Source organism: Chelmon rostratus, chromosome 12 (assembly GCF_017976325.1).
Source record: "Chelmon rostratus isolate fCheRos1 chromosome 12, fCheRos1.pri, whole genome shotgun sequence".
Lineage (NCBI taxonomy): Eukaryota > Metazoa > Chordata > Actinopteri > Chaetodontiformes > Chaetodontidae > Chelmon > Chelmon rostratus.
This window is the reverse complement of record NC_055669.1, coordinates 13,857,073-13,918,020: the sequence shown is the minus strand read 5'-3', so window position 1 is coordinate 13,918,020 and position 60,948 is coordinate 13,857,073. Positions and strand designations below refer to the sequence as shown.

The window sequence follows — 60,948 nt, the reverse complement described above, 5'->3', positions numbered from 1 at the left end:
GTCTTAGCTGTGTGGGGAGGCTACCAGGCCCTGTCCTCAATATTCAATTATCATAACAACAGCAGACAGCAGATGGATGATTCAGATGATCAAAAAACAACACAAAACACAACACAACTGCTTACATTGGCATTAAATCCCTCTCTTCGTTCACCTGTGCAGGTTCCAGGTGTGTGTCAGCGCCACACAGATCTTCAGCTCTTCTGCACCCACCGGCAACATGGCGGGGGCTTCGGTGAAGGTGGCGGTGAGGGTCCGACCCTTCAACTCCAGAGAGATGGGGAAGGAGAGCAAGTGCATCATTCAGATGTCAGGAAACACCACAAGTGAGTAAATCCAGTCAGTTTTTTTCAAGTGTATTTGGAGTTGAGCTGCAGAACTGCGAGAGATGATGCAGCTGTAAAAGTTAACTCTCATTTATGTAGATTTAAATGTTGAAAATGTGCTAACTTGGAGCCGACACTGCACACTATAACCAACACACGTTTGTTTGAACTGTAATGGCAGCAAAACAAGTGCCCTTCAGTCTTTTGGATGATGACTTTCCTCAATGAAATTTCAGTTATTATATTTTTAGATTTCTCCTATTTCAGTTCAAGCCGCCATTAAACCCCCAGTGGTGTTTTAAAGGTGCCCCCTCTGCTCAGAAATGTGTTTTATTCATAGTTACTTTAGTTGGATGTTTGAGCTTGCAGAATGATGTGTGTGCAGGGTTTGACAGTCAAACACACCCATCACACCCATCTGCTGCAGAGGGAAAGTTTCTCTGTGCTCACCTTAAATGTGAGTTTAACACCTGCAATGTATGCTATGTTATTTTCTCAACTAGTTCATTAAACATTTGTTCTTACAATGTCAGAAAACAGTGTAAAATCGCTGCTGTAATTTCCTGGAGCCCAAGGTGACATCTCCAGATTGCTGATTGTATCTGACCAACAGTTCGCCAAAGAAAAGCAGCAAATCCTCACATTTAAGAAGCTGGAACCAACAATATATTTGATATTTTTGCTTGAATATTAATTATCATTATAGTTGCCCCTGAATCCACTGTCAATCCACTCATTGCTTAATTGACTGTCTGGTTTTAGCTGTAAAGACGTGGACGCATGAGCACAGTTTTGTGGACTTTGCGGTGAAGTAGGAGACATGTTGTGTGCAGCAATGAAACTTTTAAAACGTTTGCATATGTGTGTTATCAATGAGGGAGAAGGAGTGTGTGAGTGATTTTAAGAATTTCTGACTAAGTCCTTTAACTTTTTTGTGGTAAAGCTTTGTCAAACATAAATAATTATTCAAAGCGGAGAGTATTTATAGGTCTTAAAGCATATCTGAAGGACATCTTTGAAAGCTGACATTTGTCTCAGGGATCAGTGCACTGCAAGCCACACATAAACACCGATTTGGATTTTCTGTTTTCATGCAAACAAGAACTTATGCTGTCAGATATAAAATGCACATCTGGATGAATGCATCAGGAAATATAGTATCATGTTCATGCAATACACTGTGCATACTGTGTATAATCTGTAAAATACTGCAATGAGCCCTTCCTTTTTTTTTGGAAACATTCTAGCAACTTTTTTCTTTGATTTTCTGTGTTTTTACACTGAATACTGTTTGTTAGATGACAGAGAGCTTACAAAGAAAACATGCACAGTTAATTATCCTTTGCCCATGTGCGTTGTAAATAGGCCACTGGGAACAGGCTACATCTTTCTGCTGTCAAGTCTCAAACCTACAGTAAATAGATCTTAAATAGATATCAGACTGATAAGTATTGACAAATTCTTGAAAGGTTCCTGGTCAGGTGATTTTCCAGTCTGCTAAAATGGATCACAACCTGTTCTTATGAATAATTGAGACAGTCTGATACGACAGTTGTAAGGTCACGTATCTTTTAATGTCCGACTCGTGGCCAGAAATGCAGTGACGATCATGCTGTTTTAAATTTTATCCCTGTGACCTACATGGAGCAAGCTTTAGCTTTTCACCTCAAGTTATTTGTTTTGTAGGCAGCTTTGCCCTCCAGCAACAAGAGAGTGGGCAGGGAGGCATCCTGGCAGCTAGAGAAGGAGACAAAAGCTTCAGTCAGGCCTGAACCCTGTCTGTGTGTGTATGTGTATGTGTGTGTGTGTGTGTAGGACGTAGCAACCGCAGCAGCGCTCCTCTCTCATCATACGAGCTGCAGGAACCAAAAAGACCTCCTTGTTCTGGTTGAGCCCAGACGCGGGGTCAGCTGATGCAAGTGTGTGTATGTGTGTGTGTGTGTGTGTGAAAGAGAAAGAGGGACTATGTCAGCCTGTTGTGCCTGTCTGTGTTTTTAATGACCTCATTAGAGCCAAACTTGCATTATTTCAACTCATTAACTTCTCCGGCTCTGAATGTGAGCGCTCACAGTTTCCAGCAGTTATATTTTTATATTTTTCTGCTTCATGATCATGCTGCTCCCCACGACCCGCTTTAGAATAAGCAGGTGAAGATAATAGATGGAAGGCTGCTCATACTGTGTTGTTTCTGGCTGAGTGCACGTTGCTATACTGAACTTGTCCACAGGGGGCGATGCAGTGGATTCTGCTTACAGCCAGGAGAGCATCTGCTCCTGCTCAGTCCTGGTCTCATATTCTACATGCGCTACACCCCTCCCCTCTTTAAAAAGGATCAATGGTGCATTTAAAGCTACTCTGAAATTATTTCAAAGCGTCTGTCTGTTAATGAGGTTTTTTCACTTGACATGCTTGTAAATTTGCTTTAACCGTGGTAATTCACAATCATAATGTAGGGGGTGGTACTGCGTTACAGTGATTATCAATGGTATTGCAGTACTGATTATATATATAAATACTGAACCAGGGATGTTGTGATCACAGTCTAGCCAGATAATATGCATCTTAACCACTAGTCCAGCAGGGCGGTCCCTCAATTTTTATGGTTTGGTTTGTTAATTAAATTATTTCCTTTAGAATTAAGCACATAAAATGGCAACACATGGCTTTTCTCCATTGACTTCACATGCAATCACTGAACGCTCAATGATTTCTGGTTCTTTTCACACAACAGTCACGTTGAAAACATTTTATCACAATTATAGACACTGAATTCAGAGTTCAAATGAGAGCCGTCTTCTCACATTATTCTCAGTGTATCTCACATGTGGTTTTGACAGCGGTATTATGTATTTTGGAAAACCTTCTGTTTGGCAAATGGAAGCAGTTTTAGTTTGTGTCACTTTTTTCTGGAAACTGCTCTTCCTGTTTCTAACAAGTGCATCAGAAACAGTCAGAAAAAGCTGTATATAATGCAGGTGACAAGACACAACTGGATTGAATTAAACGTGATGATGAATGAGGACATGATAAAGGCTTGGTATAAGTGCAAAGAGACCAGTGGCACGAGAGAGATTTTTCATTGTAAAGATGTAGATGTATAATATGTATGAATGTAAATATTGCCAGTTTGCATCCTGCAGCTTTTGTTAAACTGACTGAGATGACGGAATATGCAGGTTATTAGAGTGACTCAGTTTCTGATGCCTCTGACTGATCTGATTTGCTCCGTTTCAGCGATCCTGAACCCCAAGCAACCGAAAGAAAACAAGAGTTTCAACTTTGACTATTCTTACTGGTCACACACCACGGTGAGTCTCACAGCATCAGTAGTCAGACAAGAAAATGAATGATTTGCTCTTAAACAAATTAACAATTGCTGAAAAAAGCCAGTTTATGTAAATGTTTGTATTTAACTTCATGGTGGAAGACATGCGTTTGCCTTTAGTAGTTTTTGATGTCTCTCGAGCATATTCCCCCTGTGAAACATGCTAACTCGCCTTCTCTCACCGTTTTTCCTTTGTTCTCTCTGTCTGCAGCCTGAGGACATCAACTATGCATCTCAGATGCAAGTATACAAGGACATCGGAGAGGAGATGCTGCTTCATGCCTTTGAAGGCTACAATGTGTGCATTTTTGCATACGGCCAGACGGGAGCAGGCAAAAGCTACACCATGATGGGCCGACAGGAGAAGGACCAGCAAGGAATTATACCTCTGGTAATCCAGAATACACCTCTGACCAATAATTACAGTCTTAAAGAATGTACATATTCCTACCGACAAGGCAGGTCAGTGTGACCACAACAGTTTTTTATTTGTTTTTTTTTTTTTTTTAGCTGTGTGAGGACCTTTTCACCAAGATCAGTGACAGCAATAACGACAACAGCATGTCTTACTCTGTGGAGGTGAGTGATGTCAAACTCTACTTTACATGTATGCTGTTTTTTCCACATGTGGAGGCTTTTCTGTTCACAGTGTCTCTTAACTTGTCTCAGTCATGAAATGAGTGTGCACAATCTGAAATAAATATTTCAAAGGGGCAGCTGCTAATGTAATTATATTATTGTATCTGATAGTTGGAAGCTAATTCATTTGACTTATAATCTTTTACTGCCCCGGGAGCCACCAACTAGTAATGATAATTAATAACTAGCTTAATAACTCATAAAAAACCTTTTACAACTTAACCGTCTCTTTGCCTCCTACAGGTGAGCTACATGGAGATCTACTGCGAGCGTGTGCGTGACCTGCTGAATCCCAAGAACAAAGGCAACCTGCGTGTCAGAGAGCACCCTCTGATGGGACCCTACGTCGAAGATCTGTCCAAGCTAGCCGTCACTTCGTACAACGACATCCAGGACCTGATGGACTCTGGAAACAAGGCCAGGTAACGCAGCAGGACTGGAAGGACTCCTTAGGGTACAGCTTGCGATGACGGGTGGAAAAGACGAGCATCGATGAATGCATGAATGAATGAATCAGTACGAGTCCGTAACGTGCACCTGACGCAGCATTTTTCCTCTTTTTTTCAGGACTGTGGCTGCGACCAACATGAACGAGACCAGCAGCCGCTCCCACGCTGTCTTCAACATCATCTTCACGCAGAAGAAGCACGACATGGAGACGGACAACACATCAGAAAAGGTCCTGACAACAAGCTCAGCTCGTAGTCCCGCCTTAGAAATCAACCCCGTATGACTGAAAGATGTTTTTCTGCCTCTCAGACAAACAAATCAATGAGAGGAATAGTTTTCTTATTTGAAACCTTGTTTCACCACAGCCGCCTTCAAGGAGATCAATAGTTTTATTACCTTTTATGACCTGAGCGGAGGCTGTCTGTGGCGTTGTTATCTAATGAGTGTGTCGTTGTATTGATTGATAACCACATGTATGACACTTTACTGCCAGCTCTCCCAATACAGTTTCAGGTGAAATATGTTCGCTGTGGTGGATGCTTCATCTTCTTCATCTTATTTTGAGAAGATTTTGTATCGTCGTAGGTCAGCAAGATCAGTCTGGTGGACTTGGCTGGCAGCGAGAGAGCCGACTCAACCGGAGCTAAAGGAACCAGACTGAAGGTGAGAGGAAGCTGCAGGATTAAAGCTGTTTTTGTGGCATTTCTGCACACATACAGGAGATAGAAACAGATAGAGACTAATTTAAAAGGAGTGTTTTAAATGCAAAATGCACTCATGAATAGATGGATAAATACTTTGTAAGGCTGATTATGTTTCTTTGTATTTGCAGGAAGGAGCAAACATCAACAAATCTTTAACTACACTGGGGAAAGTTATTTCAGCTCTTGCTGAAGTGGTATGTTGTATTTACACCTGCCATCAACAGTACACTGTTACAAATTCTCTTGTTATGTTGTTCAAAATAACAAATGTTGGCATTTCTCTTCCGACTGTCAGGACTCAGCACCGAACAAGGTCAGTAATGCCAAATACCACAAATTTGAAACAGCAAATAGAACATGTTGAGTATTTTTTTAATATTATTCCGACGTGCTTGGAGAAGAAATTTTGTTGATTTTGTGCACAGAACAAGAAAAAGAAGAAGGTGGAGAGTTTCATCCCCTACAGAGATTCAGTCCTGACTTGGCTTCTGCGGGAGAACTTGGGTATGCAAACATTAGGATAAACCTTAGCTTTTAACACAAGAAAGTAATCCTGTCTCAATTTAAGTACTGTCTCACTTTCTGCTCTTTCAGGAGGAAACTCTCGTACAGCCATGGTGGCCGCCCTCAGCCCTGCTGATATTAACTATGATGAGACCCTCAGCACCCTTCGGTGAGGAAAATACCATTGAAGGCTCTTTTTAAAGATCATTTTTCTTGGATTAGCATTTTGAAGATAATGTCACACTTCAACCTGGAGCGTAGTAGCACTTGTTAGATTTTAGGCATTTTCTTGCATACATTTACATATTACTGAGGAAAATAGACTTCGTCTAACTCAGTAGTGATGCATTATTTGTGGTTTGCATTAACAAAAGCATGCAGCATAATTTCTGGGTGTTTGTCCTCAACTAACTGTCGGTAGCATCCTTCTCATTTTAGGCTCATATTGTCATTAGTTGGTCATTGTACAGTTATTCAGTGTGCAGAGCCTGAGGAATCATCCTTTGTAGCTGAACGGCTTCTTGAACTCGATGACCTCCGTCCCTCCAGGTATGCCGATCGTGCCAAACAGATCCGCTGTAACGCCGTGATCAACGAGGACCCCAACAACCGTCTGGTGCGTGAGCTGAAGGAGGAGGTGGCTCGCCTCAAAGACCTGCTGTATGCACAGGGCCTGGGAGACATCATAGAGAGTGAGTGTTGCACAGGGGAGCACAGCTCTCACTCACGGAAAATGCACATGTATTGGCCTACACGCACCAACCTGAATTCAGACCGTCTGTGCGGTTTCTCTCCTGACTGTACATTTAAGACAGAGGATGACACTTTAAGTTGGAGTGTGGGTGCCTCTCACACTCATTCTCTTCTCTCCTCTGTCCTATCAGCGTATCGCTGCACCGGCCCCGTCATCACTGGTTTGAAATGTGTGTATAACTCTAGCAAGCCTGCGCTTTGCACTTAACAGAAATGAATCCCGAGCCAGCCTTCCTCCTCTTCCTCCTCCACCACACCAGAGACCAAACTAACAATCCCTAGAGACTGTATGTGAAGTCAGACGAGACATACATTAAGTGAAAGATATTAACATCCAGCATGATTATTTAGAGCAACAGAAAGGTTAAACCTTGCTGCTGGATTAAGTTACTCTTTCTGCAAAATGGCCTCCTTTTTTCTGTCCAGTAGTTCTGGTTTCCATGGTAGAGTTTGTTTTCCTCTCTTGTTTGATCTGGGCAGCCCAGCTTCTTAATACTTTCATCCTCGTAACACAATTTTAAATTGGCAGGACTTTCTTCTTCGCTGAGAAGCTTCGCCCCGTGATCCTATTTCGGTTTGTTAAGAATCTGAAGCAGACGGTCAAAGCCAGCTTCGACATAAAGCGTGTTGTTTTAACAACATCAGCGATCATGGAAGAAAGGACTGACTGGGAGGACGCCATTTTAGATTGCTGAGGAACACCCTGGGTCTCTGTGTGTGGGGCTAATTGAAGCTATGAGTCAGGTTCTTAGAGGCCTGCATCGCTACCAAAGGCTGTGCTAAAGAGCTGGAAGACATTAGGACACGCAACACATGAGAAAAAAGAAAAAACTCAGGCTGTATTTGGTCTTCATGCATTGTAGTGATGTATATATTTTTGGTTTTCTTTCTCATAACATTCTCATGCTTGCGAGCTTGTCGAGTGTGTCCACGTGTAGTTCAGTGTCAGAGAGGAATTTGGCATTTTGTGCTCTGGCAGTTTGAGTTGCTCTTTTCTCTCTGTCTGCGATGGCTTTGGTAAGCAAATGACCTCTGCTTCTTTGATCCATTATTTGAGCTTTCTCTTCTTTTTTTTTGTACTCCTCCCTGTTGTTCCCCCATTTTTTTTGTCCTTTCAATCTGTTTTTCTGCGTGTTCCTCTCAATCCCTGATGTCTCTCCTTAATTACCCGGCGTCTGCTCCTACCTTCTGTCCGTCTGTCCTTCCTTGCTCACTTCCATGCAACGCCTCTCTCTCTGGCAGACCTGTGCGATTACAAGAACTTTGTGAATAATCGCCAGGCTGTCAATCAAAGGGGTGATCTCTCCACAGTGTCCAATGCCATGACAGGAATGAGTCCCTCCCCCTCGCTCTCGGCCCTATCCAGTCGCGCCGGGTCCATCAGCAACCTCCACGACCGCATCTTCAGCCCGGCCAGTGAGGAGGCCATCGAGAGGCTCAAGGTAGGAGGGATGATGGTGAAACTGAAGAGACAGATGTGCGTGTGGACAGAAATAAAGTGGGAATGAGAAAATCAAAGAAGTGTCGGAAAAGCTCTTGATAAATCCAAGTTTGAGCAAAATTAATAATATTTGATATAATTTTGCCAACAGGAAACAGAGAAAATCATCGCAGAGCTCAATGAGACATGGGAGGAGAAGCTGCGACGCACTGAGGCCATTCGCATGGATAGGTTCGTCAAACACATTCATGCATGACTCATGGTATTTACAGTATATTTAACCTTTTAACACCCACCTGCCTTTGGGTTGGTTCACCGAAATGAAAAGAAATGGACTATTGTTGATGGTTTGACCCTTTAGATGAGTTTGGAGTTTTAAAGGATATTATACATTTCTAAAGATGGAAATGTTGGGCTGTTCGTCCGCAGATCAGCAACTATAGGACGGATCGCCTTGAAATGTAATATAAGCATTCATGGTCCCCAGTGGATGAAACCTAATGACTTTTCCCCTAGTGCCACCATGATGTTGACGTTTTTGTGTTTTAATGAAATGTGTCAGTGACTTTTAGATGAATCAAATTAGAATAACTGTGCATCACCATCAGGTCAAATTAATTTAACTTGTCCAATCCAGCCTCAGTTGTACTTTGTGTGCTAATTAGCAAAGATTAGCATGTTAACATGCTCAACTAAATGTTGAACATTATACCTGCTAAACATCAGCATGTTAGCATTCTCATGAGTGTGCCAATTTGATCACAGCTTAATGACAGATTCAATGTATTTTTATGTTCATGTAACTTTTCATACCAATTGCAGTCCATGATTGATTTACACAGTCCCAGGAGCCTGTGGGTGGAACAGTGGGAGTTAAAATCAATTAATTTTAATTCATTTATTAATTAGTGGTAGAGGTGATGTGTAAGGCAAAAGCATCTAATAGCTTTAACGCTACTATTGACATAAAATCGTGCAATCTGACTGTAACTGCATGATTGCTTCCTACAGAGAGGCTCTGCTGGCTGAGATGGGTGTTGCCATGAGAGAAGATGGAGGCACTGTAGGTGTCTTCTCCCCGAAAAAGGTAAGCTGCTTGTCACTGTTGCACACTAGTTTGATATCTGTCTAAACCCACACAAACACCAAACCATATTTGTCATGGTTGCCCTTTTAGACCCCTCATCTGGTGAACCTGAACGAAGACCCGCTGATGTCAGAGTGTCTGCTGTACTACATCAAAGATGGCATCACCAAGTAGGATTTCATTTCGAGCTCTAATCCAGATATACCGCGCTGTTTCTGGGAACTTGTCTCGAGCAGATTTTCTTCTCCGCCCTCAGGGTCGGCCGTGAAAATGCCAAGACTCGCCAAGACATTGTTCTCAGTGGCCATTTTATCAGAGATGAACACTGCACCTTCAGCAGCACCACAGGCCCTCAGGGAGAAGGTAGAGGCTGCTCTCTGCACGCCTTAAAAAACAATGTTATTCAATGTGGTAATGCATAAATATGTATTGGATTGACGACAGCCATTGGTTTATTTCATATATATGTAAAATGCTTTGTTATAATACTTATAAAATCTCGTCTTGAACAGGATGTGTCATCCTGGAGCCATGTGAGGGGGCAGAGACGTATGTCAATGGGAAGAGAGTGACCTCGCCTATTGTTCTGCGGTCTGGTATGTGTGAAGCTTCGTCTTATTTGCTTAAAAAAGGTGGAAAACAAACCAACTATACCTGGAAAGTAATCAGAGAAATGCATCAGGTGGAAGAGACGTAAAATCGAGAAGTAAAATACGAACATATGTATCAGGTCTAATCTGTAATTAACGCCATTTTTTCATGCCGAAGCGTTTGAACTTTTATGTTTCATGTGCACTTCACAGGGAACCGCATCATCATGGGAAAGAGCCACGTGTTTCGCTTCAACGACCCGGAGCAGGCTCGTCTGGAGCGAGAGAGGACGCCGTGCGCCGAGACGCCGGTGGAGCCCGTCGACTGGGCCTTCGCTCAGAGGGAGCTGCTGGAGAAACAAGGCATCGACATGAAGCAGGAGATGGAGCAGAGGTGTGTGGAGAAGACATTAAGTTAATGATGAGATGTTTAGTGTATGATAACCATCTCAGGAAATCATTTTCCTGGTATCCTGGTATTATTATAATAATTATTACTATTATTGATAGTGACCTTTAAAGGATTAGTTTGTAATATTTAGGGTACTCTATTTGCAGAAATGGAATATAATATTCATCAGTTTTCATTAGCTTAGACTCAACTGAAAATAAGAATCGTATCGCTTTTGTTGCCGTAGAATGAGCTTTTTTATATCTACAGAGGGAGCACGTCCTCTTCCAGGAAACACCAAGTTTCTACAGCAACCCAGAAAGGATAAACCAAACGCTGGTTCTTGAGAGCACCTTTCACATTTTTTGCAGTTTTGCAGCCCCCGTAGCTTCTCCTACACGCTTGGAAAGGAAGGAGTGAGGCGAGGGGATTTCAGTTGGTTGCAACCACTAGATGGCACTAAATGCTGCACACTGGTCCTTTAAAGGAATGAAAACTCTCTTTTGGTTGTTATAACGCTTTGTTATAATTTCATGGAATATAGACATGAAGCTTGACATAAATTTAAGAATTTTTTTTACTATCACTGATAGGTTAGACTTCAATACCATTAGATAAGCAATTGTACATGGAGTGATAGCCATCACATTCCCTTCCAGGGTATACTGCTGAACCTTAATTACATTATTATTTACTTACATTTAATTATCTGTTTAATTGGCTGTTTGAACATATGGTGTTGAATCCCCTTCAGGCTTCAGGAGCTCGAAGATCAGTACCGCAAAGAAAGAGAGGAAGCCAGTAACCTGCTAGAACAGCAGCGGCTGGTAAGTGCAATTTGTACCTTTCAATTACGGTAATTTACCAGTTAAGATAAAAGCTCAATCACAATCGCTTTGATCTGGACCTTATGTTTTCTTTTAGGACTATGAGAGTAAACTGGAAGCTCTTCAGAGACAAGTGGACTCTCGGTACCTGGAGTCTCCTGAGGAAGAAGAGGAGCCCGAAGAAGAAGGTGATGCTGTTACTTTTAACTGTTACTGACCCATCAAACAAGTCATCTCTGAATCAGACTTTTATTGGGTCAAAATGTACTCACGTATCATGTGTTGTCCCTCTAGTGCCGTGGACGCCGCGTGAGACCGAGCTGGCTCTGTGGGCGTTCAGAAAGTGGCGTTTCTACCAGTTCACGTCTCTCAGGGATCTGCTGTGGGGCAACGCCATCTTCCTCAAAGAGGCCAATGCTATCAGTGTGGAGCTGAAGAAAAAGGTATTTGTTACTGTATGATAAGATTTGATATGTCAGTGTGTATGTTTATTTTTTTTTTGTTTTTGATACATGTAGAATAGATTTTTCTAAATAACTTAATCCAAATCACTTCTGTTGTTGTCTTGGAGTTTTCCCTCTCTGAAAAGAATCATTTTTTAAAGCCAGAGTACATTCACAAAATTTCATGATGTGTTGCTGGGCGTGGCCGTAGGCAGAGTACAGATTATAAAATGTCTGTCAGTGGCCATTGACAAAAGTGAGTTTAAATTGTATTTGTATCAGTGTCAGTCTCTTGAAAACCACTGATCTGTCTTCAAGTGACTCATCATAATGTAATCCACAGTGCTGCATATTGAATGTAAGCTCTGTCCAGCCAAAGGTGCACGTCACAGAACATATCTTTGACTTGTTTTAGGCTAAAATGAAACTTAACTGCTTCGTGTCTCGCCCAGTTTTTGATTTCAGTCCTCCAAGCTACATATACAACTCTGATTCCAACCAACAGGCACAAGGGATGCTGTGTAAAACATAAAAAATCCTTTTTGACATATACTTACTTGAAAACAGCACAAAGACAATATGTTTAATGTTTTGCATCATCAACTTCATAGATTTTTGTAAATATATGCTCATTCTGAATTTCACGCCAGCAGCTGAAGATAGGATAGACGCAGGAGGATATAAAACAAGCAGTCCCTCATGTTTTATGTCTTGTGTCACCCGCAGGTGCAGTTCCAGTTCGTCTTGTTGACAGACACTCTCTACTCCCCCCTTCCCCCTGACCTGCTGCCTCCCAGTGTGGCCAAAGAGAGGGAGAGACGACCTTTCCCCCGAACCATTGTAGCCGTCGAGGTGCAAGATCAAAAGAACGGAGCCACACATTACTGGACTCTGGAGAAGCTCAGGTGCAGTGCTCGTGATGTTAAGAGAAGTGAATACATGGCTTAAAGCTGATTTCCTAGTCAAGATGTATTTATACACCCATAATATCATGGAAACTGAGGAGTTTACATTCTGTATAGGATTCATAATGCCTTTAATCTGCAACATGTGTTTTTATAATGGCTTTATCTTTATATCCCATTCTGAATTATTTTAATACTGCCCCCTGCAGGCAGAGGCTGGACCTGATGAGGGAAATGTACGACCGTGCTGCAGAGCTCCCCAGCAGTGCTGTGGAGGACTGCGACCATGCTCTGACCGGAGGCGACCCCTTCTACGACCGCTTCCCCTGGTTCCGTCTGGTCGGCAGGTCCGTCCCCGACTGAACAGCAACAGGATGCTGTCCCCCTCCTCCTGGAGGCAGAATTGATTTCAATCATGCTCTTTTATTGCACGATAGACGCTAAAGTCCCATCCTCCTTCTCCTCAGAGCTTTTGTGTACCTGAGTAACCTGCTGTACCCCGTGCCCCTGGTACATCGTGTGGCCATCGTCAGTGAGAAGGGAGAAGTGAAAGGCTTCCTCAGAGTGGCAGTCCAGGCCATCTCAGGTACAAACAGTGGTTCAGTATTAGTCTTATCATGACATTGTAGCTGTTCTTTTCAGTTATTTGTATGTAGGAATGATTGTGACGCTTTAACACCTTGTCCTCTTGTCACGTCAGCTGATGAGGAGGCCCCAGATTACGGCTCCGGTGTGAGGCAGTCAGGCACTGCCAAGATCTCCTTTGAAGACAAACAGTTTGAGAAGGTACTAGTCAGCCAGTGATTTGTATTAATGTTAGTAGTACGGGCAGTAAAAAGTCAGATATAATGTTAGTCATGAAAATCAAGATGTTGAGATTGAGGGTTGGAATTTGATCTTCTGCTCTTGAATGTTGTCGTTCGGTCAGAAAAAGGCCTCCGTGCTGATTGTTTACTGTCTCGCTCCAGTTCCAGACCGAGTCGTGTCCCGGTGGTCTTTCCCACTCCAACACCTCCCAGGAGGAGCTGCGAATCGTGGAGGGAGAAGGACAGAACGCCGAGATTGGAATCTCTGCCGATGAGGTCAACAACAACACCTGTCCAGGTGAGCCGACATCTGTCTGGCCCGGTAGTGTGCCGATATATGACACGAGACAGTATGAATGAGGAGGATGGAGGAGTAAAATGGAAATGCTGGACCTTTACTGGGCTCGTGTTCACAATTCATAAAGATCTCAGGCAAAAGTCAGACAGAAAGAACTCAATGTCAAATTTCGTAGTGAAATATTTGTCTTTTTGGAACACAGTGTATCTGTCCACTGATTAGATGTTTGTTGAAATGCAAACAAATTCAGTTCTTCTATGCAAGTCACATATTAACACATTTCAAAGTTGATCCAGCTTATGTTAATGGTACACCAGTTGTAAATAAATTCTTTAAGTAACAGCAGAATCATCTAAACAACAAATGTTCCATGTAGCCTCCGTGGAGCCCCCCCAGAGCCCAGTGAAGACTTCAGGTCTGGGTCTGGATCTTCCTCTGGACCTCTCCCCGGAGAAAGCCCTGTCCCACCTGAAGATCGGCAGCACCTTCACCTTCAGAGTCACCGTCCTACAGGCCTCCAGCATCTCAGCCGAGTATGCCGACATCTTCTGCCAGTTCAAGTGAGTTCAGTTGTCTGTCTGATGTTAATGTCTCATGTTAATTCTCTCGAATGCCTCTGGTTTCTTTGATGATATCTGTATTCAGTATTCATGCAATTGGATTTTCTACTATTACGTAATAATAGTATATCAATGCATGCATATATACACCTTTCACTGACATACATTGTTATTAAAGCTCATCTTAGATTGTTTTGATACTAGATAATCTGCAGAAAAATGACCTCAGTAAGAAAATCACCAAATTACAGCAGATTGAAGGCAATTGAGTGGCTGCATTTTCTAATTACAATATGTATTCAAATGTTCACTGATTGTGAGTGTTAAGGAGGTCAGTGTATGTAATGGCTTCACCTTTTCCAGCTTCATCCACCGCCACGACGAAGCTTTCTCCACCGAGCCGCTGAAAAACACGGGCAGAGGACCTCCGCTGGGCTTCTACCACGTTCAGAATGTAAAGCAGCACATTCAGACCTATCATTGACAAATATTACCACTACTGCACTTGCCGTTTAGATACTTTCTTATTTATGAGTTATGTATTTGAGCCGTGCTTCCTCTCTTCTCTGTTAGATCACAGTGGAGGTGACAAAGTCCTTCGTGGAGTACATCAAGACTCAGCCCATCGTCTTCGAGGTGTTCGGTCACTATCAGAAACAGCCCTTCCCTCCACTCTGCAAAGACCTGATCAGGTCAGCAGGAAACCTGGCTTTAATTTCCACCATCTGATGACTAACTGTGAGGTGATATTCTCAGCTGGAGAAAGGTTCCCTCATGTTTGGTTTCTTTGTCTTTTAGTCCACTGAGACCATCCAGGAGGCAGTTCCCCAGGGTGATGCCTTTATCCAAACCAGGTTTGCAGTGACCTTTACTGTAATTGGCTCAGTTTTGCCCACTCTGGTTTTCACTCTGTCACACATTAATCCATCCTGTTTCCACCAGTGCCGGCCACAAAGCTCAGCACTCTGACTCGCTCTACCGCGGGACCTTGTCACGCCAAATACGACCTCATGGTCTTCTTCGAGATCTGTGAGCTGGAAGCTAACGGAGAGTGAGTCTGTGTTTCCACTCTGATAACACAAAGCAGGGCGCGATTTCTGTTTCTGCAGCGAATATAAAGCTAAACATTTGAGTATTCACATTTAATGTAATGATTGTTTCCCTGTTTATAGCTACATCCCAGCTGTTGTTGACCACAGAGGTGGGATGCCCTGCCACGGGACGTTCCTCTTACATCAGGTCTGACCATGTTCCACCAGACTACCATCACGTTTCCAGATTGTTCTTATTTCTGTGCCATCATTAAACATCTGAGAGAGTCAGAGCTACAGCACATCAACCAAATTCAGCCGACTCAACCCTATCAGCTCTTTTATCTCAGCCTGGAGTATATTTTTAGTCTTGAATGGAGCACCAGTAATAAACTGGTTTGCCTCCCGTCTTCTCTCTTGACTCCACAGGGCATTCAGAGGAGGATCACAGTCACCATCGCTCATGAAACAGGGAATGACATTGAGTGGAAGGAGGTGAAGGAGCTGGTTATTGGTGAGTAATACAGACAATCCAAACACACCTTTTAGTGGGAAGAAATCTTCAAAAGTAGAGCTTTTTGTCTCACGGTGACTCACTGGACTTCAGGTCGTATTCGAAACACGCCGGAGGCCGACGAGACCATCATAGACCCAAACATCCTTTCCCTCAACATCCTGTCTTCTGGTTACTTCTGGCCAAAACACAACGACAAGTATGACTTTTAGACTGATTCCTGATGTACTGATTTTATTCTGTGTATTTACTCCTTGACAGTTTCCTCTTTTACTCCGTTAACAAACCTGTGTCATATGGGCAGATCTCTTCATTTTTTTTAGCAATTTTGTAACATTGCTTCTGTGTGCTTTTTATAGTCAAATATGATTTGCCTTCAGTGCATTTTTCAGTTTGCACGGGTCAGTATTGTTTGCAGAGTTCAAACTTTTAACAGCTGCAGTTAAAAGTTTCTAACTCGTGTCCTGTTTCTCTTTATCCTTTGTTAATGGCAGCGTCTCCTTGGGAGTTGATCATAGGTATAAACTGACAATCTTTTTCATCTTTTCAATGTTTTTTTTCCTGATAACAAAATGTCCATTTGCTCTCAGGCTTTTCATCAGCTTGACTCTTTTCTTTCTTTAGAAATCATGCAGATAGATGATAACGTTTTTGTTTGTCGCGCTGCAGAACTTTCTACCGATTTGAGGCAGCATGGGACAGCTCCATGCACAACTCTCTGCTTCTGAACAGAGTCACTCCCTATGGGGAGAAGATCTACATCACCCTCTCTGCTTATCTAGAGGTACTGGAGAGGACATCCTGTCATTAATTTCACTTTATTTGTTCTTTGTGGAACTTCTGCCAGAATATTCTGAGAATAAATTCAGAGCAATTCAGCCACATTATAACAGACACTTTGCGGGCTGATTTGTGACTGTCTCATATATTTTAACTAGATGGAGAACTGCACTCAGCCAACAGTGATCACCAAAGATTTCTGCATGGTGTTTTATTCCCGTGACGCGAAGCTGCCGGCCTCTCGCTCCATCAGAAACCTCTTCAGCACCGGCTGCCTCCGGCCCTCTGAGAGGTATAGATTTTTGGATTCATGCAGTCTGAATCTTACACTGATTCTGGACTACACAACTTCTCCATCCAAGAAACGAATCTGTAGTTTAATTAACTACTCCTCTCCTCCTTAGTAACCGTGTCACTGGAGTCTATGAAGTCACCCTCTGCCATGTGGCGGACAATGGAAGTCCAGGTAAGACTGAAATCACAGAAAATAGTCCTTAAAAACTAAAAAAACCTCTTCAACTGTGTTTTGACTTTGAGAACATTGTATTCTCTTTTTTTCAGGCATGCAGCGTCGTCGCAGGCGCGTGCTGGACACCTCGGTGGCGTACGTCCGAGGAGAGGAGAACCTGGCCGGATGGAGGCCTCGCAGTGACAGCCTGATCCTGGACCACCAGTGGGAGCTGGAGAAACTCAGTTTACTGCAGGAGGTCAGTTTGCAGGCCGTAGAGGTTTCAAAGAAGGGTTACATCTAAAAAGGATAAGTTAGGGAAGTGTTTTCCACTGGAATAGGTCTAGTTCATTATATTTTGATTGAATCTGAGCCTCAGTTTCCCTGAAAGCAACCAGATGCCAGACTCACCAAATTGTTGCTGTCTTGTGGACACCATGTATGTCCAAAACATCACTTTTTCATGGGAAAACAAACCTTATTTTCAGATTTATGTCAGTTCACTTTTCAGACTGTCCACTGGGTTTTCCATGTTTTATTCTGCTCAAGAAGTGGTAGAATTTTCTAAACTCATGAGGGAACACCTAATCTTTCAGTTTAGCACAAAATTTACTCTCCGGAGTACAAGCATTGCAGTTAAATTTGTACCTGCTGGTGTTTTCAGGTGGAGAAGACCAGGCACTACCTGTTGTTGAGGGAGAAGCTGGAGGCGACTCTGCAGGCAGGACAGGATGCGCTCTACAAGAGCAGTGACATCAGCGATTTTGCAAAGAGCCCCGTCCTCAGCCACAGTCCCAGCAGCAGCCCTGCCCCCGACAGCCCCAACCAGAGGCAGAGGGAGCTGGCTGCCAAGGTGACCGCCGGTCTCTGAGGCCTCTTTCGTCTCAGTTTAGCTGTTATTTTTTTCATTGTTTTGATCGGACGCAGATTTTATTCAGCATCGTCTTAAAAAAAACTTTCACTTTCCCCTTTTCCAGTGTCTGCGTCTGCTGATGCACACCTTCAACAGGGAGTACAGCCAGGTGAGCAGCAGTGCCAGTGAGAGCAAGGTGAGCCCCAGCCTAGGCCCTCTAACCAGGCCCGTTAATCCTTCTGAACCTTTAGCGTTTACCGCAAAATATTTAAGCCCCACACCTCAGCCACTCTCTGCCATTGCATTCCTTCATTATTCTATCGTTTGTCTGGCACAGATTCCTTTAGGCCTTTTTAACATTTCTTTCTTCCTTATCCATCCTTATGTCTTACGTCTTTATAACCAGTCAGCAGACCTGGGTTAGAAATTATTCACAAATAATTCTTAGACTTTCTTTGAACCTTCTGGATGAGAGATAATATTGACTCAGGTGTGCTGCTTAACTACGTCTGTTAAAACCCTCATATCCATATTTCGTACCTTAAAATAATTTGCTCCTTTATGCATCCTCATCCGTCATTGTCCCTGCTCTTCCTCTGCGAGGCTTCCACTAACCCAGTGTAACTCCTGCATGTCCTCTTTAACATGTTAATCAGCGAGGGGCTCTTAGATTATGAGGATCTGTGTTCCAGTGGTACAGAGATGGTTCTACAGTGCATTGCTAGAAAATGACATATTGTCTGATTGAACTGTTCTCTGAATGCATGTCTGTGTTGTTCGTGCTTAATTGTTTGCCGGTATGTTTTGTCCGTGTCTGTATTTGTCCCTCTTGTCTTGTGTGTGTGTGCTTCTCCATGCACGAATGTGTTTCTGTGTGTGATCGTGTGCGTTTTAGCTTTCTGAGATGTCTGCGTCGCTAATGAGGGACTCCTCCTCGTCCGGACTGAGCACGCTCACCCCATCCTCCACCTGCCCCTCACTGGTCGAGGGACATTATGACATCAGGTATGTAACCACATGGTGCTGCTCGTCCCAGTATCAGTTCAACCAGCGATAACTTGATCTTTTGATTACAGTGTTTGGTGATATAGTAGACGTTTCTTGCCTTTTTGTGGACTCACTGCAGACGCTTTCCAGAAATACTGCAGCATACCTTCAGTTTTCCTACATTTACTCAAAACAAACCATCGTGGTTGCTTCCTTTGTCAATGTCTTTTTTCCAGGAAAAGTAAGATATCCTCTTATGTGTTTCATATGCTAAATGACTCTTGAATGGTGTCACTTGGTGATACAATGATGCAGCAAATATTTAAATCGGAGCAAGAAGTGCAAGAAGTATGCAAATCATTTACTCAAGAAAAAGCAGCAATATCACAATGTAAAAATACTCTATATATAAAGATCTTGTATTCAAAATGTCATGTTAAGTAAAAGTACACAAGTACTTGAAGTACTCATTATGCAGATTAGCTCCTTTCAGAGAGTCGTATGATTATGTGTAACAGGATTATTGTTGGTGATGCAGTAACAAGTAAACAGTGTTTTGATGTTGTAACAGGTCAAAGTGGAGCTGATTGTGCTTTTCATGTTACTGCTTATTTTAATCTATTACACTATGTCATATTTTGCAAGGCTGTTATGATTTGCATGAAAATCTGCAAATTAACCAGCAACTATTAGCTGTCAGATGAATGTATCAGAGTAAAAAGTACAATATTTCCCTGTGGAATGTGGTCAAGTAGAAGTGTAAAGTAGCATAAAATGAAAATACTCAGTTAAGTACAAGTGCAGTCACTCATTATTAGGACATTAGAATTTAAAAAGTCAAAGAGTCTGGCCTACTGTAGGCAGTAGCTTTTCAGTTAGTTAAACCATGTTCCTTTTGTCTTTTGTAGACATACTGAACCCAGCTCAGGAGCTTCCACACCAGATCTGGACCCGTACAGCCCAGTGGACAGAAAGAAAGCCCTGCGAGGATGCACCTTCGTTCCTGACATCCAGGAGATTCGTGTCAGGTCCGATCACACACACAATACATGATCCTAAGTCACTGTAGTTAAATTAACATTAAATTTATATACTGTTTTCATGTTGGGAACAAACATCATTTAAGAATTTCATCAGTTGTAGTCAAGTTGTTTTCAGTTTGTCTTAACATCAGTATTTCTTTCACCACGCGCAGCCCCATTGTGTCAAAGAAAGGCTACCTGCACTTCCTGGAGCCCCACACCAGCGGCTGGGTGAAGCGTTACGTGGTGGTGCGCCGGCCCTACGTCTACCTGTACCGCAGCGAGAGGGACAGCGTGGAGAGAGCCGTCATCAACCTGTCGTCTGCGAAGGTGGAATACAGTGAAGACAAACAGACCTTACTGCGGGTACGACACAGCTTCAGTTCAATCGTGAAACAGATTTTTAGATAATAAATAAATAGTGACCCACTGAACCTGAATGATTTCATGCCTCCAGACTCCCAACACGTTTGCTGTGTGCACTGAGCATCGTGGGATTCTGCTGCAGGCCACCAATGACAAAGAGATGCACGACTGGCTGTATGCTTTTAACCCTCTGTTAGCCGGCACCATCAGGTGAGTAGCGCGGTAAATCCACCTAAAACATTTTGGACAACTGTTTATGTTTACACATTTTAAATATAACTGTACATGGCTGTATCACACCTACAGAGGAACTGAGAAGTAACTGTAAATGATCCAAAATGTGATGTAATTTGGTGCTAATCAACAGAAAATGAATGTAAACTTCCAATCAGTTAACATAACCCAGAGCAGTCATTCTCGGCCTCTCTGGCTTGTGATCCCTTACAATAAAGCAGCGTCTACCTGTGACTGCTCATCACAGGTTATATTTTTATTGCAAGCAACAGTTCTGAGCACTCTAACCAAAGGGTGGTCATTTTTTTTATTGGGTTTATCGGGAAATAATGTTAAACACAAGTATCTGGTGACCCCTCAAAGCTTTTCTTCTCTTATTCCTTTGAAGCATCCCGACCCTCAGGTTGTGAATCGCTGACCTACATAGTATTTTAATCAAAGTATAATTTCTCCACAGACAAGCATGCAATTAATCAATTAAGGAGACAAAAATATGTAATATGTTAATATATCTTGATGAATCTAAGTCAGTTTTTCTCAAGCAACTGTCTCAGAACATTTTCTCTATTTTCTCTCTCATTAGTGACAAATTAAGTTCAGGAAACTTCCTGGGAAATTTTCAGGAAATTTCAGGACCTGCTTCAGTCTTACTTCCCCTTTCTTCGATCTCCTCTCCTCAGGTCAAAGCTCTCTCGGAGAAAGTCGGTCCAGTCGGCTCCGTCCGCTCAGAGGATGTGAGAGGTCAACTGGCCCGGTGGAAAAGAAGCAAAACGATACAATCTAAAAGCTCCACTCACCATCCCGCTCTAATGAACATAGACCATATAAACATACTTACACATACAACCATTCAAATAACCCTCTGTATGACGACCGTCCCAGTCCCAAACGTCACTCGAGCGCTCATCCCGAAACCCTCCTTTCTCTGTTTTTTGCAGTCGCCACCTCAAAACCCTGCATGGTGTGCTCCCCCCGACCTTTAGAAAAGACGTAAGACAAACTAACCACCCAAACCTGTTCATTAACTTACCTGTGCTGGGCATTGGGACTAGTTTTGATTAATCTTCATGTAGAACACTGTCATCTGTGAGGCTACCAGTGCCCTGTAGAAAGTTAGTATGTGATCAGTCCCTCCTCATTCATCATAGCTGCAAATAAATCCCCAGTTTTAAATCAGCCACTCATGTATTTCTAAATAATGCCATCAGGTGAGGGGGAAATGAAAGCATCAAAGGGGACGATTCTCTGTGCAAGTGCAGGGATGATAGCTCCACATGCATCTGTCATATACTGTACATTACCTCAGACTGGATTGGCTTGGTGCTCTACAGCATAGTGTGTCTGTTTCATTGCGGAGGACTCAGATAGCGAACAGATCAGACAGTTTTTGACACTGAAGTAGCATGAGGGATTTGTTAGGACAAAAGGGTAAGTTGTTCCTTTTTTAAATGGCTCCATGAAAACTCAGTTCGTTAGCTAGAAAAAAAGGCAAAATAATCCACTATCAGGAGAGATAACTCGTGTCCTTGTTCTCGTTATGTGCTTTTTTTAAAAAACACAACCCTTTGTGCGTAGAACCATAAAGGGTAATCTTATTTATTGTTGCTATCGTAGCTTCTCTGCACTGTTATTTATTTGTGACAGGACCACTGACCAGTTTTGTTGCATGGCACTTTATTGTCTTTGTTGAATTAATGCATTGTATCGGTTGTTTTAACCAAAGCGTTGTTTTCTTGTTTTATTGCTTCAGATCACTGTCAGCTCGCGTTAGCAGACGCTTAAGATGTTAAAGGAATAGTTTTGTTCATTTTGGGAAATGAACGTATTCTCTTTCTTTCTTCAGAGTTAGATGAGGAGATCGTTGTGGTAAATATGAAGCCACAGCCAGTTAGCTTAGCTTAGCATAAAGACTGGAAACTGGTTAACAGTTGAGTCAGGTTGTATTTTTCTGAGAGTGGTCACCGAGTCTGTGGTCACCAGGCCTGTCTTTTTGTGCCCGAACCCAACCTGAGCCCTGTGCACTCAATGCAAGCTGAAACGCTAAGTTGGTGTTACCCTGTCACGCAATTGTTCAGCCTGCATCCTGCACCCTCCTGTTCACATGCTGCTGCAAGGCTGAATTCTCTGTCTTGTTGCTGTCATATCTCATCAGAGCCCCACGCATTGTACATAACTATATCTTCCCTGTCTAAATTTTAATGATAAGAGCTTGAAAGCACCATGTCAAGCAGGCTAGCCCAGCCGACATGACCAAACCTGACCACAACTCGAACATCATGTTGAAATTCTTGCCTAAACCGGCCTGATCCATCAAGTTCCATACTCTAGCAAAACAACTCTGTCCAAAGGTATCATAATCCACCTACCAGCACCCCTAAAGTTCACTAATTAACTCATTACATCTTGTTTGTTTATCCCAAATGAAATATACCATGTTAGTGAGCCTTAGAGGTGCAGGTCGCCAACTTTTTTTCCCTTTTAAATGGAACCAGGCTAGCCATCCCGCTGTTTCCACTTTTTATGCTTTGCTAATCTAGTCGTGTAGGAGTGTAGCATCCTTGCGAGGACACAATCCCCATGCTCAAGTGTTTCCCTCCCTCAGGGAACACTGATCATACATTAATCATATGTGAAACTTTTGGCAGGTGAGAGAATGAGCTTATTTCCCAAAACTATTTCTTTAAACTAATCAAGTCTACTTAAACTGACCTAAGATGTTTTACATGATAATACACCAGGAGGACAACTGTACTGTAGATGAGTGGTTTTACTTTAATCAAATCAGCACTTATTCTGTCCGTTAGGCTCAGCCGAGTTGCTACATTGAATAATTTTACTACTGAAGTCTCGTCTCGTAGCTAAATGGGAAGTTGTAATTGACCATGGACCTGTAATCTGTTGAAGGCAGTTGCTTTGAGTGGGCACGAGCGTTGTCCATGCACCAGATAGTGCCTCCCTCTCTTCACCTCTTTTTCTTCTCTCCCTCCTTCATCATCGTCTTTGACATGAAGTTAGTTACATGTGTCCAAGATTAAGCTTTCATGTAGAGTAAAATTAGATGCTATGGATCTATTCTTTTTTTTTATATTGTCGATCTACGTTAATGTTTTGGAGAGTGAATATTATCAATGATGCTATTATGGTATGTTGGTATGGCCTGTAACAGTACAGTACAGTGTATATCTCATTATCATTGACCGTAAATGCCCTTTCTTAGCTTCTGTACTGTGGCTGCTAGATATTTGACAGCCTGATGCTTGTGTGAGTAGCTCAGTGTTTTTATGACTTTCATGTCCAGGGATGTTTTCTAGTTACTTTTACCTGTCTGTTATTTTGCACTATACCAGGATGACCCAAGTGTTGGTTTGAAATCAATTTTAAGACTGGAGGAAAAAGTGTAACTTAAAAACATCATGCCTTTGCTAGAAAGAATGTTTAAGGTCGATATTATTTTGAATTTGTGTTGTATTATGTGCATTTAAAGGGATATTATGCTTGTCTGTTTTCACCGTAGAGAACAACAGCTTCGTCTGTGGTGAATCTCGTCAAAGACGTGGTCAGCCAACCATTTTGTCTTTCTCATTTATTTCATGTCTGAGTGGTTGTGATCAGCTTTTGGTCAAAACTGACTTACAATCAGAAAGTATTCAGGGCTCTGCGCGCCACAGGCCAACCAACCTGCTGAGCAACGCAGCCTAATACTTTAAAAATCTGCACCAAAGCTGCACAATAAAAAGGTTATATTTTACATTTCACTTTTGATTTGTTGCTACTTGTGGCTTCTGCGATTTTTAAAAGGATATCCTGTCTGTGAGCAAAGGATTCAAAGAGAGTACAGCATTTATTTCTGAATGTTGTGGGTCATCTTGGTATAATGAACTTTATTTGTAAAAAGTATATACTGTATGCTGTCTGTTGGAACAGAAGACAAATGGAAAGTTTTATTTATAAAGTTTTAAAGGATGGATTATGTTCTTATAATATATTGCACTCATGCACAAAGCATCTTTATTTGCTATGATTTCATTAAACAATGTTTTAAGAATGTATGGAAAAGGTTGGTTTAAACATGTTACAGCCCTGTCCTGAAGGGAGGAGGAGGTTAGATCTTGAAACTGTGCCATTTTTGCTTCAGCAATCAAAACACCAACAATGCTGCACCAAATTGCATTGATTTTTTTTTAAATTTAAAACTGGCAGATGACTTGCAATGCTTCCAGCCCTAATAGATCAAGGGATAAAAAAAAAAACATGTTGTGAGACAGTTTTAGTGCACCGGCCAGTAATTCAGTAATTGTTGATAGGCAAATGAGTTGATTATTTTATATTTGGCCGCTTTTTTACTGTCATAGCTCTGGATCGAAGCATGCAGGTCCACTTATCTTCTACTGTACTCTGTCCCTCTCTCCTGACTTACCGCTTGCTAATGACAACACCCCCCCCCCCCAAGTGCTGCTTGTAAAGTATTGTCATTCATGATCCTTGTAATGACTAACTGGAAACCTTCCTCTTGGCTCTGTCTTGTATATAAATGGAGATTTTCTGTGTTGGGTCTCATCACACAGATGATATTAACTCTCTCTTCCTCTGTATACCATGATGAATAAGAATAACTGGCCTGCTGCTTCGTCAAGTGTCACCCCAGAGTGCAGAGTGCTGATCGGGGATCAGGTTTTGCACATTTCAGCTCAGTGTGGACGGGATGGTCATCGTGGACTGGGTAGATCATCCCAGGTCTGCCCTCTTGCTCTGAGCTGCTTGACAGAAGCAGAAACAGGTCCAAGCCTGTGATGACGTCTTAATCTCAGTGCTCACGTTTATCTTTTGAGTGTTCTGGAGTTCTTTCTCATGTCTGTGGACACGTAACAAAAGTTGTCAAGAAAAAAAATAAGGCGAATAAATAAATGAGTGTTGAAACTTATGAAGAATCTTAGCGTGTTATGTTTTATTGTTGCTTTTATTATTTTTTGTGGTTCACATTTGTCATTGCACACCATGTGCAGCTGGCTCTCATGGTATGTTGTGGATGGACAAGTTGCATCACTGCTAAACCTAAGTTTGCAGCACTGTTGTGTTTCAGTCATCTTGTAAGACTGCTGTGTCATTATAAATGTCCTCACTGACTCACTGAACTGCACCTATACCTTGACAACCACAAGAAAAAATCTAGAATACAGAAATATAATACAGGCTTATGATAATTCTGACACAAAGCTTGACTTTGGGGTTGTTCTTCTCTAGAATCAGCTTCTAGTTCGAACATGCATGGGTGAATCACTATATATCATATATATCATATATCATCACTTGCCATTGTGTGGAGTTTTATGCCATTTTAAGGCATGAAAGGATGCATTTCATGAAAACTTCTTAATATGGTCCTTTAATGAACAGAATTGAGTTTTCAGGGGTTTAATCAATGCCAGGAGAAGAACTTGTGGAGAGTGGATCTTTAAGTGTAGATTCTGTTCTTAGTTAATCTGAATCTAAATAAAATAATATTTTTTTTTTTTGTCACAGGCAGAGGCAGAAAAACCTGGTAATTTGTCCTGAGTCAGTGTGACTACATCTGTAAATGTGTAAAAAAAAAAACATTCTACCTGATTTCATCAGGTTTAACGTGTAACAAGAGAAAAAAAAACATGACCCCAACAAGACTGGTCTTGCTGACAGAGCAACCTTATAAATGGATAACACGACATAATGTCCTGCTCATGTCGGTTGCATAACAGTTTGTACTTTTGCTCAGGGTGCATGGGTGCATGTGCCTATGTGAGACTGTTCTTCTGCGTTTGTGCAGCCTTCCATTATTGATTATGCACTCACCATGTGCTCAGCTGCAACAAGGCCAGTCAGACTAATCCCCTAATAACAGAGGCAGAAATACTGGGCTCAACACAAAGGCCCCGGACTGAGTGAGGGGCAGCTGCCTCCCATCAGGCACTGAGGTTACAGCAGACTGTTGATGAACAGTAAGTTTGGTAAGATAACTGAAGGTCTATTCTGCGCAATGAATGTTGAATATTTAACTATGCGCTGTGTGTCTGTTTCCATATCTCTGTCTATCTGTCATCCTTCCCTCATTAGCTTTGTACTGCAGGTGCTCAGCTGCAGCGAATCAAACGCACTTCAAGTGAAGACGGCAGATGGCCTTTGAGGAAAACTGTAGGCCATTAGACACAAAATTAAATGGTAGTAATTGCGGATCAAAAAAGGAATAAGATACCATAAAAAATAGTTAAACCAAAAGTTTAGACAGTCAAAATATTTAGATTCTGTCATAGGAACGTACAAAGAAAGAAAAGTACCACCAGTGAAAAGATCAACATTAAGTCCATATAAGAAATAAAACATAGCAATTAATCTAGTAAACATACTGTAGGCATTCTGTAGTTCACAACCATAAAAGCTTAAAAAGTCAAAAACAGTGAAAGTAAATAGAGGAACAGTAAATTAACAGTTAGCATGAATGTATTAGCAGCACATATTAGCCTCAGGGAGAGCAAGGCTAGCTTGGTTAGCAGTAATTTGATAGCAAGAAAACTCAACAAATCACAAATAAACTATTACAAAACAGCTATGAACGAGTACCATAAGATAGTGCTCCAACTGGGGTATCTGGGGAGTACATAAAAGATGTGTGTCAACATTTGCTTGCTTATGTCTTATTTTGGCGCCGTCCCAGGTGGCAGCCTGTAGCAGCAGCTCCCGTACTGCAATTTCCCAGCTTGGGATAAATAAAGTATATCTATCTATCTATCTATCTATCTATCTATCTATCTATCTATCTATCTATCTATCTATCTATCTATCCATCCATCCATCCATCCATCTAAATAGTCGATATAAAACCGTTAACTTAGCTGCTATGGAGCTGTGCCGGTAGGGGTTGCTATAGCAGCAGAATGTAGCTACACCTGAAACTAACTGCTGGTGGCAGAATAATTCAAAGTCATTAAATTACAAAACTCTACGTTGCTCCTAAGCCAAATATCTGAAGAAGTTAGCGATTGATGCTACAGGAAGCTGTGGTCGAGCAGCCGTGGATGAAGTGTGGCTGTTGTCTCATAAGTGAACACATGTCTGAGCACGTGAGGAGGTGTTCAAGCACTGGCACACTCACCTGCCTCACCAGTGTACAGTATGTTATGTCCTACATACATTCACAGAGCTATTGTTCTATACTTCGAGGTGCAGGTCACTCTATCCCGCTTCTTTAATTATGCACAGTAAGAAGGCCCCCTCATCGTAGGTTTGGGTCCAGGTGATGCTGCTCCTTGGTCTTGATGTGTGTTGGCTGCTCCAGAGTAATGAGGCAACAGCTTCTGGACATTCCTCCTTATTAGTTGTCTTTTTTCCATCATTATTATATTTTTCTGTAATTTTTTGAAACCTCCTGGCATTGATCCACAGTGTGATTCCACAGTTTCTGGACCATATTGTAAGTACTGCATGCATTCTGTATGCATTTGGATTTTGATATGTGGTGGAAATATGTGAGATATCATGAGTTTGAATGAAAAAGGAGGGTCTAGTATTTAAGGGAAAAAAGGTGATATATTGGCCTATGACAAAAAAAAAAATATGTTGAGCTATATATGTGAAGTGAAACTTTTCTTTTTTTAAAATAAAAACACATCATTATTACATGTATTTTGGACAGGCAACATTGTAAGTTAGCCTATAATAACAACGAGTTACAGATGAGCAACATAAGACAATGCAATATTTTAGCTGCAAGTATAGTGCAAACCTATGCTATTAATAGGTGGAATAAAAACATTAGATCAATGCATTAAGCATATGAAAATATCAAATATGTTGCAACCTTCCCCCAGTCAGAGATATTAGATGATTAAAATACTTAACATTTAATCTTTCATAATTATGGTTATGCGTGTTGTGCATAAAGCATTTACAAAGCTTTCACTAACTTATTAAGCTGTGGCATGCGTTTAATTGGAAGGAACGTTGTATGTGTAGTAATAAGGCTATTGTGAATCAGCAAGGTTACCTGAAGCAGGATATCATGTCTCAACCTGAACACACTCTCTCCTGCACTCTGTGTGGGCTACGCTACTTTCACTGACCGGGGTCCTGTTTCACCACTTCTTGTTTTTGTTCCAAGTACTACAAGCTGTGGCCTGTGTTCTTTACACTGAACGTGTGTGCGTACCATCAAGGGGGTCTCAGTCTCTTAGAAGATTACTTTGGAGTCATTTATACTAACCGCTGTGTGATGCTCATGTTCATGTTTCTTTCCTAGACGGTTTCTCTCACTTTATCCAGTTGTTGTTACTGTATATTGTTTTATATTGTTTTATATTCTTTTATCATCTTCAGAAAGAGGAGTTCCTGGTGCTTTGAAACTCCCCTGAATGAGCAGAGCCAGCATGGAGAACAGCAAGGTGACCAATCATCAGTGCCGGGACGGAAATAACTGTAGAAACTTTAACTTAACACACACAGGTGTTACTAATAACATCACTAACTGCTGGAAAGGAGCCATCATTAACAACACCAGCTACACCTGTGCTTTTCCTGCTACGACAGGTCAAAAATATCCTGTGCAGGGTTGAAATGTATTCATCATGCCAAAGGAGAGCATGAATGAAAAAACTGGGAACCAGCGCCTTCAAATGGGACAAGATCTGTTGAACTGATTTTACACTGTAGAAAACTAAACAACAAAGCAGGAAATGCTAAAAAAGTGACTTGATTTGCATAAAAAAATCAGCAAAAATAAAAAGTACAGCTTCCTACTGTAAACAGGGATGAACAAAGTAACAAATTATGTTAGATAATTAATTTATTATTATTTATAGAAATTATAGAAAAAGAAAATGTTTAACTGTCCCTTTAAGCCTGGCTCACCCTTGCTGTGTGTGTGTGTGTGTGCATGTGTGTCCCCAGCAGCCAGTGAAGGAGGTGCTCCCCCTCCCCCGCCACCCTTCTCCACTTCCTGTGACCTCTTACTCTCTGACCCCTGCTGCCACTTCAAAGAAACACACCCCAGGCTCCATCCAACACGTACAGGTGGCCTCCTCAGGTGATGAACACATGTTTGCACTTCATTATGTACCTTAACGTATTGTTTAAGAATATGAATACTGTCATTACACACTGAAGCTAAATAGTGTTTACTCTTGTCAGCCATATTATTTAGTTACAGGTAAAAATACCATTCTTCCACAGGATAACTAGCTGTTCATTTATTTACAGGTTATATGATAACAGACTGGAAATACAGTTCATTTTAAATGTTGATTTCCTTCTACTGTTTGTCCTTTAAAAAAAAAAAAAAAAGACTAACTAGCTGAATTGTTGACCTTTGGCCTTGCCCAGGTGAAAAAGTGGAATATTTCAGTGTATTAGAAATAGAACTTTAGTATAGAAAAGTCACTATAAGTACACGAAGGTATGTTTGACATATACTTTTAAAAAGTGTGCTTCTAAAGTAATAAAAAATTATCATCATAGATATTATTAAGTTCTACTTAAACATATTTAAAATGAATACAGTAATTCTGCAATTCTTAAAGGGGTATTTCAAAGTACCTTGGGTACTTTATTGGAAGTGTATTGTAAATTGCACTAAATTGTACTTTTAAAAAGTGTACTAAATTACAAATACTTTACACATACTTTACAAATAGTACAAATTTTCAAGTCCTTTGTAATACACTATTAGCATGCTTGATTAAAGTGTACTAGTATATTTAAAAATATTTCCAACACATGCATGATATAATACATAATAATACATTTTACTGCAAGTGTGTTTGAATGCCAATGAATCCCGATTTTCACTAGTGTACTTCAGGAAACTTAAAGTCTGTAAAAAGTTGTGCCAATTTAGCAACTATTTACACTTAAAGTATTATTCAAGTGGTGCTCTTGAGTACACCTGAGTATACTCAAAGGTAACAAAAATAGCACAAAGTGTACTTAGTACATTCTTCAGAAAGTACAATTTAAGTTCATTTTCACCTGGGCTGTCATGTTTGTTGACAGTGGTGACATCGTTCAGCCATCTGAAGCCTCCAGAAAGGGATCTCACCCTGATGTCCCACATGAAGTCCATTAAGTCTCTGAGGCAGGCCGGACTCACCGCAGTCTTCACTGGACAAACGGTGAGCCAGCTGGTCCTAATAAACTCCTTGTAAAATTACATAAAAGGTGGCTGATATTGCCCTCAGAATAAACAGGGAAGAATTAACAAGGTGTAGCACAAAACACAAGTGTGCACATGAGCGACCCCAAAAAATGCATCATAACAAGGATCTTCACATGTTTTAAAGGCCATATGCACCCATGCAGGCATTTCTACTTATTCCGGCTAATTAACCATTTGCTATGGTAAGCATCTCCCCCCTTAGCAAGCCAGCTAATTAATGCTAACTCTGTAATTTTGTTGAAAGCTCTATCTCCAGCTGACTTTTTAATGTTTCCAGCTGACTTATTTTAAAAAGAGAACACAGTTAAAGCTTCTTAAAAATGCACTTGATGGCTACATACATGCACAGCACCGCTGCATGCACACCACTTGGTTGCTGAGAAATCCAAAGCTTGACAGACCTGCCTTGTCTTATTAGGATTGCTAACTATGATTGGACTGGACTGGAACAGTTCCAGGGAGGGGTTTAGTAAATTTGGCATGACTTTTAGGACCCCCTGGTGCAGAAACTAGGCAATCCTTCAGAGAATAAAATAAAGAAGGTATAAAAAGCCTCAGAAAGTCGGCTTCTGTAAGGTTTTCATGATAGGATGATGGTGATCTCTTAAATATGGTTCCAGACTCAGAGTTTAGCAGTGACAATCTGTGTGTTGTACATTGTTGAACGCTGACAGAAGCTTGACAGCGAGGAGTTGTTGGAGGAGGTACCAATCGTCGACGTGATCCTGGCTGACATCGACTCCCTGGTGCCCACTCACGATGAAGCCGGCCGCCCCATAGCAGAGTGGAAGCGACAGGTGATGGTGCGGCAGCTGCAGGTCAGGCTGCAGGACGAGGAGGAACAGAGGAGACAGGTACACACCTGTGCTATTGTGCTGTATGTGCTCTGTGTGAGCCTGTAGCCTCTCCAGGAGGGCACACATGACTGAGGGGGAAAAATGGACTTAGACCTGATTCTTTAAGGAATAATATCCAAACAGAAATGTTCTGATGCTACAAAGCTATCAAGACTCATGTAAGAAAGATTTATACATTCAGATAAATAACATATAAAAGATGTGCAGACTTCCCAAAGAAAGAAAAATAGGTGTCTATCAAAGAGCAAAAATGTCAATAAAAAGGAAAGGATTGCAGAAACCACAGAGACACAAGAGGTGTGGCAGTTTTGCACAACAGGACCTTATGAGATGAGAAACATCTAAGAAAATGTGGTTCATGAAGGCCATTTTGCATGTTTTGTCACTAAAATTGTATCAGTTTATTTTTCAGTCCATCAGTTTAAAAAGTCTCAAGTTGTGCGTCAAAACAGAAAAGAGGAAACCTGAGTCAATGTCACTTCAGTCTGACTCATGAACATTTCAAATTTTAAAGAATTTAAAAGTATCTCTGCAGTGTGTTGATTTTCAAAGACTTTGTCAAAGGAATATTTCGAGATTTTGGGAACACACGATATGCACATGAGAAGCTACCACTCTATATGGTCTGTGTGGGAAATGTAAAGGCACTTTAAGCAGCCAGTTTGCTTAGCTTAGCCTTAGCACAAAGACTGTAAACAGGGGGAAACAGATAGCCTAGCTCTTTCCAAAAGTAGCAAAATCCGCCTACAAACACCTTTAAAGATGGCTTATTAAGTTACGTCTTGTTTGTTAAACGGCTTCAAAAACCAAGTGTAAAAATTATATGATGCTGTGTTATGGGTTGTTGCACACTGAACGATTAGGAGCAGTAATTTCCAACCTCAGTATGTCAGTTCTCCTGGTCAAGAAGTAGTCCAGCACATAACACTCTTTAAGAATGTGTCTCCTCATCTAACTCTTGGCTTATTTCCCAAAATGTTGAATTATTCCTTTAACAAAATCCTCTCTCAGGATTCTTCTCTCTCTCTGCATCCCTCTAACAGGTCATGACTAATGGCTACACTCCAGTGGATGGCTGGAAGTACTCCCAAACCCACAACGCAGTGTTGGGGCCCTTTGGTGAACTCCTAACAGAGGAGGACCTGGTCTACCTGCAGCAGCAGATTGAGACCGTTTCACTGCAGAAGCGCTGCCAGGCTTATGAGCTGGAGCTGACCAGGCTGACCGAGGAGCTGAGGTCAATTTTACCTGATCCGATTGTGAACATCTCCCTCAACAAAGAGGTGCTACAGCGAATCGATGCAGAGGGGAAAATGCAGCTGACTTTGCCAATGTGGTGCAGTCGTGTCTCAGAGATTGTTAAGAGTATGTCACTGCTGGTGACTAATCTGACCCAAACCACAGAAGAAGGAAGTGAGAGGGGGATAGTGGAAGGCATGATGGAGGAGATGAAGGGTTTGCAGGGGGTAAGAGATAGTTTAGAAGTTGATTTAGGCCAGGGATTGGTGCAACAGGGCCCAGAGACAGTGCCAGCAAATGGTGAGGCCTTCAATGGATGTAGGATTCCTCAAATAGGAATGGCGTCAGCTTTTAGCCATCGTCTGGAGACTAACAGCTACAGCAGAGCGCGGCGGGAGAGGGTGGAGAGGGAGATCCAGCTGTCCGGGGTGTCGGTCAGAAACCTGAGATCTAACTTTGAAGGTCAGATTGGTGGGATTTATCCCTTCGCTGGGTTTGTGAATGGAGGCCAGGTAGCGTTTGGAGCTTCGAGAGTGAACAACCAGAACGCCAGCACAGGCCTCAGCTGTGAGGTGAGCCATGGCGATCCCCCTAAAAAACTTGCACCTGTGATAGAGACTACCAGCTTAAGGAAAGAGCGTATAGTGGTGCTTTTCCTGAGCCACTGGAAGAAATCAGCATATGCTATTTCAGTTAGAGCAGCGAGGCAGAGACCAGGACAGCAAACACCGTCAAGGAGCGTGACGGGAGCATCTCCCTCACAGAAAATCCCCTCCATGTTTCAATTCTGCCAACAACGAGGTGCTGTGGACAAGATGCTTAACTCCTGGAGGAATAATATGGAACTTAAAGATGTGCAAAAGTCCTGCTTGCCCTCCTCTAACTCCTCACAGCATCCACCACCTCGAGAAACCTACTCCCCAGAGCAGTTTCTGCCAGACGTGGATGGTGCTGCAGTGAGCCACGACAGCTTAACCCTCGACCTCTTCATGCTGGGATACTTCCACATCTTGGAGCAGGAGCTGTCGCCTGAGGAGAGGAAGATGAGGCACCTCCTCTGCTTTGAAGTCTTTGACCACGTCGGCAGTTTCCCCTGGGAGCTGGTGCGGGACTTCCACAAGGCTGTTCTGCAGGAGATCCAGGCTGGGAGACGACAGTGGAGCGACGGCTTCGAGGACATCAAAGTTCGCTTCTTTGGGGACTCGAGACCGTGCCGCTGTCCGTCACCATCGCCGTCATCGCTGCTGTCAGATTCCAGACTCATACCCACAGTTGTAGTTCAAGCTGCTACTCCAGATGAGTGTGGCAGCGACACAGACGTCTCTTGTTTCAACAACGAAGACATTTGTAAATACATTGACCGCAGCTTTGCTTTCTGGAAGGAGAAGGAGGCGGAGCTGTTTGATTTTGAACATTAGTATTAAGGTTAAATTTGACATTTTTGCACAAAACGACGATATGCTGGTGTGTTTATTTTGGCTTACTGATAGGAGCTGAATAAAATTCTGTTGAGGATGAATTATTGATGCATTTTTATTGCAAACCTAATTGATGATTACAGTTAGTTTGTTTACATCCCAGTCAGTCTTAATCACAAACCCACTAAAGCTTCCAGTGCATCCAGTCTTTTTTTATTCTCATTTTCTGCACAACATGATAACCACAAATTCCATTTTAAAAAGCTATCATTTCTAAACTTTATCATTTTTTATTTCTGGCAGCAAGACCACAGAACACATTTCCATATTTTCTTATACAATTCAATGCCAATTAAAGCATCACTTCACTGGTTTGACATGCATGTGAAAACATGCTTAATGTTCTGTGGCTCTGCCGGACGCTGACAGTGTTGCTCTAGACGTGACACACCTTAACCGATCATGGGTGGGCCTGCATTGCAAACTGGGTGCTGGAGTTAAAATGTTGGTGATACTTACCAGGCAGAGAGGGAGAAGAAGTTTAGGATCCAGGGTTTTCCTGCTTCTTGACCCACAGGCCTTCTGGAAAGTAAAAGTCAAATTTTCTCTGAATGTATTTTATTAGAACGTTTTGAATCTGTAAAGTCACTGTAGCTGTCAAATAAATATGGCTGAGTGAGAAATATAATATTTATCTGGGAAGTGGAGTAGAGGTAAAAGGTCGGATTACTCATTTAAAGTACAGCTGATTTAATAAAGAAAAGGACCTGAGAAAATGTACTTCGTTACTTTTACCTAACAAAGTCTACCACACTGCAATCATCCAAGCTTTACCTTCATTTAACACTCACGCATATTTTCATTAGCTCATGTGAGACGCTGAAGAGTTCTGCTTCAGGTCCTACAGAAAAGGTGACGGATTGAAGTAGGTGAGGTCGCGCATGCGCACCAGCCTTCTAAATTGACAGGAGGATGCTGAGCTGCATTCCCATCATTCTGTGAGGAGAGGAGGACCCCCCTGCGCACCCACGACGGAGGAGACGCCGAGCGATAAGAACATATAAAATAATCCAGGTTGAGCTCTTTATCTGCCGCCATGTCAGCTGGAGGAGATTTGGGGAACCCCCTGAGGAAATTTAAACTCGTCTTTTTGGGAGAGCAGAGCGGTGAGTCAGTTCTCGGGGAGGTTTGGGTTACCCTCCCCTAACGCCAAACATGCGTATATGTTGAAGGCCATGTATGTAAGTTGGAGCTGAATCTGGAAGATGTGCCGGCTGGCTTCGGTTGAATTCACGCCCATGGACCTGCTGGCACAATCTGTGACTGTAGGAAATTTGATTAACGGAGGAAAAAAAAGAGAAAGGGGAAAAAAAACCGCATGCATATAAATCGCACCTTTGGATTAAATATAAGCGTTATGATTGCTGAAAAATGACTCCTAATTGGGCTGAATATCCTCGAGGATCGTTTAGTTGCAGCAAATTGCCATAAATCGCATTCGATATGAATTGGGATATTTTGATGTGCTGCAGTGACCGACAAATCTGCTCAGCCTTCAGATAACGAGCTTATTTCACCCCGATCGCTGATTTCTAACATCAGCAAACCTTTTTTTTCCCAATGCATGACAGAGTCTAATATTTTCTCCATCACTCGTGAGTGTGTGTTTTTTTTAAATAGAGGAGATCATAAACAGTCCCCCATGTGTCAGTTCGGGACACACCCTAGGCTGGCGATGTCTGAAGCATCTCTAAACCTCGCAGTCTCCAGTTCGGTCCCATAAATAATCAAACAAAAACGGGCTTGACAGCGGCACAATGTTGGACTCTTTATTCAATAATCCATCTATTTGGGGTGGGGATGACTGTGTGTGTGATTTTATGCGATGTGCACAAATCCGGGAGGTGCTGATCGATAATGGTTTAGCGCTGTGAAGCTGCCTGAATACGTGTTCAGACATCAGACATCCAGAGTGGCAGCACAGGAGCGCATATCCCGTAAAATACAGCAGAGGGATGCACATAATCAGGCCTAATATGACAGCAGCTTGGCTGGTGTTTGTGTCTCACATTGTGATGCTTCAGTGTGTGTGTGTGTGTGTGCGTGTGTGTGCTGCATGTCTATGAGAAGGCTGTGTCGACTACAAGCCTCCCTGTGTGTTTGTGTGGCCTGTACTGCAATGTTGCTGTCCATGGTGCTGAATGGAGGCCTGGCGTGGCCACTGCCCATCGCTGGCCTCAAAACTACTGCTGTCTGCATAGAGGACTCCGCATGAGAGCCTGGGGCCTGCCGGAAAAAGCCCAGTCCTCACTGAAGTGCAGACCTGATGTAAGATGGTGCTAAAGACGGTGCTGGCTGGGATGTAAATACGAATCGAGCTCACAAGGCTCACCTTGATACTCTGAGAAGTCACCGTGCAGCTTACGAACACTGCTAGATATCTAATGTGTTTTGGATCTGTCTACTTGAGGACGGCCTTGTGCATTTTTAGTAATGGTGGATCATATTTGGACACAGCTTCTGCTCATGAGTTGTTTGTGTACAGCGTTTTCCTCATCACAGTAAAGGAGAGAATAGAGCTGAGACAGTTAGTCCATTAATTGATTAGCTGGTCGACAGAAAATTAACTGACAACTGTTTTTCAATTGAAATTTATAGAAGTAGGCATAGAGCATGGTTCACAGCATTTAAAGGTAATGGGCTTCCCAAGATGGACCTTTATACAGGCATACATAACCCAAGAAGAAAATACATACAAAACAGCACTAGACACAAAAATGCAACAACAACGATAATAATAAAAGTATTTTGATAATTGATTAAATATTTAGATCATTAAATGAAGCAGAACTGTCAAACGTTGTGAGGGGGCAGTTTCTGCAATGTGACCATGTGTTCTGTGGCTTTATTTTTATTGTTTATTGTTCATCAGACAAAACAAGACATTTGAGGTCGTAACCTTTGACTTTCACAACTTGTAACAGGCGTCTTTCGCAATGTTTTTGACATCTAATAAACTAAATGATTAATTGACCAATCAAAAAAGTGGCTGAGGGATGATGTCAGTTTCAGCCCTGAGACAGAATGAAACGTCAGTCTCGTGTGCTTTATCAGTTGGCATTATTGACGTCGTCTGTCACCGTACCTTCCTTTCATATTGGTTTGATAGTGAGGAACACGGACGTCTCTTTCAGCAGCGTGAAAAATGAAGCTGTTTTTGCAAAACTACTCATTAAATTCACTAAATCAGTGTCAGATTTTGATGCTATTTTAAGTCCACTTTTCTTTCCCTTTAGAGCAGAAAATGTAGAAAAGTAATATTGATTACTTACATTACAATGAAATAGCCCCGACTAATTATCCCAGATGTTGCCATGAGAGAAATTAATCGTGGAGGAGCAAATTTGTGGGTATATTTCTGAATATTTTGAGCCCTTTTCGTTCATATTTGGGAAATGTCCTCTTGTGAGGACGGCCATGGAGGTCCTGCTGAGTGATCGGTCCGATTTGGTTCTCAGGTACATGACTGTGATTGTGATTGTGGAGTTAATTGTTGGTTTGCTAGTGATGGTTGCAGTGGCAGTGGCAGTGGCTGAATATTTGTGTTAGGACGTTGTCATTTTGCCACACTAGGGAAAAGTATGGACACATATTTTCATTGTGTTGAATCCATTCAGGAAGCTGTGTGGAGGTGATTCTTTATGTTGTGAACTAAAGCTTAACTAAAAATCCACATGTGGTCTCTGTTCTTCCAGTGGGGAAAACATCGCTCATCACTAGATTCATGTATGACAGTTTCGACAACACATATCAGGTGAGACTCTCAAAGTCAACGCTCAAAGCTGTATTTCACAAACACTTTCTACCAGTTGTTCTGCAGTGTTAGATCTGAACAGGCTTGTTATAATAGGACTAACCACATTGTAATTCTACAAAATAGTCAGCCCTCTATAGTATAATAGTGTTATATACTTTAAGCTTTTTTCCAGCTTGATATACAAGTTATGATTAGGTTCCATGTAAGTATTTTTGCATAAATTAGGTCCACATTTGACTGTTGTTCATGCAGTTATCAAAAGGAAATGTTAGTATAGCAATTTTAGGCTCTTAAAAAGAGAATATATATTATTCTTTCTATTGTGGAAGTGAGGCACGTAACAAGACTGAATAATTGAGCCCTGAGGGCAATACAAATGAAATTAGTTCTTCAGTCTGATTCAATTTTGCTGTTTATTGGCTCTTTTTTTCTTAAGAGCTTTTTGTGTTTTCCTTCATTTAAACAACAGTTAATGTGCCAGGAACAACAGATGGTGCAGGGAGACATTTAGCCTTTAAAGTCTGGGTAACACTGATGATTTTTTTCCCCCCTCTTTTGTTCTTTCTCCACCACAGGCGACCATTGGAATAGACTTCCTATCGAAGACAATGTACCTGGAGGACCGAACAGTAGGGAGCCTTGATTGTCATTTCAAACTCACATGTAGATGCTCATGTAAAGATGAATTCATGTATTTGTGCTCGTGTCATTTTAGCCACTCAGCATCCTGAGTAAGAAATGTCCCAATTTCCACTCTGTTTTCACAAATCCCTGATTTGATTTGCTTAATTACTGCTCTCTTCGCAGACTAACGCGATTATCCTAAGGTTATTTCTGGTTGTAATAGCTTTGGTGCTTTGGCTTTTCCAGCCGAAAGAAGTCAAAGCCTTCCCCGTGGCTCATCTGCTTTAGCTACCATTAATACTATTTCTTTGTCAGGATATTATGCTCTGTCAGCCTGCACACAAGCTGATACCGGCTTATCCCATTGGATGTGTACTTACAAGGCTCCTACATCTGTATAGTCAGCATGTGGCGTGATGGCTAATGTTGGAACAGCTGCTGGAGGTGTGCATGTTTGTGTGTGTGAATGCAGGTAAGGCTGCAGCTGTGGGACACCGCTGGACAGGAGCGTTTCAGGAGCCTCATCCCCAGCTACATACGAGACTCTACAGTAGCTGTGGTCGTCTATGACATTACAAGTGAGCAGCAGCCTGCAGCAACACTGCAGCTGTACTGATTTGTCTTTCTGTCTGAAGTATATAGAAGCAGTATTTCTACATGGGATTTTAATGCAAAAACAGGCTGATATAAAGTGAGAGTCTGGTCTCCACAGATGTGAACTCATTCCAGCAGACCTGCAAATGGATTGATGATGTCAGGACAGAGAGAGGAAGTGATGTCATAATCATGCTAGTCGGCAACAAAACAGATCTGGAAGAGAAGAGGTGAGTGCGTCAGATATAGTCCATTGTCGCCTCCAATGTTTAGGCGCAGTTAGTGTAGTCTTTGACATGAAGGTGTTTTGTTAAGTTCTGTTGTTTTGTTTTCTGAGAGTGTCAATACTGAATAAATTAGCCTTCAACGTCGTGATGCCTAAGTCTGGCCTGATTCTCCTGCAGGCAAATCATGATCGAGGAAGGAGAGCAGAGAGCCAAAGAGCTGAACGTCATGTTCATCGAGACCAGTGCCAAGACGGGCTGCAATGTCAAACAGGTGATCCCTGCAGTTTCACCATATTTCGCAGCGTTTTGGGCGGCAGTCGCTCTCAGCTTCTCTGCCATTCCCGTGTCCCGCCGAGGTGATCGCGTCGCCGTCGTGGATAAATAAAATTTTTATGCGTAAATATGTGGAGGAGTGTGTTGGATAGGGAGCAGATGATGGATAGTGTGCACACCCAGCCCCAGTGGGTGCAGGACGAAAGCAGCAAATGCACACTGAACATTGCAACCTCATTTACTCAAGTAGTGCACTCAAGTACAAGTATGAGGTACTTGTACTTCAAATAGATATTTCATTTCATATCCCTGTATACTTCTACTCCACTACAATTCAGAGGGAGATATTATGCTTTTTACTGCACTACATTTATCTGACAGCTAGACTTACATAATTTATTTTATTTTTTTCAAATTAAGACTTTATATAGGAAACAGATGTAAAATATGATGAACTGCAAAAGTTAAAACTACTCAACAGTTTATAAAATAGTTTGCATTAGCTCAACCTCAACCAACAGTAAACTGTCGACATTCAGTGTATAAAAGGTAGTATGAAACTCATTTTGCTGCATTGGATGCTTTTACTTGATATATTTTAGGTACTATTTGCAAACAATGCTGTTGTCTTAGTCACATATTAAACGTGAGACTTTTTACTTGTAATGGAATCTATTTTACAGTGTAGTGTTGCTGTTTATGTCTTAAGTAAATGATCTACTTCCCTCCCCCTCTTTTTCTCCTCTCTGTGCATCTTCTTTTCCACATCCTTTATCCTCTCCTCTCTACCCTCCTCTCTACCCTCCTCCTTTCTTTTATGTACTCCTAGCTGTTTCGCCGGGTTGCAGCAGCCCTACCTGGAATGGAAAGCTTGGACGACGCAAATCCTGAAGGCAGTATCCTTTACAGCAGCTGTGACTCACTGAGCTAAGAGCCAAACAGCCAAGAAAGAGGCAGCTTATTTTTAATCTCTTAGTGGTTGCTGGCGCTTGTACAAACCGACCGCCCAGCCCACTGTCTACTGAAGCATCAGCCATTAAACCTTTTTTGCTTAATAGAGAGGAAATGCACAGAGCCAGGAATTTAGCGTGGATGAACGAGGATAGCGCCACACAGTGGGTCTGGGAGGTGACATACACTGTGGGCGTGAGGTGGAGGATGGATGTTAGAAGAAGGTGAGGGACTGACTGAAAAGAGAGATACTTAACAATAAATGTGAATTCATTCATGAAAAAATTTGAAATGAAACTAATTTATTCTGCTCCTCTACCTGCAAAAATACATACAGCTAGAACTTGACTTTGGATTATAGCCTATAAATTAACTATTTAGTACATATAGTATCAATAAAATACTTACTGGGTACCTATACTGCTTTGGAACAAAACATTAGGGTGTGGCTGTAAAATAGTCAGTTTTGGGATCCAATGTAAAATCTGTTAAAAACTCCTGTCATATCATCAGATTATTAAAAAAGAACTCCACGGATTTTACACATTTGCCTGTTTACAGGTTTGGTTTATTTGTAGCATTAAATACAACCATTTACTCACCCAGACAACTTTGGTGGCATTTGGAGTCATTTTGAAGAAATTAGCCCCAGAGGAGCGGCGCGTATATCTGTATAATGCGAGTACTCGGGGCACCCATGCGCAGCCTCTATATAACGCATAATCTGCGGCGAAACTCGTTCATATTCCAATATTTTGTTATGATATGCTGGTGCTAATCCCCTCTGAGCCCGTGGTGGCATGTTATCAACATCCGGCGTCTCTAGGCAACTACCTCTGACGTGGATGATGTCATTTCCGGGCGCTGCGAGCAGCCAGCTATGGTTCGTTATTGCGTATTTGTAGCTGACCGCTGCAGAGTTAGCCGTGTTGTGGCTGGCTATAACAACTCCAAATGCCACCAAAGTTGTCTGGGTGAGTAAATGGTCGTATTTAATGCTAGAAATAAGGTCCAGGATGTAAAAAACGAAAGTTATCCTTTAAGTACAATTTTCAGGCACTTGTATTTAACTTAAGTATCTCTATTTTCTGCTACTTTATACTTCTCGACCACAGTTCAGAGTGAAATACAGTATTGGCTATATATGGCCGTTCTACGTAATGAGTTCTTGAAGTTCTTTTGTTTTGGATGTTGATGCCAATACTTATATGCTTTTTCTTCAGTAAATATTTGAATGCATGATTTTTACATGTAACAGATCTACACTGCGGCATTACCACTTTTACTTGAGATCTTAATACTCCATCTCTGCCCATTTGACTGTGACATGTCAACCACCTGACTTTTCCTTAACTGGATAATCTCCAGTGATCGACATCAAGCTGGACAAACCAGCAGAGCCTACTGTCCCCGAGGGCGGGTGCTCATGTTAATGCAGAGCTGAAATCGGACAGCTCCCTTCACACCATAGGCTTGTTGTGTTGCTTACTACTGGCTAGCTTCCAGTTGACTTCTCTAATTGGATATAGGATGCGGGCCTTGTATCTGATTGGACAAATCAAATGTTACCTTTCAGTCTTGTTCAGTTGTAAAATATTGTATACTTTGTCAATATGTAAGTGACTGGAGAAGAAAAGGGGGGAAAAAAAACCCAAAAACAAAATGTTGAAATGAAAACAAACAAAAAACAGTTTTGGAAAAATGAAAAAGGAGAAAAACGGGACAACCAACGGAATTCTTTTCGCTGTTATGTTTTGTATTTTTTATATATAAAAAGGGAAAGCACCAAAAATGATGCCTAAACATAGAAGGAGAAATAGTGGGGGGTCGGCCATTTTTCTAGATGGCCGAACACGTCTGAATGTCTGCAGCACGCATGCACGCTGATCTGATCTTTGACCTTTGGCCTGCCCTCCAGGGTCCCTGCACTCTGGAAGGAGGTTGACTATCTTAGAATGTTTTATAGCATCTCTCTATAGCATCTCATGACAAAATGTATCTCATTTGATATTCCCACAAGAGTCAACTTCCAGTAGGTTCACCTAACAGTAGCTGTGAAAATGTGGCACTCTATCTCTCTATGGGTTTAACTTTTATAGAACAAACTGTACTGTGGTCAAAAAAAAAAGAAGTAATAAAAAGACAACTTACTATCACAACTCCCCGTCCCTCCACCCACTCCTCTCCTTTTCCTCCTTTCCTCTAACCCCCTCTCCTCCTCTCCTGTCTCCCCATCCCTCCGTACCGGTAATACACATATAACGATCCACTGTAATGCACTGCACTGTATATAATAATGTAATATGTATGTTGTGAACGTCCCTCTGTAGAAGTGGTCCTTGTTCACCAGTATGAATAATGTAATAATGTTTAATGATTAATAAATTACAGATTAAAGGGCTTCACTCTCCTAACCATCAACATTTACCTGGTAGCGAAATGGTGTACTCTATTTATCTTGGATTTTATTTCTGGTTTTACTGAAAATGCTACCTCTTACATACAGTTTTATGTGCATGTAGCATTTACAATCAACAAAGTACAAATACGCTACAGTTTAGTTCATACATATCTCATGTTGAAATTATAATTAGAAAGAAACAGTTTAATGAATATTTAACATTTTGGGAGGTGTACTTTTTTTGCTTTTTTTGTGAAGACTTACATAAGAAGGTCAATACAACTCTCATATTTGTCCGTTCAATGACGCTGGAGGCAGGAAACAGATAGCTTAGCATAAAGACTGAAAACAGGGGCTACCTCTGTACAAAGGAAACAAAATTTGGATTCTCCACTGACTGCTGGTAAGTCACCACTGCTAAAAAATAATCCTGTAAATTACAAAAACAACTTGCAACGAACATGCTTATTTAAATAAGTGAGATTTAGTGGGCTGTTAAATGGATTTTCTTTTGGACATAGCCAGGCTAGCTGTGTTTAGCTTTATGTTGGGCTAAGCTAGCCATCTCCTGGCTTTATAATGAATGAAGAGATATATGAGTAGTACCATAGCCTATTCATCCATCACAACCTGCCCATGTTTTAACATGTTTTACTGCCTAGTCTTATGACCAACCAAACCAATCTGTCAATCAGTTAATTGTTTACAGTGTTAATTTCCTCCTGCCTGTTGCACTAACCCTGAGCTCCCTGTGGTGAGTCAGTGTCTGAAAACCTGAGAGTTAAGGGGAAGTTGAAGTGGAAAGAACCTTTTAAGAGGTCAGGGGAACTGTCACTGTGATGTGTCAGGTCGTTTACACTCAGCTCACCTGATGTAAGAGGACAGGTATTCCCCTGGATGGACAGCATGTCATTCAATCCCCCTGAGGGGTCAACAGGCAGGCAGACAGTTAGTGCAGTTAGTGGAAAGATGAACCCAACAGAGACGAGAGGTCAAGGGTGGCCTTGCTTGATGGGCGAAACCTTCAATGTGGAGTTTCTGAAAGTCCCAGCACATACGCATGGAAGTGTATAGTGATATATATGCATTGATTTAAAGCAGAAACACTGGATAGTTTTAAACACAAGATTTCCCTCATATTAGCCATCATGAAATGATGCACCTGTACAATATTTCCTCCTCTGAGGAGGACACACCTCTTCCATCCAAAATACCTCTGGTATGATCGCAGGTTCTCTCAGGTCTGGGTTACTTTGGATCTCATTTAGTCACAAGGTGGATCATGTCCAGAGTGGAAGCTTTTAGGGACACAAACCTCCGCTCCCTGCTGAGGGAGTTGCGGACAGACATTGCTATGGCTGTGGATGACCCTTTTCCTCTTGTCTATGGTCTGGCGGACAAAAACATCATCACTGACCAACTACTGAAGGTAATGTCAGCAGTTTTCACTTGTTTTACCATTTTAATTACAAGCATTTGCATTGATAAGTAGGACCTTTTTCATTGATTAATTAATTTAATAAAGATGTGTCTCATCTGAAGGTGATGTTGCTCATCTCCATATAATCCTGGAATGCTTAGATTATGACGTGTTTGCAGGAATGTATGGTTTTATTCATACCTCAGAGCTCATATACCTCTTGTTGTTTTCATAGGACACTCAGGAGAAGGAGGGCAGAGAGGGGATCCACAAGGCCATGTACTCGCTCCTATCCTGGGTCCTGGAGCAGAACAGATCCACCATCCAGGCTTTCTGGAGCAACTTGTCCAAAGACTACAACCTGGACAGCTACCCCAAGCTGCAGACGCTGCTCACTAACCTGCGCTTGAGTATGTCCTGTTCAGGTTTCACCAAAAAATGTCTGTTTAATTGTTCCAAATGACTGAACTGCATATGGGGTATTTTTCATTATATCACCCCCATACCTCTGTACATGATCTCATTTAATTGATTTTTCAGCCAAGTTGATCATAAATAAATCTGCTGCTGAAGTCAAGTTAAACCCAACTTGGTTATCATGTCTGGAAACCAACAAATAAACTACATGGTATAAAAATACACACAAAGAGCTTTAGTATAACACACCAGTGTGCTGTGAGCTCAACAACAGATTCTGATTATTTTAGATATGTTACATTTTCTGAACAGTTTGTAGAAACTTGTAGGAAGTAGAAACTATTACTTCCCTTTCCAGTCCTTACCATCCTCCCTGTCCCTGTGCTTTTGGGACAAAGTACTCTGTGTGTGACTATCCAAGACCATTTAGAACAATTTATATTTTGAGTTTATTCTTCATTATTCTATCATTGCTGACAGAACGGGATGCTGCAGGTGTTCGATCTGAGAAGAGATCCTCTGGTGGCCAGAAAACACCCCACATCAAAAAAAGGAGCCACGAGGACAGAGGGACAAAATCACAGACTCAGCAGCCACAATATCAAGCCAAGACAAGCGACAGACCAGGTTTCTTTTCCTTAATATGCCTCTTCTGACTCTGTCTTCTAACAGCTTCACAGTGGGCACTTCAGCCCATTCAGGAAATCTTTTTGTGCTGTCAGGTGGCCAAAATAAAAGACAAAACAACTTATTTTTGAGCTACTGTAGGTAATAAAGGCAATGTAGCAATCTGTAAAAAAAAACAAAAAAACAACTCAATTAATGATTAATAACGAACAGAAAGTGTGTTCTTATGTTTTCCAGGAGGTAAAGTGAAGCTATACAGAGTGAAAAGTGAAGCTGCAGCGCCACAGCTAACATCTGGAAACAGTAATTACAAATCAAACATATTTAAAAAATATATACAGAGGATGCTTTAATACCACAGACACGTTTAACCTTTGCTCTGCCACAGGTGTTCAGACGGTGTCCTCCTCAGTCCTGAGACCAGTCACTCTGTCTTCCTCCTCCTGTGCCTCCTCGACTGAGCCACCAGTCAGCCATGGAGGCACAGAGAAGATCCATATCAAACAGGTGCTTGGCTCAGATGATAAGACATTGGGTGAGTACTTGTGTTCTGTTTTTTATGGTCAATGTTGAATGTCACCAGGAGATCAAAAATATTTGTCATTCAGCAGGAACACCCAGAAAGTGCAGAAAAATAGACGGGGAATTTTACTCTTGTGGTCAGTCACAGGAGATAAATGGAGCATCCAAGTCCAAAGCTGCTGGGAATGCCTTTCACCACAGGGGGGAGACAACCACAGGCATGGTAGAGGATCCACTCACTCACAGTCACCTGTCTTTGAACATTTGTGTTTCTACTTTTGTGCCTTATATGTCCATATCTCTGAGTGTGTAGCTTCACTATAATGATGATGAGTGTGCAGTGTGTAAGGACGGAGGGGAGCTGATTTGCTGTGATGGCTGTCCTCAAGCTTTTCATCTGACTTGCCTGGACCCTCCACTCACATCCATACCGAGGTGGGAAATAGAAGGGTTAAACCACTATCTATCCATCTATCTATCTATCTATCTATCTATCTATCTATCTATCTATCTATCTATCTATCTATCTATCTATCTATCTTGGATTTTTCAAATTACTGGTGTATGTGTGGTCAGGGACACCTTGTTTTTTCAACATTTTTGAAAAAAAAGGTTTTAATGTCGCACTAAATTTTTAATCCTTAGTGGCCCTTGGCAGTGTGAGTGGTGCTGTGCCAACAGAGTGAAAAGAGAGAAAGCCCAAGTACCTTTACAAGTAAGTATATAAAGGATGCAATATAAGGACATTTTTGTATTCCATGTACTTGACTTACGACTTACTGAAAAGTCTGAAAAGCTTATTTTTTGGCATAATATAGTCAAAATATTTCATATCACAGCCATTTATTGTCCAGCCGCAGCAAACAAACACGAGCTCCAGTAACACCATCATAGATGTTTCCCTCTTCACCCCGCTGTCGTCCTCATCTTTCACCAGTGTTACAGCTTCTGTGAATGGGCCCAGTGGCAGAAACCAGGTAAACACTGGATGATGTTCTGCTTGCCTTTCTGCAGCCTTCACTGGATCTCTTTAGGATAGCATTGCGTTTACTCCCTTTGCACTTCACCGCTACTTGCCAAAACACTCCGGTTTGCTAAAATCTATAAAATGTGTCTGCAGTGCTCTGGTGGAGAGCTGCTCAGTGTGAGGGAGGTGTGTGGTGTTTGTCACCTGGCGGGAGGAGACTTGACTCACTGCCTCCAGTGTTTGGGGCGTTTCCACGCACACTGCCACTTCTCCAAGTAAGACATCCACTCCTCTTCTTCCATCAATTTATTATCCGGCATAGACTCATGATGAGACAATCTGTACACTTCACACAAATCTGAATCTCAGCCTCGGTGTGATCTATACATCAGCGTGTACATATGTTCTGACTGAACAAAGAACTTCCGGTGGATTCCTGTTTGTGTTGTATTGATCAACAATGTGCATTAAGGGTGTTTGCTTACGGAGATCATTACCCTGCTAATGGTGACTAATGGATCATAAATGGACAATTGCAGCAGGGTATACAGGATACTGCATACTGTAAATGAGGATCAATGCTTGCAGAGGTACAAATGGCAAGTGAAACCAATGTAAATCCATGTGACAATCTCTTGTGTCACTTATTTGACTGTTTTTATGAGCACTTCCATGTAATAAATGGATGAATATTTAAGATTTCCTATAATGTGTCTAGTAGAATATTACCTCAGTTCTTTTTGGTGTTTTATAAATGTCACATATCTGAAAGAGAAAATCATTGGATAATAGGTTTTACAAAAAGACCCCATGTCCCATCCAAACTGTTTAGTTATCCTTCTGACATGGTCTGAACCTCTTCCTCTGTAATCCTCTTGAGTGCTGGAAGTCACGTATTGATTGACAGTAACATTATCCACCGCAAAAAACAAAAAACAGTCTGACTCACTCACAGTATCCATGTGTTTGCTAGAGGGAGATCCATCTGCTCGTCCTGCTCCAGGCCCTGGGGCAGCTCTGCAGAGAAGGAGGCTGAATCCAGAGGCTTACAGGTGTGTCTGCATGTGTGTACAGTTCAAATAGCCCGTTAATATATACACCTTCATTATCTGATTATGACGGAGCGTAATCTGTGTAATCTCTGCTGTGTGTGTGTCCAGCTCGCCTCAGCGGCTCAAAATACACTCGGTCATGATCAGAGCTCCTCCGTCCCTGAGTCCGTCCTGCGTAAAGATGAACTGGACTCCATCCTGGGAGACGTGAGTGGTTCTCATTTAACCACAGGCATGAAATGAATACAAGCAGAAGCATGTCAGACACGAGATGGCTGCACTTCTTATCACGCAGATGGGAAATGAGTTGTCATGGTAAAATGCAGCCTTGAAGACCAAACAATTAGTGATGTGTTGTAGTTTGAGAGAAACCAGAGAAATCTGGGCACAGATGCTCATTTTATGTTGTGTGTTTACAATATTTCGTTGCACATTAATGCAAATTAATATGCATTTTTTTTACATATTCTGTACTCAGATGTACATGAATCAAAAGCTTGGCAAAGATATACAGAATTATATTAAATTAAAGATAATAAGAGATAGAAAGGCAACTACAAAACAAAGAAAGATGAGCAGAAAAAGAAAAATCTGTCCATTTGTTAAATGTGAGGAACCTCTACTTTACACTTACTTACAGCCATTTAAATACAGACAGATTGGATGATAGTACGTTGGAAGAAGACACGATTGATTATTAGGAGTGAAATGGTTCTAATAATACCAAGAGAGTACCTGATATAATCTGATGACTCCAGTGGTAATCTGGTAAACAGTTTCTGCTGTGTGTGATGTCATTGTTGTCACTGGCGTCATACAGGTCTGCCAGACGATGTTACCTGGGCTCTTGTGTTTCTCAGCAGGGCTCCATTGATGGCATCTTGCAGTGGGCTTTCCACAACATCTCTCAGCCTCTTCCAGACTCTCAAGGATGCTACCAGTGACAGACGGACATGAGCAAGTTATACTGAACAGTAACAATGAAATCAACATAGTTAATTAAATTTTAATCACCAATTAGACAGTGAACATAGTAGTGATTATTCTCTTGTTTGTCTCTTGTTTCCTTTGTGGTATTATTAATTAATTTTAATGAATGTGCTCAGGTGATCATGAGTTATTCACAGAGGCTTTTACACTAAAATACACCATTGTGGCACATAAAGCTGCTGTTTGAAATTATTATTATGATTGGTTTGAAATTAAATCTGTGAATTTGTTCTGTTTTTGATACAAACTCATGTTCAGATGAGCAATGTAGTTTCATAGCTGGACTTCTAGCAGCACATATACTCCTGGTGCAGGAGAAGTGCTCATCCATGTTTTTGACATAAACAGTGTGTGTTTGACTGTAATGCATGGCCAGAATAATCTGTTACAGGTTGGGCCCCTTCTGACACTCTATCTCCAGCTCACATGTGTATGTATCCTGTTGCCTCGAAGTGCCCATTACATCCAGTGCAATCAACACTCCGATGCTGGAATAATATTTAGTTTGTAAAACATTTACTAAGCACAAGTTATTCAGGAGCAAGCACCATGTGAGCAATGTAAACTAACTAAAATAATAAAGCTCTTAAAACTAGATTTGGACATTGGCCTTCTACAACACATGGCTGCATAAAAACTAACATAACAGTGCAGGACACACTTAAGTTGAAATCGTACTTTAGAGGTTCAATTTTGTCATTAGTCAAATCCCAAAACCAACTGACATACAGTGGATGTGGGACTTTCAAGGCCCCTAAGGATCTGGGGTTGCCTGCTTCACCTGGTCGGTAGTACTTGCTCCAGTTTTTCAGTAGGATGTCCTCTCAGAACAAAGGACATTGCAAAGGTGGTGTAACTTTAGTTTTTTCTGGCCCTCCATGTCACCCCAATGTTTGTGTGTGTAGCATCACAGCACGGCTGAATAGTGTAATCAGGTCAGGTAGGACATAGGGTCAGCGCTGATGTGGGAGGGCTGGCAGAGAGCCTTGAACATCTCTGCTCAGGCCAAACTTTTGCTGACTGGAGCTAAACCACGAAGTGCTTTAAGACTGAAAGAGGGTTAATGTTTTTGTAAAATAGGGATGGACTTTGAACCAAAAATCTATCTATCTATCTATCTATCTATCTATCTATCTATCTATCTATCTATCTATCTATCTATCTATCTATCTATCTATCTATCTATCTATCTATCTATCTATCTATCTATCTATCTATCTATCTATCTATCTATCTATCTATCTATCTATCTATCTATCTTATGAGGGCGGAACGGTGGTTAAAGCCCCAGAAAGCCACCACAGATTCCAGTCGGAGTTTTATTCTTGTCAGGCAAGGTTCATTAAAGCCGCTGAAACTTTACAGTAGCAGCAGTAGCAGCCAGCAGTGGTGGATCATAACTGAGTACATTTACGCAAGTAAAATTTGAGGTTGAAAAGTGTAAAACGGAAAAAAAAAATACTTTAACGTAAAAATACCCGTTTTACCTATGTAACGTGTCCAATAAGTGATGGATTGTAGCCTACATATACATTACATATCTATTTTAATATATAGTTAATATATACAGTATATTTAGAAGACGGCACTCGTAAATACTCCATTGTGATTGGTAAATGGCTCAAATTGAGTGGTGTTTATTTCTGGATAGAAGAGCGGCTGCTCAGGAATTCCTACCAGTCAGAGACTAAAGGGGCAATCCCTTAATGGACCAAGCTCAATAACAAATTGGCAACTGATTTGAGTGGAAAAATATGGAGCATTTTGCGGGCATTGCTTTTCATTTGTTTGGAGAGGACAAAACACTTGACGTGTGACTGGAGAATGACATGTCCCCAGCAAAAACAGTGCTGGACCGTCGGATCACATTATTATTATTATTATTGTTAAACTTTCCAGGTATAAAAATGACATTACTTTTACAGACTTCATGAATTGATGAGAACCACTCTGTTATTTTGTGTCATTTCTATCCATTGGATGCTTTTAAATAAAATGTTTAATGTTGAGATGCAGCCTTGTGTTTTCTGTACTTGCACAGTAAAAGCAGTAGTAGTACATCTGTGAGCCATTTGAAGCTGAAAAGAAGAAATGATCAGTTGCTGAATGTTGTTGAACAACAAAAAAAATCTGTTCTCTTATTAGCATTATCATTATTACTATTATTTTAATTTGTAGTTTTAGCCAGTGGTTGGAAGAAATTCCATTGACTTAACTACCATGGCCTACTTAAAGGATAACTTTCGTTTTTTACAACCTGGACTTTATTTGTAGCATTAAATACGACAATTTAGACACCCAGACAACTTTGGTGGCATTTGGAGTCGAAATTAGCCCCAGAAGAGCGGCGCGTATATCCGTATAATGCGGGTAATTGGGGCACCCGTGCGTAGCCTCTATAAACGCATAACCTGCGGCGAAACTCGTTCATATTCCAATATTTTGTTATGATATGCTGGTGCTATTCCCTCTGAGCCCGTGGTGGCATGTTATCAACATCCAGTGTCTCTAGACAACTACTTCTGACGTGGATGACGTCATTTTCGAGCGCCGCGCGCTGCGAGCAACCAACCACAACACGGCTAACTCTGCGGCGGTCGGCTAGTTTAGCTGTAGTTTGCGACTGTTATTTTTCACAAAATGGATGAATATTTTTCCGACTCTGAGGAAAAAACAATTTTGTGTTACTTCCTACTTTACTCCTAACTTTACTTTACTCACTTTTGCTTTGGTTCCTTTGAGTATATTTTGATGCTAATACTTTTGTACTGTTACTGAAGTTACATTTTGAATGCAAGACTTTTACTTGTAACAGAACATTTCTACACTGTGTTGGTACTTTTACTTACAGTTTTTCTCAGTCGCTTTGATACATTTCTCAGATCAGAATTGAAATTCTCAAAACTACTTGTTCAATCTTCACATCATTGTGTCACTTGTTCACATCAAAAAAGCAGTTTCTCATTTCTTTGAACAAGTTGCAAATGCTTTGGTACATCCATGCAAATTATTCTGTACAGTTCTCTGCTGTTTCCTACTTTATCAGTTGCTTATGTCATGTTGATCAAAATGTATTAGAATGGGTCTCTATGGTAACTGTCATCAAAACTTCAGCCATAGTTCACATCAGAACATCCCTCCAGAGTCGACTGTGATATTGACAACATGACTAAGCAATTTGACTGTCTTATCCGTACACAATGAAACAAGGACTTGTCATTCTGGGGCACTGACACGTTCATTGACACAGATATTTACTTTTGAGAGCTGAACCAAGGATTTTGAGCAAGAGACTGGCTTTTGCAGGTCATCCATGGTGTTTTGTTGTTTGCATGAAGTGTTTTGAGAAATGCACTCACTCTTTTGCAAATGGCGAGGAAGATTCGAGAAATGCACCAAAGCGACTGAGAAAAACTGTAATCAAATAGTCTCACTACCTCTTTCATCATTAACAACAGGAGCAGTAGCAGTTGTAGAAGTAGTCGTACGCAGTAGTGAAAGTAGCAGGAGTAGTAGTAGGAGGAATAGTAGCAGCAGCAGCAGCAGCCTGCACCTTCTGAGGAGAGTGGCCGACTGAGGCATTTCGGTGCAGGAAGGAGCGCTACCGCAGGTCATTCACTCCCACTGCTGTCAGACTGTACAACTCTACTGTACAATTATTATGTGCAATAACCTCTGTATCTACCAAAACATGGAATCAGTGTCACTTTATCAAACACATCTATCTCCTCTGTGATTGTAAACATCTAGAATCTACTACTCTTGCACTGAAGGTATTTTTTACACTCTTTGCCAGAGTTATGTTATTGCTGAGCAAAACACTTTTTCTATTTTTTTCTTAGATTCATTGTACACAACCTTTTTTTTATTCTTTTTATTTTGACCTATTTGCAAATTTACCAATACTATTTGCTTATCTATCACATACAGCCTGTAGGGGGCAGCAAGTCAAAACCGCTCCGTTTAGCCCAAGACGAAGAAGACGCACTTCCGCTCAAGCTGTTGACTGACAGTCCGACATGCCAGCTGGAAAGTTGCATTTTCTTGAACAAGAGACGACATTCAGACACAAAAGTAGAGTTGTACGTTTAAGTGTTTACCTTTGTGACGGTTCATAGTGAACCGTGTGATAGACAGAGCTGGAAAGAGGGTTCGGTTATGAGGGCGGAACCTCCGTCAGCATCCTTTAGCCAACGCTGGCTCAGAATTCAGACAGCGTTCTGTATGTAATATCGTAACGTTACCGCCACACGGTGGTTAAAGCCCCAGAAAGCCACCAGAAATTCCTGCCAGAGGTTTATTCTTGTCAGGCAAGGTTCATTAAAGCCACTGAAACTTTATAGTAGCAGCCAGCAGTGGGGGAACATAACTGAGTACATTTACGCAAGTAACATTTGCGGTCGAAAAGTGTAAAACGGAAAAAAAATACTTGCCTCTTGCTGTGTGGACCTGAAGAAGAATTCACATTCACACGTTATACCAGATGGTTTCAATATGATGAGGTATGCACGCTGAGAAATTCCTCTGTTTAACAGGAATTCCTTGAAGACTATCACTTAGATGTGGAATGTTGTTTTTGTCATGGGATTCAAGAGTTTAAGCATGACTGCCAGAGGGATGGAGCTCGGCCAGGCAGCGCACAGATTTTTCTCTCCTCGGTATTTGGTTGCCATGGCTCCCTGCTCCTACAGGCCCAAAACAGAGGATGGGACACATGCGCGTTGCAGTGTGTGTATTTGTGCATGCGTGTCTCTCTGTTTATTTATGAATCCCACTTTCTAAATGGTTCATGAAACGCCTTGCATACCTCTTCATACTTCATACATTGCGTCCCTGCGGAGAAAGCAACATCGCTGACACAGTGATGGCGCTTTGCTTTGTATATTTACCTAAGATACAAGGGAGGAAAGTCAAACAAGATGTAATGCAATGGGAATAATAAATCTGACATAAATTGGTGTCAAAGTGTGCATAAATAGCAGGAAGTTAGCACTGCTACACTCAGATTGCCTGTCTTTAACTTGTGACCAAATGTCTTCTCATTCTCCAGTCCATTCTGGCTGTTTAGCATTATTTCCTTGACTGTGTAGGTTTCAAACATGAGTCCTGCTTTACTATCACAGAGCTTTCTCCTGGTTCTAGCTGCATACCACTGGAGAGACCGCATGGAAAACCTGATATAATATCCCAAGAGCTCTGTCTCTCTCTGCTTGAGAGGAAAAAGAGGCACCTTCTTCTTACCACTAGGTGGCATCCATCTCTGATTGATGTAGTGAAACACTGTCGGTTACACTTTCCTCTATTTCACTGAACCTTGATTCCCAAATACCCATCACAATGTGATAAGAGGAACAATTTCCCTTTACCAAACAATGGTTGTGTGTGTGGAGAAGTGGGAGTTGCCCAGATTTAATCAGAGCTGAAGGAATCTGTCACAACTATTTCCAACACAAATTAATTGGAAAAAAAATGGAGCGTGATGAAAATATGTTTTAAATAGCACATAGTAAATTTACTCAAGTACTTCACTTTGAGAAGCTTGTACTTGGCTATTTTATGCTACTATCTGCTTCTACCTCATTACATTGTACTTTTGACTCCACTACATTGATCTGACGTGTGGTTATCCAAAAGAGCAACAGTTTAAATACAGAGCAAATGACAGATGCAGACTTAAATGGACATTAACTCAAGCCATTGTGCTGTTTTAGTCGAGACACCCAAAGAACATTTTGCTCCTAATACTTCTATTGAAGATCTTGATACTGTACCTGCCATATGGCTCTTCTGTTTTTTTGTTCCACTGCTGCTTCTCGCTGACCTTTTGAAAACTATGATTCAAGTGTTTTGAGGTTTGAGTGCAAAAAGGATTCAAAAGCTTGTGTATAATCAAAGTCATGTACTAAATTTACTGTGTTCTGGGCCTGATTCTTGCTCATCACCTCAGCTGCAGCGTATCTCCTCTCATATCTGACATATCTTATTTCCTGACACACTGCATTCCCATGACGTCTAATAAGGCAGAAATGCCAAAAAGGTTGTCTAAAGTATGAGTTGTATGTTGTGTAAGGTCTCTGTCATCATGTATGCGCTTTCACCAAATGTTGTTTTAAAGAAGTAGCTCATTATTCTGCGGAAAACGCCTACGCTGGCTTTCATGCCTGGGTTCACAGAAAAGGATACCATACTCATATCTATGGTGAATAAAAGTACAGCTAGCCTAGCTTAGCACAAAGCCTCTGTCCAGCGGTAACAAAATCCAGCTACGGCACCTCTAAAGCTCACTAATTAACATGTTTCGTGTTTAATCCGTACAAAAACCTCAAATTCGAAACTGACAGTTTGGCATTTTGAGGGGTTGAGAAACTTCCAGTAAGTTCCTGGAGCCTTTGCTGGTTGCCTAATATGAAACACATTCAACATGCTCCGTCTAAATCTGTTGACCTGTAAGAATTTAAGGCTGCTGAACAAATATTTTTGAATTTATTTTGAGTGTTTCTCAGATGTGTGGGAAAAGAGACATCTTAACACCCACTTTTCTGTGTCAGTGTGAATAGGTTAAATTCCTCACACACACACACACACACACACACACACACACACACACACACACACACACACACACAACCTGTTACGCCTCTGCTGGTCACAGGCCTGGAATTCTTTGGAAAAATATGATAGGTGAAATTCCCACACTTTGGGCATCCTCTCTTCACATTTTTTGGCACTGTGTAAATGGGGGCAGCTGTCCAGGTCGTGTTCCTGCTGGGCCACCGATGGTCTGAGGGTTCCTGGAGAGGTGAGGTCGGCACGACTTCCAGTCAGGACCCTTCGCTCTTTGTCCACACTATTGTTGTGCACAGGAAGCTGCACACTATTATCTTGGCACAAGGTTTCAGAGCAGAAAGTGCTACTTCTTTGAACCGCTGAGTAATAACGGTTCATGAACTGTAAGTTATCAAGCAATGGTGGCTTTGACTGCAGAAAGTACTAGCTTTTAATAACAATGATAAGACTTTATCTATTAACAGAAGATACAAGTAGCTAAATATAGCACTTGTTTTGCTCCTTAAAGAATTGATATTGATGGAGAAAGACATCCATCCCACTTTTATTGCCAGTTAGGTGATGTTAAGTTGCTTATTGATTATTTCCATTCTCCAAGAGGTGATAAATATGATGTACAGTGATCTTTTTTTCCGCTCAGGCTTATCATGTTGTTTTCTCTCAGTGTTTGTTATTAGTATTATTGAGCCTTATTGTGTGTCTGGATGCCATATATGTTAACTGATGTGCTGTACTTAAGTACAATTTAGAGGTACATCACTGACTTGATGAACATAACACAAGGTTTTTCTGCTTTATATCTGAGAAGAGACACAGGATCATATGTGAAATTGCTACCTCTGTCTCCTTTGCAAGATTTTGGTTTAGTGTGATGGTCCAGTTCCAACATTCCTGCGTTACATAAGAGTGAACAGAAGTCAATAAAGTCAGACTTCTTATTTGTGTTCCTGATCTCACTGAAGTATATCAGAACATGCTGTTAGCTGGGGGTGAACACAGTGCCAAAACACACACACACACATACACACACCACCAACACAGCTGTGTCAAACATTTGCTCTCTTCTCTCTCCTGACGTGAAGTTTTTCGCTTTTGATAAAACTCCAAGGTCAGCGATGTTCGGCCTGTGACCCGACACTGGAGTCAGAAACAGTGATCGCCCTGCTCGGCTTCACAGTGAACAGGTAGATGCCTTTTCCAAGAACTGCCACACTGAGTAACCGGAGCTCACCAGGATTAATCTGACCAGACAGCGGCTCCCCAGCATCGAGCTATTTGTTGAGACATCCCCCTAATTGGAAGCGATTTAGAGCAATTTATTAAAACTCATGAGGTCACCGTCTGTGGTCGCCTCTCGTCTCTGCCTTTCCCCGGCTGTTTAGAGTAATATGGTCAGCTCTGAAGGCAAACATCTAAACCTCTGGTTAGAAAGCTCCTGTAACTCTCTCCGGTTCTGTGTGTGTCCCCTGAGGAGGCCAGATAATGATACGCTGGCAGGGTAGATTGCAGGGTTGCCATTGGTCTGGAACTGTAAACACAGCGGAGAAGGCTCGTTAGGACATTCCAGAAAGGTCCTCAACTGGGAATTCTTGGAAGAGCTTCTGGTGTGTTTGCATTCTTCCTCTGGGACGGCAGCGCTAACAGCGTCTCCTGTGATCACCCGAGTGAGAATTATATGAGGAGAAATGAAGGCCAGCAGATGTTGAGTATTTCTCTGTAAACTGCGAGCTGGACTGTGGTGTCGCAGGTACAGCCAGTCATTTCAGTGCAGTGCAGAATTTCCAGAATGACAAAACTGTTTGATCAACACTGACAAGCACAAAACTACTTCGTCAAAGTCAGAATTTCTTTGTATCCTCACAAATGTGCTTGTTTTCAGTCTGGCTGTACTGCTTCTAAAATAACTGTGGCCTCTTTGAGACTAGATACTTTTACTCGTTTTAAAAATCTCGGTGAATGAAGATTTCCTGCTTTGTCGCCACATAATTCTGTGTATTTTAAGTAATTTAATTGTTTATTTTTTCAGGTTTTTGAGAGGTGAGTTTTTGCCTTGTGTAACTTTTGGCATTTAGCGACATGCTAAGCTATCATAACAGTAGCACAAGTGGAGAAGAGTTATAAATTCTGCAAAGTGACAATAGAGCAAAATGTATTTAAGACGATCTTATATTAGCTAACATTAGCCACCATAAACTGCTGGTCATACAAGACTAAGTTAAGCGGTAGATGTAGCTTCTGAGGGTATTGAACTTAGAAACAATGTGTTTTACTAATTATGAATTTAACCTTTTTATTTGTCATATTTCTCTGAAAAGTTACCTAGTACCACTTTAAAGCCACACTAATGACCAATGGGTCAAATGTGTAATGTATAACGGATCACTCATACTAACAAACCCATAGCGAATTATCATAATTTGATTGTGGTGTGTTTCCAGCTTGTTCTACTGTCCCCAAGTGGGCACAACAATAATCAAATCCTTTCAATCCTCAGATACATAAACTCCTGAGGCTGGCATCAAAACATTACTCAATGGATTAGACGATGAAAAAATGAAATCAAAATGTCCTGTCATTTAAATCTCTATATTATTTTTATAGACATTTAATTTTACATCTCTGCATCAGGATGACCCAAACTGCACAGCCAGGCTTTCAACTTCTGTACAATCTGTAAAGCTGAAACAAGGTCATGTTAGCACAGTGGTGACCTCAGTGTCAGATGGTGCGTTTGGAAACTGTAATGTCAGCATAATTTCCTCACATTGAATCTGAGGAAGTTCAAGCAATTTGACCACAGTATAATATAACCAAAGCTGTGCCATTTCTGAAGTGTCTCAGAATGAGTCAGTTGTTACGGGTCTAGCTTTCTGGGTCTTAGGTTGAGCTTTTTATCTTCATCTCGATAAGGCTGAAAGGGATCTTGACATTTTCTCTGCATCAGAACAAAGTCACAGATGTAATTTGTGTAATGATTACAGATGCGTTTTTGGTCAAATGATGATGCCAGATCAGTGTGGTGCATTATAAACAAGCAGACAACAAAGAGAGAGAGAGAGACAGACAATGACGTTCTGTCGTCAAATCAAAAACATCTTACTGATTCTGCCTGTTTTCCACGAACATGAGCTACACAGCTGATCCACTGACAGCTTCATCAGTCTGGGTCAATGCACAATGTGGCTGTTCATTAACTTTAAAGTGATTCAAATGATTTTTTTTTTTTATCATTTTGCATTACTGGCTCTTTGAATTCATCTTAGAATAGATAATTTTCCCCTTGGCCCTGCCCCCCCACAGCCTTAAAAATAGACAGTCTGTGTAAAATAAGACAATGAGCTTCTTTTAGTCGACACAATGGAGTCTTTATGTGTCAGCAGACACATCCAGGCCTTGAGACGCAACCATTAACATATCTCACAGCTGAGTCATCATCAGTTACTGGTAGTAACACCAAAAGCTGGAAGACATCCGAAAAAGAATGGATTTTTTTTTCCAGTTGACGCTTTAATAAATTGTTTGACTTGCACAATAGCCTCACAGCAAATCAAGCAAAAAAAAAAAAAAAACCCAAAACAAACCAAGCAGTTGCGGTAGGTGTTTGTGTTAAAGGGTGTCGTTACTACTTCTTCCCAGTGCCAAACAATCAAGCTCAGGTAATGTTGCTATACCAAGAAAATAATAGTTAGATGGCAGCCAAAAACACAAAAACAAAAGGTACAACAACAAGATTTATAGCAAATAAAAAGAGAGATTTGATCAAAATGAAGACTGATGTGAATCTTCTGACGTAAACTTTCTTGACGAGGATCCCTCCCACACATCAGTCTGTAGTATCGGCCAGGCCAATGTATTGTTTATGCTCTACTGAACAAAAGTCAATAACGACATGACATAAATAAATAAGTAACATACCCAAGTCCCATTAGTTAAAAGTACGGTACAGTAATCCAGATGCTAGACGCATAAATTAAAAATGGAATAAGAGTTGCTGAGTTATCCCAAATAATATTCTCAAATGAAACACAGTAATAAACATCATAAAGTGTCTTAGTAAGACCACCATGAGCTTCCAGAACAGCTTTTGTATCTCTCAACATCTAATTTTGTTATGATTCTCCACTTTTCCTTTAAATTCTCACCCCCTGTACATTATAAACATAGTGCAATAAAGTAGACTGGTAAAAAGGATGTAATTTCGTAAAGTCAAGTGTGTGGAGTGTGTCCAGTGAGTGTAAGTTTGCTAGCTAACTGTGTGATATTGCACAATACTGTACAACCATGGGGTGTTGCACAATGACACTTAATAAAACAGTTATTGCACAATGGCAGAATGGCAGATGTCGGAGTCCAAATAGTTCAGTAGTGACTAAGTTAAAAGGCATACTACAGAATGGATCAGTGTTTGTAGATGATGCTTCACCTGCAGGTTGAATGTAAACACCCTGATTTAAAAAATAATGAAACTTTTGACACGTCATACACTGAGAATCTGCCCTGCTGTTCTGGATGCCAGACAATAAATTTCCATCCTTCCATCACACCCCTGCATCCATCACCTACCCACCCCCCCTCTTGTCTCCTTGGATTCAAAATGGACATGGATCTCAAGCTTGACCATCAGATTAGCTCTGTCGTTAAATCGAGCTTCTTCCAGTTGAGGCAGCTGGCCAAAATTAAATCAGTTCTTTCCAGGCAGCACTTTGAGACAGTAATCCACGCCTTTGTGACCACTAGGCTGGATTACTGTAACGCACTTTATGTGGGGGTTAGTGGGTCCTCCATCGGCCGTCTTCAGATGGTGCAAAACGCTGCTGCACGTCTTTTAACTGGCACACGCAAACGTGAGCACATTTCTCCCATTTTAGCCTCACTACACTGGCTGCCAATACCTTTTAGGATACATTTTAAAATTCTTTTATTTACTTTTAAATCCCTCAATGGCCTTGCCCCGCCCTACCTCTCTGAGCTGCTGCAGCCTTATTCACCCCCCCGCTCTCTCAGGTCAGCTGATCAGCTGCTCCTGAGTGTACCAAAAACCAGGCGCAAGCTCAGAGGTGACCGTGCCTTTGCTGTAGCAGCTCCAAAACTATGGAACGATCTACCTCTCCATATCAGACAGGCCTCCTCTCTGTCTGTTTTTAAATCCCATCTGAAAACCCATCTTTTCTCCCTGGCTTTTGACACTTTGAGATGTTGAATGTATCTATTATTTTATTCCATTTTTTTTAATTCATTGTTTTATTGTTATTTATTTTATTGTGTTACTGTATTTTATTTCTTTTATTCTGTTTTTTATTTATTTATTTATTTATTTATTTATTATTTTTTTTTTTTTCTGTACAGCACTTTGGTCCACCTTGGTTGTTTTTTAAAGTGCTTTATAAATAAAGTTGGATTGGATTGGATTGGATTGTCTCACCCTGGACTGAACCCTCACACGCACACCCCCACAACGCCTCCCCGCTCGCCATCCCAGCCCACATTCCCCTCATTGCTTCTGGACCATGGAAAGCCCCTGGTA

At 41.4% G+C, this 60,948-nt stretch overlaps 4 protein-coding genes across 5 annotated transcripts; all 4 read left to right on the top strand.

The window, feature by feature from the left end:
- Positions 1–220: 220 nt before the first annotated feature.
- On the top strand, positions 221–22,161 carry kif1ab (kinesin family member 1Ab). Its single transcript, XM_041949109.1, has 47 exons — positions 221–326; positions 3,561–3,634; positions 3,863–4,042; positions 4,162–4,230; positions 4,534–4,712; positions 4,858–4,969; positions 5,326–5,403; positions 5,573–5,638; positions 5,740–5,757; positions 5,870–5,948; positions 6,039–6,117; positions 6,498–6,640; positions 8,013–8,143; positions 8,294–8,373; positions 9,154–9,229; positions 9,320–9,399; positions 9,486–9,592; positions 9,742–9,825; positions 10,033–10,213; positions 10,965–11,037; positions 11,135–11,225; positions 11,332–11,480; positions 12,207–12,385; positions 12,595–12,732; positions 12,853–12,971; positions 13,086–13,171; positions 13,354–13,483; positions 13,866–14,049; positions 14,413–14,503; positions 14,623–14,741; positions 14,848–14,903; positions 14,992–15,100; positions 15,222–15,288; positions 15,510–15,594; positions 15,688–15,793; positions 16,089–16,112; positions 16,264–16,378; positions 16,533–16,666; positions 16,779–16,840; positions 16,936–17,081; positions 17,487–17,675; positions 17,800–17,871; positions 18,571–18,680; positions 19,571–19,690; positions 19,858–20,050; positions 20,142–20,260; positions 20,965–22,161. Exons 1-47 carry the CDS (start codon positions 221–223, stop codon positions 21,020–21,022), a joined length of 5,046 nt encoding a protein of 1,681 aa, XP_041805043.1. The 3' UTR covers positions 21,023–22,161.
- A 6,516-nt stretch (positions 22,162–28,677) lies between these two features.
- On the top strand, positions 28,678–33,975 carry espnlb (espin like b). Its single transcript, XM_041948987.1, has 6 exons — positions 28,678–28,692; positions 29,198–29,333; positions 30,299–30,417; positions 31,136–31,315; positions 32,362–32,745; positions 32,863–33,975. Exons 1-6 carry the CDS (start codon positions 28,678–28,680, stop codon positions 33,973–33,975), a joined length of 1,947 nt encoding a protein of 648 aa, XP_041804921.1.
- Positions 33,976–35,071: 1,096 nt separating this feature from the next.
- rab6bb (RAB6B, member RAS oncogene family b) lies at positions 35,072–41,935 on the top strand. Of its 2 annotated transcripts, XM_041949319.1 has the most exons (8): positions 35,072–35,141; positions 37,731–37,789; positions 38,368–38,421; positions 38,889–38,994; positions 39,129–39,240; positions 39,415–39,508; positions 40,340–40,406; positions 41,830–41,935. In XM_041949319.1, exons 1-8 carry the CDS (start codon positions 35,072–35,074, stop codon positions 41,892–41,894), a joined length of 627 nt encoding a protein of 208 aa, XP_041805253.1. In that variant the 3' UTR covers positions 41,895–41,935. The 2 variants fall into 2 exon arrangements, with proteins under 2 accessions (XP_041805253.1, XP_041805254.1); XM_041949320.1 differs by lacking the exons at positions 38,889–38,994; positions 39,129–39,240; positions 39,415–39,508.
- A 2,209-nt stretch (positions 41,936–44,144) lies between these two features.
- On the top strand, positions 44,145–48,811 carry aire (autoimmune regulator). The gene is made up of 10 exons (XM_041948985.1): positions 44,145–44,291; positions 44,518–44,692; positions 45,715–45,833; positions 46,162–46,283; positions 46,494–46,563; positions 46,703–46,825; positions 46,969–47,090; positions 47,789–47,867; positions 47,976–48,074; positions 48,731–48,811. The coding sequence occupies exons 1-10, from the start codon at positions 44,145–44,147 to the stop codon at positions 48,809–48,811; spliced, it is 1,137 nt and encodes a 378-aa protein (XP_041804919.1).
- Positions 48,812–60,948: the final 12,137 nt, after the last annotated feature.

Excerpts from the sequence above, each read along its gene's own strand:
- kif1ab (XM_041949109.1), top strand. The coding sequence starts at position 221 with ATGGCGGGGGCTTCGGTGAAGGTGGCGGTGAGGGTCCGACCCTTCAAC. Across the intron at positions 12,972-13,085 it reads GGCAGTCCAGGCCATCTCAG|CTGATGAGGAGGCCCCAGAT; the intron begins GTACAAACAGTG and ends TTGTCACGTCAG. Across the intron at positions 18,681-19,570 it reads GAGGGACATTATGACATCAG|ACATACTGAACCCAGCTCAG; the intron begins GTATGTAACCAC and ends TGTCTTTTGTAG.
- espnlb (XM_041948987.1), top strand. Across the intron at positions 29,334-30,298 it reads CGTACAGGTGGCCTCCTCAG|TGGTGACATCGTTCAGCCAT; the intron begins GTGATGAACACA and ends GTTTGTTGACAG. Across the intron at positions 31,316-32,361 it reads AGGAGGAACAGAGGAGACAG|GTCATGACTAATGGCTACAC; the intron begins GTACACACCTGT and ends TCCCTCTAACAG.
- aire (XM_041948985.1), top strand. The coding sequence starts at position 44,145 with ATGTCCAGAGTGGAAGCTTTTAGGGACACAAACCTCCGCTCCCTGCTG. Across the intron at positions 46,284-46,493 it reads CCACTCACATCCATACCGAG|TGGCCCTTGGCAGTGTGAGT; the intron begins GTGGGAAATAGA and ends TTTAATCCTTAG. Across the intron at positions 48,075-48,730 it reads TGGACTCCATCCTGGGAGAC|GGCTCCATTGATGGCATCTT; the intron begins GTGAGTGGTTCT and ends GTTTCTCAGCAG.
- rab6bb (XM_041949319.1), top strand. The coding sequence starts at position 35,072 with ATGTCAGCTGGAGGAGATTTGGGGAACCCCCTGAGGAAATTTAAACTC. Across the intron at positions 39,241-39,414 it reads ACAGATCTGGAAGAGAAGAG|GCAAATCATGATCGAGGAAG; the intron begins GTGAGTGCGTCA and ends ATTCTCCTGCAG. Across the intron at positions 40,407-41,829 it reads CGACGCAAATCCTGAAGGCA|TGATCGACATCAAGCTGGAC; the intron begins GTATCCTTTACA and ends GATAATCTCCAG.